This window comes from Babylonia areolata, chromosome 24, assembly GCF_041734735.1.
Source record: "Babylonia areolata isolate BAREFJ2019XMU chromosome 24, ASM4173473v1, whole genome shotgun sequence".
NCBI classification, from domain to species: Eukaryota; Metazoa; Mollusca; class Gastropoda; order Neogastropoda; family Buccinidae; genus Babylonia; species Babylonia areolata.
Genome location: NC_134899.1, coordinates 45673019 through 45745107, shown reverse-complemented (window position 1 = coordinate 45745107; position 72089 = coordinate 45673019). Strand labels below are relative to the sequence as shown.

The 72089-nt window shown below is 42.3% G+C and overlaps 4 protein-coding genes across 7 annotated transcripts; 1 reads left to right on the top strand and 3 right to left on the bottom strand.

The window, feature by feature from the left end:
* Nucleotides 1-28511: 28511 nt before the first annotated feature.
* Nucleotides 28512-36648, bottom strand: LOC143298533 (uncharacterized). Of its 2 annotated transcripts, none has more exons than XM_076611395.1 (4): nucleotides 36539-36648; nucleotides 34566-34666; nucleotides 33531-33628; nucleotides 28512-31419 (listed from the first exon to the last, which is right to left on the bottom strand). In XM_076611395.1, coding segments are annotated over exons 1-4 (726 nt in total). In that variant the 5' UTR covers nucleotides 36541-36648; the 3' UTR covers nucleotides 28512-30894. The 2 variants fall into 2 exon arrangements, with proteins under 2 accessions (XP_076467510.1, XP_076467511.1); XM_076611396.1 differs by lacking the exon at nucleotides 36539-36648 and adding an exon at nucleotides 36052-36171.
* On the top strand, nucleotides 36576-61522 carry LOC143298531 (asparaginyl-tRNA synthetase-like). Of its 3 annotated transcripts, none has more exons than XM_076611392.1 (14): nucleotides 36576-36881; nucleotides 40451-40554; nucleotides 42573-42699; nucleotides 44228-44368; nucleotides 49196-49276; nucleotides 50759-50946; nucleotides 51806-51935; nucleotides 52588-52689; nucleotides 54626-54663; nucleotides 55365-55431; nucleotides 56635-56766; nucleotides 58243-58367; nucleotides 60081-60256; nucleotides 61406-61522. In XM_076611392.1, exons 1-13 carry the CDS (start codon nucleotides 36681-36683, stop codon nucleotides 60223-60225), a joined length of 1581 nt encoding a protein of 526 aa, XP_076467507.1. In that variant the 5' UTR covers nucleotides 36576-36680; the 3' UTR covers nucleotides 60226-60256; nucleotides 61406-61522. The 3 variants fall into 3 exon arrangements, with proteins under 3 accessions (XP_076467507.1, XP_076467506.1, XP_076467508.1); XM_076611391.1 differs by having other exon boundaries at nucleotides 36578-36881; nucleotides 51803-51935; XM_076611393.1 differs by having other exon boundaries at nucleotides 36581-36842; nucleotides 51803-51935.
* A 190-nt stretch (nucleotides 61523-61712) lies between these two features.
* On the bottom strand, nucleotides 61713-63247 carry LOC143298534 (uncharacterized). Its single transcript, XM_076611397.1, has one exon. It carries the CDS (start codon nucleotides 63240-63242, stop codon nucleotides 62811-62813), a length of 432 nt encoding a protein of 143 aa, XP_076467512.1. The 5' UTR covers nucleotides 63243-63247; the 3' UTR covers nucleotides 61713-62810.
* Nucleotides 63248-63705: 458 nt separating this feature from the next.
* On the bottom strand, nucleotides 63706-65030 carry LOC143298532 (uncharacterized). Its single transcript, XM_076611394.1, has one exon. It carries the CDS (start codon nucleotides 64456-64458, stop codon nucleotides 63721-63723), a length of 738 nt encoding a protein of 245 aa, XP_076467509.1. The 5' UTR covers nucleotides 64459-65030; the 3' UTR covers nucleotides 63706-63720.
* Nucleotides 65031-72089: the final 7059 nt, after the last annotated feature.

The following is a 72089-nucleotide window of genomic DNA, read 5'->3' as shown; positions in this document are numbered from 1 at the left end:
GCATCACCCCATGGCTGCCACGCGCGTGCCAGCTGCAAGAGTAGGTCACATCCACCCCCCTCCCCCTCCACCCGCTCCCCGATCCTCGCCCCCACTGACCCAGATCCACCCCTCTCCTCCCGCAGCCACGCCCTCTTATATTAGTGTAACCAGCTCCTTGAAAAATGTCATGATCAACGTGGACCACTGACACAGAAACACGAATTCCAACTCACATTTATTTCCTTTTTAATGGATCCTCTTTTTCTTCTTTTTCCCCCTTTTTTATACTTTTTTTTCTTTTCTTCCTTTTTTTTTTTAGGTAATAAAGTACAATGATAAGTAAAATGATATTTGCTGTTCTGCTGATGTGATGCTTGATGTGGAATGGTTGATGTTCGGAACGCTATATTGTTGTGCCTTCCTTAGGTGAAATATTTATTTGGTATGTAAACCTTTGTCTGAATAAAAAATGTTTGGAAAAAAAAGAAGTTATAAGTACAATGTGTTTGTTCTCATCCTGCCTTCATAAAATGGAAATATATAACAAACATGAAAGACGAAAAGCATAATATAACTGATAGAACGATGGAACAGAAAAATAAATGGGAAAAGTGAGAATTCAAGTGCGCAAGAGAAAAGAGATATTTCTGGCGAAGAATTTCCAGAAGACGCTCAGGTGCTATTTATAACTGTTCTTGATAAATATGTCATAACTATTCTATAAAAAATGTAAAAAAAATAGTCAGAACATTTAAATGGTAACAATATGTCAGTATTTCGTTCTCAATAATAACACATCCTAGCATACTTCTAAAACAAAATAATAAAACTACGACAACTACTACTACAAATAAGCAATGATTTCAAATGTTCTTTACAACCACGCACTCATCAGAAACTGTATTTTAGCCTTTCTAAGAGTTATTTCACACACACACACACACACACACACACATAATTATATATATATATATATATATATATATATATATATATATGCACCCAAGACCTGACGAAACGCTTTGGGTTATGCTGCTGATCAGACATGGCAGATGTGGTATGGCATTCATGATTATTTGTCTGAACGCAGTGGTGCCTCCTTGAGAAACTGAAAACGAATCTACGACTTGAGGTTTGTTGCTGCGTTTTTCTTTTCATTGAAATTCTTATCTACTTACTCAGCGTTAGTCTTCGTTATTTCCCCCCTGAAATGCAGGCATAACTGGAAGCGTCACAAACAACGCGTACGAGCTCTCACATGCAGAGAGCACATTCACTTCCATAGAACAAAAATAATTGCGATGCACATTCGAGAATGACATAGCAAGTAAATACACTCGTTTTGTTGAACTGGGGTAGGGGACAGGGCCGTGGAACAGCAGCTTGCACAAGACATGCAGTTTTAGGCAAGGCATGAAGTTTATTTCGCGTGCACCCGTGGCAGCATTGAAACACAACATACATTTATTTTTCTTACACACACCATGCAAACGGAATGTGTGATGTAAAAAAACAAAACAAAAAACAAAACAAAAACAGGCCCATTCGATCAATCACCCAAAATCGCATTAACAAGTTATATTTCATTAACAATATAAACAAAAATCTGTTCACTATCCATAGACAAAACTTTAATGAAAACACCACTCGGAATTTCATCTTGAGTGGACGCACTCCGCGTGGGCTTTACCAGGTCGCTTGGTGAACTGGAAAGTTCACAGCCATCCGCAGACATTTGGGAACACTGGCTGGTGGTATAAGGGGCCTTAACTGGGTACGGCGTGGTATGCAGCAACAAGTGGTGCCGTGTCACTGCTGCTGCGACCCTTTCGTGTGACAGTCCCTCTGTGTTTCGACTCGTTGTTACTACTGCGTGTCGAGATGTAGCAATGCGAGGACGGGGGAGGAGGGGTGGTGCGGGGTGGGTTCGAAGCGGGAAAAGGCCCGGTTTCCAAAACAAAGGGAGAGGACTGGACTGAGTCCTCTCCATCGTTATCAAAACGATTCTGTTGAGCAGTGAGCTGCATGAACATGCATTGTAATATGTACAGCTGTATTTTCTTTCCCGCACACCAAGCTGCCCTGACAATGTCCCTGATAACGGACAAGTGGACATGCATCAGTTGCACGTCAACAGTCAGGCCGCGCCAACCACCCCATTTCCTGGTCTGCTGGCTGGAGTGGCATAGCTCGCGAGACTCACGGGATCCAGAACCCAAGCGATGCATGCACGCTGCAGCCCAGCGAACTGCGTGTGTGGCGCACTGTGCACCAGTGTGCTTGCGGCCGATACCTTGTTGGTCTGGTGCAGCATTGTGCAACACTGATGTGCGTCACAAAGAGGGAGAGAGAGAGTGGTGGTGCTGGTGACGGCTGGGGGCTGGCCTGATTTCCTACTTCACAACGACCGAAGCCGAAACAAGATGGTTAAGCCCATTTTTTCACCCCTCCCATGTTCACTTTATCCACTTAGTACTTCTTCAAGGGATGCCTACCTAACCCCTCATCCCCACCCCTTCCCATGGCCTCACTTAATTCAGTATGTTACTCTTAAGTCTGATGTTTTCAATTTCCTTTTATTCCGATGTTTTTGTAACAATTGCAAACAAAACTTGTTCTTGATAATCTGGTATTGCCCAAAACCGGCAATGGCACATTGATTTCAAACACATTCCATTTTACACCCAGTGTCCCGTATTTTTGCAATTGTGTTATGCTATGTGTCTGACTTGACCAGTATGCACCAGTCATTCGTGATGACTTGACCACTATGTACCCAGTACCCATTCATGATGACTTGACTTATATGTACCAGTCATTCGTGGTGACTTGACCTATATGTACCAGTCATTCGTGGTGACTTGACCTATATTTTTCAGTCATTCGTGATGACTTGACCACTGTGTTCCTGTCATCCGTGGTGACTTGACCTACATGTGCCAGTCATTCGAGAACAGCGCAAGCTCTGGTGGACAAGTGCATACACGAGGATTAGATGTGCTGGTTGTGCTTTGAATCCAAACTGTATTGCACATGAACAGCTGTGCAGCCTTAGGCTTGAAGTACTGAGTCGATACTGTTAAGGAAAGAAGCTAGAGCTGTGTTCTATAGACTGGTGGTGATGCCGCTGGGATGGACTGAAAACTAACCACCTGTGCATTGAAGAAGTCTGCGATGTAACATGCGACATATTGCAACAGCGACAAGGGACTATATGGTTCTTTGTCCCATCAGCACTATTTTCCCCAACCACATTGCTCTATTTCGTGATCCCCTCTATGATACTATGGTCTATGTTCCCCCTTTTTCTCGATATTAGAAAAATTATTTAATTCATCAACGGCTCTATAATCATGGCTCGTCAGTAATTGCGGTTCCATATTCATATTGTTCTATATTCCATTACCCTGCGTTTCGCCGGCTCTTTACTTGCTTTTGTGCGTTCCTTTTTTTTCTTTTTTATATTTTGAAACAATATTCACTCTTATAATACTGTGATACTGTGCAGCAATCTAGTGTTGAGTAAAAAAAAACCAAACATTATATTTCTACATCTGATTGCTCCCATTGGTACACCACACATGTACCTATACAGCTCTGGATATGGTCATGGAAATGCATTTGGAGCTGCAGAAACTAGCCTTCCTGAGGTGGAATAATTTTCATCTTTTTTCAGTATCGTCGAATCTCATCGTTATCGTCGGTGATTTGAAAGTCACTTTATGGACAAAATGGACAGTGGTGAATTCCAAGTTTTCGAATCTGAGCTGAAATCATACGCAGTTCTATGGGTATTAAATCGATATCAAAATATACTATTTAATCGTTCAACATTTTCGAACACACACACACACACACACACACACACACACACACTGAATCTTCACCCCAGACCCGCATCACAAGTGCCCGATGCGAACCAGAAAATAAAATACCGTCACACCCTTCCCTTCCCCATTCCCCCACCCACCGAAACCGGGTCAACAAGCCATTCCATTCCGACGCCCAGCCGAGCCACAGCATGAAGGTAAGGCCTACTATGTCTGACACACACTCACCCTCTCTGAGGCCGTTGACTGCTGCTCGAGGGGACAATGACAGTGCGCAGCGAGGCTGACGACCGACTAACCTCATCTCACCTCCTTCTCTAGGTTATTGGGTTAGGAAGGCCGGGTCATTGGCCTGACGTGACCGAATGGCCCTTCGCCGGCCGGGCCCTGGGGTTTGGGGAGGGAACAGCTGGCTCGGCCTGTCTGGTCACCCTGACATGGCCCGCTTTCTCCTCTCTGGGTTAAACGTATCAATCGACGACAAATTGTGGAGAGAGAGAGAGAGAGAGATCGATTTATTTTCGTCTAGCACGTAGTGTTTGGGGCTAGATATTTGCTTGCGCGCGCGCGTGTGTGTGTGAATGTGTGTTAGCGTCTGTGTGTGTGTATATGTACATGTGTGTGTGCGCGTGCACTGACATTTTACAACGCTTTGCAGAGCGAATGACACATCAATAATAATGATAATAATAATTATTATTATCGTTATTTTGTTATCATTGTTGTTGTTATAATCATTATTATTATTATTTCTGTGTTGCTCATGTCCTGCGTCAAAGAATCTGCGCTGTTCAGCATTTGATTTCAGTTGCCTATTTCCAGAAACAAATCAATCATGACCTACAGAAGAACGGGGAGAAGTCTGGGAGAATGTATGCACTGCACTGTGACTTGTTTCCCCGGCCACACTAATGCATTTCCCCGCTTTCTTCGACTGCTCTACAATCTGCAGATTACACAGTATTGTTGCATCAGCAGAGAGCGGTTAGAAACAACAGACCTTGGCAGCCGTGAGATACTTGAACAATGTACGACGGTGTTACACGATGCAGACAGTCACAACATCATACTGTTACAGAAATATAGGATTGTAAGTGCCTACTTTTCAGTTTACAGCAGCATAAATGTATTGCATCAGTATAGATCCCCATCGAATTGCAGGACAATTGCAGCATTTGGACGGCTACGCTTATCTAGATCTTTACAGCAGTATGTGGAGTGATGGCCTAGAGGTAACGCGTCCGCCTAGGAAGCGAGAGAAAATCTGAGCGCGCTGGTTCGAATCACGGCCAGCCGCCGATATTTTCTCCCCCTCCACTAGACCTTGAGTGGTGGTCTGGACGCTAGTCATTCGGATGAGACGATAAACCGAGGTCCCGTGTGCAGCATGCACTTAGCGCACGTAAAAGAACCCACGGCAACAAAAGGGTTGTTCCTGGCAAAATTCTGTAGAAAAATCCACTGCGATAGGAAAAACAAATAAAACTGCACGCAGGAAAAAATACAAAAAAAATAGGTGGCGCTGTAGTGTACGACGCGCTCTCCCTGGGGACAGCAGTCCGAATTTCACACAGAGAAATCTGTTGTGATAAAAAGAAATACAAATACAGTATTGGCTTTGTCATGTGTTTGTCTTAAAACAGCGCAGAAGTGTTACATCAGAGTGAGAGAGTTGCAACAATGTATAAATGTTGCTGCAGAATAAAGACTACCAGCAAGGTGAAACATATATTGCATGATTTGTTTTTACGATGTAGGGCTGTAAAAGGAATGAGGCAAGACAACTGCAACAGCAATGATACACTGTTGTAACGAAACACCGTTGAAGCTACGTAAAATAAATATAACAGGAATGTAAGGCTGTTAGACCAGTGTTAGACTATGAAAGCAATAATTATGAGGCATTTATAATGCGCGGTTGTTATAAGGAATATAAGACCATTATTGTCATCTAAAAGCAATGCGATGAAAATGTGAGATACTTATGGTAACGTACGATTGTTAACAAGAACTTAAAACTGTTGTTGCAACGTTAAAGTGGTGTCACGGCATGTAAAAGACGAAGACTGTAGCGATAATGCAGTTCTGTGAAAGCAAAGGTAGACTATTATTTGAAATATGGGACTATTAAACAGTTTCACTTAGCTGCAAACATCAGCAAAGAAGGATAACCCCACACTTGGATTCGCCAACAGGAAAATGCACTTCTCAACTGTTGATCAGTTTAGTGAACTGGATAGTTGATCATTCTGTCCATGAAGATTCGACACACCTAGAATATCTTAAACTACGAGGGTATAACAGAGGATAAAGAGACATTTGTTCAAAAGCTCCGTGGACGTACAAAACCTGACAGCGGGTTTGGTCACAGTGCGTCACCACCACAGGGGAATACATGTGTCCTCTGGAAAATGCCATCATCGTGGTGGAAATCGCCCCTCCCCCCCTTCTCGAACCTAGTCTACCCACATCGTCTTTCGCCTCCTTCCCCCCACCGCTTGTCTCACTTTGACCCCTTGTCTCTGTTTTGATCCATGGTCAGCTGGCGTGGAGGTTGTAGGTGGCAGATATAATGCATGGCCTCTGGCCAGTGAGAAGACCCCAGAAAGACACACGCCATTGATATCCTATCCATCCTCATGGAGGACGCAACAATGTGTTCGAAATGAAGTTCCTTTACTCTTTACTGGACAGAAGAAAGTGGCACATGTCGTAGTTTAATGACATGAATGATTTGATAAATACATAAATAATAGATGAATGAACACACACACACACACACACACACACACACACACAGACGGCTCTGTGCTTAAATTTCTCCTCGATTTCTCGGAAAACGGGGAAAAAGCAGTGCTTTTCATTTGGAACAAACCATTAGGAACAACAGGCTTTCTGTCCCTCTCTCCATTTTCTTTTCTTTTTTTTTTCTCTCTTCTTCTTTTTTTTAATGGTAGGGGGAATGGGGGGGGGGGGGCACAAACCAACAAGAATGAACATCCTTGTGTGTGTGTGTGTGTGTGTGCGTGCACGTGCGTGTGTGCGCGCGCGCACACGTCTATGGTCCAGTGACCCACTTCAGCTGAAGCATGAACAGGACGCGGAGAAAAGGTGGTGGTAGTGATAGTGGGGAGGAAGGTGAGCCAGATTTGCATATCCAGGCCGTTCGGTTTGTCTCATGTCTCTCTGTCAGGGGGAAACCCAGCTTGGAGCAAAAAGTGGACTCGTCCGCTGGGTTATTTATTTGTGCTTTGACCTGACAAACAGAAAACTGCTTGGATCGGGATGGAAGGGGCTGGGGGGCGGGGGGGGGCATGGGGGTGCGGGGGGGGGGGGGGGGGCGTTGGGTGAAAGTGGCATGAAACAAGAAAAAGGCAGAAGGAAAAGACAAGAACTAGAGATGGGGATGGTATGGTGGCAGGGATGACGGGGTTAGATGGCGCTTGGTTTCTTTGTTGTCTTTTTCCCCCTTTATTTCATACAGAATTGAGGTCGCCGACTACTGAGATGACGCGCATACAGACAGGGATTCGCTAAGTGCTGTTTTCAATCGATTGATCAGTTACCGATCAGCTGGCGATCGTTCACGTGGAAGCATTGATCACTGTAACTTGTCTCCGGGTTTTTAAGATCGTCCAATGATTGTAATAGAAAAAAAAGTTTGGTTTTTTACCGTGATTTGTTCGATTTACATTCCTGGAGTCAGTTACTGTGCTCTCTCTCTCTCTCTCTCTATCTGTCTGTCTCTCTCTGTCTCTCTCTATTTGTCTACATATGTATATGTATATTTTTTTCTAAACCGTATTACAAGTCCCGAATTCTAACTGTATATTGTTAGATACAGTTTGGTAGTTAATATCACGCGGAATACTTGTCATCAACTTTCTGACCATCAGCTCTCACCAATCGACCCATTTTCTTTTGCAGTCGCTTGTGGGAACAAGTGACCTTTGGAAAACACTGCTTCATGCTATTTCCAAGCTGGCTTGTGGGTAGGTGTGGTGGCAAAGAGGGAGGACGTTTGGGGTCGGAGGTGTCGTCAGTGTTAAGTTTCTGGAAATAGGAAGAAAAAAAAGGGGTGGGGGTAGGGAGGGGTTGAGGGGCGGGGGGGGGGGGGGGGGGGGTGGGGGGGGAACTGAGTGGAACACAAACCTCAGACTGCAAGGCATCGGTTTCCTTTCTCACTAACTTGAACGGCAGTGATGGTAACAGCAGTGGTGAAGATGGCGGTAAAGATCATCGACCTCTGGTTTGTCTCATCGTTCATGTAGGGGGTAGGAACAAAATAAACTCGTCCAAGGGTGCTTAGGTCCGTGTTCAACTGAGCTGAGAAAATAGATTCTTCCTCGGGTCAGCTCGCGGACAGCGCGCAAAACGACATTGGAAGAGTTCACTCTGGAGACGGTGGCCAACTCAAAAGGAAAGAGATGGAGCAAGCGGAAGTTGACATAGAGAGCAGGAAATGTGTTACCGTGCTTCCGTCCACTGATCACCAACCAATGACGCCGGTAACTTCAGAAATGAGCACAGCCCATTCATTATTTGCACAGATCCCTAAACAGGGCACTGAGAGCAAGAGAACGCGTTGACCTGAAAAGAGGAAGTGGACGGGTCATTAAACCTTGATTTAGGTCGTTAAACTGTCCTCGTTAATCTCCCATAGTTTATCCTAGATCTGGCTCTGTCAACATGGAATCGTCATGAATCTTCTTCTTTTTTTATTAAAAATTTTTTTTTTTTAATCTACTCTGTTCAGGATTGCAAATTTATTGCTTTCATGAATAACTTTCTTTTTTCTTTCTTTAACAAAAGACTTGCTTTATTCTTTTTGTTTTCCTGTATACGTTTTTGTTTGTGTTTTTTTAAAGACCGTCAAATAAAAGTCACTTTGACGCCCACTATTCATGTAACACCCTGCTACTGATGTATGCTTTGCATACAGATAGGAATAGACGAGGAAATCTAACAAAATACTGATAAAAGGTGTGTGTGTTTGTGACCAGAAGAATGTTTAATTTGAATTAACGCAAAGAAAGCAGTGATATCTATCTATCCTTTCATCCATCTATCCACCAGTCTATGATAATATCTGTATATCTCTATAAAGATATCGATCTGTTTCTAGATAAAAGTGGTGGATGAGAAGTTGACGAAACTAGTTATTTCACAGGCCAACCGAAAGGAGCAGCAATGGACTCTTCCAAAGGAACTCTGTGCTGATGACCTGAGTCAGCAAAGGGAAAAGGTCAAGGGGTCGGAGGAGGTAGTGTTTATACACAGCTAAGAGGGAGGGGGTGGTCGTTCGGTGATGGTGGATTGGGGGGAGGGGGTGGGGGAGTGAAACACGAAAAGAGAACTGCAAGCCAGCACAAACATGCAAACATCCTTTAGGCGGTTCAGACAACAACACTGTGCTAGCTAACCCCCCGGCCCCCTTCATACCACCCCCCCCCCTCTCTCTCTCTTTCTCTCATATCTATGTCCGACCTGCAAACCCAGACAGATACATAATTATAAGAGATTTGTTTCGCTGTATTTGCTTGGAAATTCCAGCACAGCACTTAGATAGTTTTCAAGCAAACTATAACGAAGTCCCCAAAAGTGTCACTGCAGCGCACACCACAAAACAAGTGTTCTCTCTCTCTCTCTCTCTCATGAAAGTGATCGGTCATGCACAGATATACCACAACACGGATCAGTGAATTTGCCACGTATGTATGTTTCTTTTTTTCCACTCCGACAAAGGTATTACATCTCGACTGGGTAAATGTAAATCAGTCAAAGCAACAATAACATTAATGATGATGATAATAATCGTAGGGGCTTTGTGATGTCTGACTCACCATCAGTAAACCACCAAAGCGAATGCCGCCAGTATGACACAGAAGCAGTGCTAGAATCTTCTGGTGTGAGGCTCCATAGCGTCCTAACACAGGTAGTTCCATGTGAACTGCCGACATGGAGACAACAAGACGAGCCTGGTTGTGGACGTGATTGGGAAATCGGGACGAGCGGCGTGCCGAAAATTCCAAAACAAAAAATAAAAAAATCAGCATGAAATAAAATGCTATTAGTAAAATTTAAATTTACTGCGTCAAGTCAACTTGATTGTCTTCAAAGTGAAATCAGTTCATAAGTGGTCGTGTTGTTCACTCTCAAAATACAAATGTGTAAATATGCATTTAAAAGACATGAATGTGCATTCACGCACACTGGGCATTTTGCATAACACTTGCACAGCATTAAACAAAATGATAATTATGATGTAGAAATACCATGTCCTAAAACAGCACAACAAATGTTAAGCACATGAGGCAGAAAACACCCAAATTATCTAAAACAGTAAAAGTAACGTTTTCACAGTAAACTAAGCATCTAAACTGAAACTCTATTTCAGCGTAAAACAACAATTCAACAGGGATAGCAGACTCCATACAAGCGAACTCTTTTATCCAATATTTATTGTTAAGGACGAAAACTGTCCAGCCCACAAATTGAGTACAGTGCCAGCTATGGAAGTGAACCACGCTACTTCCAACCCACCTCAACACCCCCTAGCCCTCTGCACTCTGCACCCCGCCCACCTCAACAACCCCTAGCTCCCTGCACCCCGCCCACCTCAACACCCCCTAGCCCTCTGCACCCCGCCCACCTCAACAACCCTAGCTCCCTGCACCCCGCCCACCCTCAACACCCCCTAGCTCTCTGCACCCCGCCCACCTCAACAACCCCTAGCTCCCTGCACCCCGCCCACCTCAACACCCCCTAGCCATCTGCACCCCACCCACCTCAACACCCCCTAGCCATCTGCACCCCACCCACCTCAACACCCCCTAGCCATCTGCACCCCACCCACCTCAACACCCCCTAGCCATCTGCACCCTGCACCCTACCCACCTCAACACCCCCTAGCCCTCTGCACCCCACCCACCTCAACACCCCCTAGCCATCTGCACCCTGCACCCCACCCACTTCAACACCCCCTAGCCATCTGCACCCTGCACCACCCCGAGGTAACGTCGCCGTGTCGCAGCCCACAGCGATCTCGACCGTGTGAAACTGAAAACGAGGTTGTAGTTTTGTTGTTGTTGTTGTTGTTTTGTTTGTTTTTTTGTTTGTTTGTTTTTCAAATTCTGGTATTTAGCTATCCTCAAACAGCAGGTCAACATCAAAGACCTGTGTGCACTTCTCCAAAAATGGGCTTATTGTTGACTTATTTCGTTATTCATCAATGTTTTAATGTTAATGTTTGTTTATACCAGGACAAGATTACGATGTTTTAAAAGCAATTGGGGTGTATTTGTGTTCCACTGAACAATAGCCTACACATCATAGAATTTCGTTTCAACCTTCAAAAAGGTGATAGGTGGAACATCCAACACAGAGCTAGAGAGAGAATCGGAATCGAAATGGTTTATTCATGTCAAGGCCATAGCCCCAAATCAAGGTATGTGTTTAACAAATTAGACATTGGCAGATGTCAGCAGGATGTAACCGGGCGCCAGCAAACAAAGACCTCTCTGTCACACGTTCTTGTGCCCATTTTTCTTCCCCGTTGTTTCGGTTCGTGGGTGAGTTCATTTTGAATTGAAAGGGGCGAAAGACTTCACTGGTCGATTACTTATGACTGAAAAGTACATAAAAACATCAACAAATAAGTGAATAAAAACTGTTTACGTTTCAGTTAAAGACGTGTAATCATAATCGTGCAATTTGTTCCCACTTCCACTTCCAATCACTATGGCGGAAGTTTTTTTTTTGTTGTTTTTTTTAAAGCAAGCAAGCGCCCGTGTGTGCATGCGTGCGTGAGTGCGTGTAGTGTGTGTGTGTGTGTGTGTGTGAGAATTTGTGGTTCAGTTGACTTTTGGTGAAACATACTGAGTCGGACCGGCAAATTCTTTGTTAATTGATAACGCCTAAGACCATTCTTAACCTTTTTGCACTAATGAAGGGGGGGGGGGGGGGGATGTCCTGAAATCATATCAGCAGGAATGTGCTGCATTTGTTTGTTCCACGTCAGAAATTTCCAGTCGATTCTTTGGTGGGAAGTACTTTAAACCATTTTTTTTTTCACGAATTTCATCTTCTCTTATGTAAAATATAGTCCTCAGAATAGTTGAAGCCTTCGAAGCATTACTGAAATTGATGAACAATTGTTACCCACAGAGAAAGCAACCTTTTATCAATCTAGGAATCCAGTTGTTTAACGCCAAATGCCTGTGTCCTCGTTGTGTGACGGAACACCGAAAAGCACACTGATGCTAACTTGAGCACATCGGTTGTTGGTAAATTGGGTAGGGTGTACACGTTTGCATGTAAGCGTGTTTGTGCGTATTTGTCTGCGTGTACAATATATTACATGACAGATGATATTAACAAGTCAAGTTGTCTTGCGGTTTGTCTCTCTGACACACAGCCTTTTTTTTTTTTTTTTTTTTTTTTTTTTTTCATTGTCCACGTAACTGCTTTGGTCTTGGCGCTTCTATATCTCCGCACAGAAAAATGTTACATGTTGTTTTATTTTGCCGTTCATTGGTTTATTTTTGCAATGTCAGTAACTTGGGCGCATGACAATCATGAAATTGTATTTAGCACCCCTGCTCATATTTCAAGCACCGAGTGCTCAAATTAGCTGTATATGATGGTAAACTGAGTTGTTGTTGTTGTTTTTCTTTGGGTTTTTTGTTTGTTTGTTTGTGTTTTTGTTGTTGTTGTTGTTTTCTTTTTTCTTTTTTGTTGTTGCTTTTTTTTTTAATTAGAAAATACTCCATGTCATATTGTTTTGCAAGTTACTGAAAAAATAAATCTTTGATACATGGAGTAGTTTGTGTTCTTTGCTTGCGGAAATCTTATTCATGCATTTCTGTGTTGTCGTTTCTGATTCTTTATCAAGTTGCAAGTTAAGGTGGTCAAATCTGCATGTTCCCCAACATCCCATCCCGTCCCTCCTTCCTTCCATAGAGTGACCACAATCAGTTGTTGTGTACCCGGTCACTAGTGGGGGGATCTGCAGGAAAAAGCAATAATTCACACGTAAAAAGGACCTTTATTTCGCAGCATCAAGGCCAGATCACTCCGACAAGCGAAGCACTCCCCGGGGATAAATCCCGACCGGCACAGCTCCAGCCCGTCATTTACAGCTACTTTGATCCGTGATCCATACACTAAAAATTCAAATATATTATTGAAATATTAACAAATATTGAAATATTACTTTACTCCCCTTCTGAGAATTTAAATATTTTATCATTAAAATATTACTTAACTCCTCCTTTTTCCTCTTTTTCTCTCTTTCTTTCTTTCTTTGGTTGTGGTTCACAGGGGTAAAAAAAAATTCAAACAAAAAAACAAGGCATTTGGCAGCCACTGTGACGCCCTCGACACAAAGGTGCCACGAGTATTGGCCTTCACAGCTGTCGGGGGCAGGGTATTCCAGTCCCGAATCGTTCCTGGGGGAATCCTGCTCGTCTGTATCGTGTCCCACAATAGATCTGGGACAGCTGTTCTGGGTGGGCTCATCGTTGTCACAGCAGTGAGATGATCTGTTGGCATGGATCCCAGACTGATGATGAATGTTCGAGTACTGGACGGGCAAAGGATTTGTATACCAGTTCCCTGATGGTCTGGGACCTGACTTTTTAATTCCTCCTCAAGAAGTCTGAGGTTTTGTTCGCCTTGGACAGATGTCCTCAATGTGTTTTTTCCAGCTAAGGTCTTTGCTGACTGTTACTCCAATGTACTTGATGGAGTCCACTGCTTGCAGTGTGCGGCCACTGGTGCGGCCACTGGTGCAGTTCGTACGCTTGCTCTCGTGTTTTCCTGTTTTTTGTCATAGGCAGGGCTGGTGTAGCATTTTCCAGGATGGAACACCATGCCCCAACTCTTCTCCCACTCGGCAGGTCTGTGGAGGTCTTGCTGTAGCTGTACATGGTCCTGGGGCGCTACTACTACCTTGTACACTGCCGTATCATCTGCAAACAGGCGTGCTTTTGATGCCAGCTTCTCGTGCAGATCATTGATGTAAATCATGCGAGGCATGGACCAAGAACTGAACCCTGTGGTACACCATGAGAGGACATCAATAAAGCTGGAGCTGGCCTCGTTGATGACCACCACCTGTCTTCTATGGCTGAGGAAGTCTGCAGCCCATCTGTTGGTTTCACCACGAGTGCCGTCATAGTGGAGTCAGCTCAGTTCTTCCGGTACTCGTCTGCATGACACCTCCTCTGTCAGAACAAAGACATTCTGTCAGCGTTCTTTCTCTTTTTTTCCAGCTGTCTGGAACCAACTCCCTGTACAGATCAGGAAATCAGGAACTCCTCCAGTGTCAGTATGGCGTCCAGTTGGCTTCAGCTTTCCTGGCCAACGAGTTATCTTCTTTTTTCTTTTTCTTTTTTTTTTTTTTTAGTGGAGTCGACTACTCTGCTTCGACAATCACAGGCACTCGCTTTACAGGATATCAGAATACGATTTTATTGCTTACAAATTACAGAAGTGACGTTTACTAAACAACAAACATGCAGTAATCTACCTGTGTGTATGTGAAGCTGTGTAAGAAAATGAAAGGAGCTTTGGGTTATGCAGCAAGTCAAACACATGTATACTGAACATATCATTTCTATTCAGAGCAACGCACAGAAAGCTCTACATTTTATGTGCCTATGCAGACACTCCTCCACCTCCCTAGAATAGTCAGCGACCGTATAAAATAATATACATTGCAGCAGACATAATAACTTTTTCCGAGAATTGGTTCTCGAACACAAAATTAACCATTTCGCTATATCCAGCTTGAACTCTTCGCGGGGCAGAATATATGATTCGCTAAAGGCGGCCGGGCGGCTTCGTTATAACCGGCATGATCGCCCGCTGGAGACACCAATACCATTTCGTTACATCCGACTTCGTAACATCAGACTATTTTCAGTCATGTAAAGAAGCATTTTTGCCGAGACCAACCTTTTTGCTTCGTTATATCCGTCAAAATCAGCAATGGCGCTTTTAGGCTTTATCAGCCTTATGCATGATCAATTGAGACTTATTATGTATTCCTTAAAAAAAAAAAAATAAAATAATAAAATATATATATATATATATATATATATATATATATATATATATATATATGAGTGCACAATTACTAATGTTATGGCCAGCTTCCTATAGAGAATTTAACTTGAAATCCATAATCTTTCCAGTGTGTATCTAATAAATTCTTAAAACTGTTAAGTGTTCCTGCAGTGATCATGTTACTGAGCAGATTATTCCAGAAGTTAACAACCCTGTTAGTAAAAAAAAGTTTGAAAAAAGGCTTCAACTAGTTAGTCTCTCTTCATAGGACATACTATCTATCCCTACTAATTGTTTGGCAAATCTTCTCTGTACATTTTCAATCAAGTCAATATGTTTTCTAAGGTAAGGGGACCATTCCACATTACCATATTCCAGTATTGGTCTTACTAATGATTTAGATAATGGCACCATGACATCATTATTTTTATACTGGATATAATGTGTGATCATGCCTGCTATTCTATTTGCTTTTTTTTTTTTTTTTTTTTTTTTTGCTTTTTTTTTTTAATTGTAGCATTTATTTGTATTTGTATTTGTATTTCTTTTTATCACAACAGATTTCTCTGTGTGAAATTCAGGCTGCTCTCCCCAGGGAGAGCGCGTCGCTACATTACAGCGCCGCCCATTTTTTGTTGTTGTTGTTTTTTTTGCATTTTTTCCTGCGTGCAGTTTTATTTGTTTTTCTTATCGAGGTGGATTTTTTTTGTATTTTTTCCTGCGTGCAGTTTTATTTGTTTTTCTTATCGAGGTGGATTTTTCTACAGAATTTTGCCAGGAACATCCCTTTTGTTGCCGTGGGTTCTTTTACGTACGCTAAGTGCATGCTGCACACGGGACCTCGGTTTATCGTCTCATGTGAATGACTAGCGTCCAGACCACCACTCACGGTCTAGTGGAGGGGGAGAAAATATCGGCGGCTGAGCCGCGGTTTGAACCAGCACGCTCAGATTCTCTTGCTTCCTAGGCGGACGCGTTACCGCTAGGCCATCACTCCACTTTACATATCTAAATATGTGCTGTTCAAAAGTTAAATTTGTATCCACCAGAATTCCCAAATCCTTTTCTAACTCAGTTTCTTCTATATCATCAGAGTTGATATGATGGGTTGTCTTTACCAACGTGAAGTACTTTACATTTTTCATTGTTAAACTTAATTTGCCACGTCCCTGTCCATTTAACTAGTTTATCTATACTTTCTTGGAACGGGATTTGTTTTTCTTCATTATTCATTTCACAGTAAGCCTTTGTGTCATCAACAAATATTCTTACAAAACACTCTAACATATCTGGTATATCATTAATAAAGTAAATGAATAATGTTGGCCCCAAAACACTTCCCTAAGGAACTCCACTGGTTACATTTGATGTGTCTGACCTCTCATCTGAAATGCTTACACACTGGTTTCTGTTATGTAAAAAGTCTTCTATCCAACTAAGTAAACTACCTCTTATACCATAGCCCTTCATTTTGTGTATCAGTCGTTTATGTGGAACCTTATCAAAGGGCTTTTGAAGGTCTAGGTATACAATGTCTACAGGCATATTGTTATCATAATCACCCAGTCTTGAATAGTATTTAATAACTGTGTAACACAAGACCTTCCAGATGTAAATCCATACTTGTAATTTGATAAAAGATTATTCTCAATTAAATGCTTATTCAGCCTATCTCTGATAATACCTTCACAAGTTTTACAAACCACAGATGTAAGACTAACTGGTGTGTAGTTGCTTGGTTCATTGTTATTACCTTTTTTGAAAACAGGTTTGACCTCTGCTAGTTTCCAGCTGTCTGGTACCTTCCTTTCTTTCAAACTTCTATGAAACAAGAATTCCAAATGGAAAGAAAGAGCATTCCTTGTCTCCTTTAAAATCCCGGGTTTATCGATGACATGCTTTTCTGAGATTATCATATCAGATAAGGTGTGGTCTGTTCTTTTTTGGAAGTGTGGGAGATTGTCAACATCTTCTTCAGTAAAAACACTTGTGAAAAAATTATCTAAGACCTCTGCCTTTTCTTGATTACTGTCTGTTAGGTTTCCATCTGGCTTAATGGGGTTTGATTTACCCTCTCTTGGTTTTGTTTTGGATGCATAGAAACTTTTGGGATCCTTTTTGATATTTCTAGCCAGCTTCATTTCATGGTGTTTTACTGATTTACGCATAGCCCGTTTCACTTGATTTCTGGCATGTGCATATGCATTATAGTTTTCCTTAGTCCTGAATTTCTTGTAGGTTTTAAAGGTTTTGCGCTTTAATCGGAATTTATGTAGTAAAGTCTGCGGAACTGACTTCCTCTGGAATAAATTCCTTGATGGAAAATATCTGCAAGGGATATATTTTTCTATACATCTGTCCGAGGATCGCTTCTCTACAGTCATCAGCTGCTATGCCCCGACGATGACCAACCCTGATGACATCAAAGAAGCTTTCTATGAGGAGCTCAGCCGCACCATTAGGACAGCACGGCACTGGCAAGTGCAACTCCAACGGACTGCTTTTGCTGTCGCTCTGCGCGCAACATGGACTGACCATCACTAACACCCTCTTCCAACAAGCAGACAAGTACAAGAACACATGGATGCACCCCCGCTCCAAGCAATGGCACATGCTGGACTATGTGATTGTCGGCAGAGGGACAGAGGTGATGTTTCCATTACACGCTGCATGAGAGGAGCAGTCTGTTGGTCGGACCATCGCCTGGTACGCAGCAAGATGAACATCAGACTTACACGCAAGCTCCAACCAGCCAGGCAGAAACCCCCTAGGAAGCTGAACATCCACCGCCTCCCTATCACGAAAGACGTGCTGCAGCAGCAAATCTAAGCAGCTCTCCAAGAAATTCCTGCATTGACTGATGTAGAAGAGGTATGGAACACCTTTACAGATGCTGTGTACACAGCAGCAGCTGACACACTCGGCTTTGTACAGAGGAGCCACAAAGACTGGTTTGACGAGAACGACTCTGGAATCTCCAAGCTCCTGAACACACTGCATATACGGCATCAGGATCACATTTCCGATAAAGACTGCCAGAGGAAGAAGAACCAGTTCTTGCAAACCAAGCAACACGTACAGAAGAGGCTGCGTGAGATGAAGAACACCTGGTGGGAGAGAAAGTCCGAAGAGCTTCAGTCCGCTGCTGATGCTCACGACATGAAGACCTTCCATGATGGTCTCCGAGCTGTGTATGGGCCGAAAGTCACAGGATCAACTCCTGTCCGAGCCTTGGACCAGACCACCCTCCTGACAGACAAGAAAGACATCCTTGTCCGCTGGGCAGAGTACTTCAACACTCTCCTCAACAGGGACTGGTCCATATCTGACGAGGTAATTGCAGCCCTCCCACAGCTACCAGTCAATGACTCGCTAGCTGCCCCTCCCACCAAGGCCGAGACCCGGAAGGTCCTGAAGCTGACAACGTCAGGAAAAACACCAGGAGCGGATGGAATCCAGGCTGACATCTACAAGTATGGAGGCGAAGTGCTGACAGACAAGCTGACCGCCCTGTTCCAGTCTATCTGGGAGAGAGGGGAGGTCCCCTAGGATTTCAATGATGCTTCAATTGTCCACATTTACAAACGGAAGGGAAACAAAACATCCTGCGATAGCCACCGTGGAATCTCTCTCTTCTGCATCGCTGGAAAGATCTTTGCCCGCATCATACTGAACAGACTGGTTGACCATGTCTCCAACACAGTCATCCCTGAAGCACAGTGCAGCTTCCGCTCAGGCAGAGGAACATGTGACATGGTGTTTGCCGTACGCCATATGCAAGAGAAGTGCCGTGAGCAGAACAAGGAGCTCCACATGGTCTTTGTAGACCTGACTAAGCTAAGGCCTTCGATACGGTGAACTGCCGTGGTCTGTGGAAGATCCTCCTAATGTTCGGCTGCCCAGAGAGCCTAATCCAGCTGATTGCGTCATTACACGATGGCATGCAGGCGAGAGTACAGGAAAATACTGACATGTCGGATCCACTCCCTGTGGTAAATGGAGTGAAGCAGGGCTGCGTCCTGGCACCCACACTGTTCATTCTCTTCTCTGCCATGCTGATTGACACTTTCCAAGACTGTGACCAGGGCATCTACATTCAGTTTCGCACAGATGGCAAACTTTTCAACTTGTGGCGACTCCACGCCAGGTCCAGGGTGTTTGAGGCACTGTTGAGAGAGTTCCTCTTCGCTGATGACTGCACGCTTGCTGCACACACCCATGAGGACATGCAGTTCATTATGGACAGGTTCTCAACCTCCTGCAGGCGCTTTGGACTCACCATCAGCCTCAGCAAGACCGAGTCCATGTACCAAGCAGCTAGCTCACAGAACGCCAGTGCCTCCCCCCCCACCTGCAATCAAGATCGATGGCATAGAATTCAAGTCAGTCGACAAGTTTTGCTACCTGGGCTGCACCCTATGCAGCAACGGAGCCCTTGATGCAGAAGTGACGCTGCGCATCGCCAAGGCCAGCTCCGCCTTTGGCAGACTCAACAACAGGCTGTGGAACAACAAAGGTATCAGGCTCAGCACCAAAATCAAAACCTACAGAGCTGTTGTGCTGACCACCTTGTTGTACTGCTGTGAAACATGGACGACGTATCGCCGCCACATTCAACAACTTGAGCAGTTTCACCAGACATGCCTACGAAAGATCCTCGGCATAAAGTGGCAAGACAGGGTCTCCAACCTCCAGGTCCTAGAGAGGAGCGGCCTGTCCAGCATCGAAAGCCTGCTGATCCAGTGCCAGCTACGCTGGACAGGACACGTTGTCCGCATGACAGACAGCAGGATCCCGAAGATGCTTTTGTATGGCCAGCTGAAGGAAGGCCACCGCAAACTTGGAAGACCCTGCAAGCGCTTCAAGGACACCTTGAAGACAAACCTCAAAGCCTGTGACATAGAAATCGCTTCCTGTGAAACTGATGCCCTTGACCGCTCTCGCTGGAGGATGCTGTGCTCCAGTGGCATAAAGACGTTGAAAACAAGGGAACGCTGGCCATTTAGGAGAAACGTGAGCGAAGGAAGCAGGGCCGCAATTTCTGTAGACGTTTTCCCTTGCAACACATGTGGGAAGTGCTGCGCATCCAGAATCGGCATCTTCTCCCATATGAGGACACACTGACACTGACAGATGAGCCTGCCTGCCTACTCATCCGTCGGTCCTACGGGAGACTCCATCACATTATACCGCACCAGATTGCTTTTTCTGGCCTATCTGTCCTTATCTTCCTCGAACATTTCCGTGACCTGTTCTGTAACTGTCCATCTTTTCGTAACCCTTTTCCAGCATTTTCAATATCAGCTGGTTTTGGCTTTGTAGGGTAGCAACTATTTGCGTCATTGCATCAAGTTTTGTCTCTTGAGTGGCAAGGCGATCATCCGGGTTTACATTTTTCCCGAGTTCATCAGTGCATTTGGGACAGAACCACTTCACAGTGGGGGCACGAATTCTTGCCAGAAGGGAATACTCAGTGGCATCGAGTTTCAAGCAGCTGGCACACCGATCGCACTTAACTCCTTTTCTCTCTCCCAGCGTTTTGGAACACATCCTACAGGGAGCTGCTAGTTCGTCATCTGACGAAAGGAATTTTAAATGCGAGCCACTGGTAGACCCTGAACTTTTTCTTGGGTCCCTACCTCCCGTTTTCCGTTTGCTACCTGATGCCGCATTTATATGTTGACCGTCATGACTGACTGACTTCGCCAGTTGAGCCTTTCCGCCCTTGTGTTCACCATAATTATCAGGCAAAACTTAGCTGAAATTCAGTTTAAATACTGACAGAATATAAATCAAAGAAGAAGAAAAATCTTACCGTATTGCACACATGCAGTGGATCAGTGATGAAATGAAAACAACATTGAACAGTATCCAGAGATTAAAACGAAAGTGAACTGAATGGGTGATCACTGGCAAGTAAAAAAATGAAGATGAAAATTCACATCACAGTGACCAAACCTGAGGAAAACGTAACAAATCTACAGAAATCTGAACATTTCCTCCTGTACAACTGTAAACGAAACCAAGAACAATTGTCTCAATCAGATGGGTATAAATTTCCAAAGGCATCAGTGGAGGAAGAAAAACGAATTTTGTTTCTCTGGGACACTCGCGCATAACTGATTGACCTCGGTAGAGGCCGCCAGAACGAGCAAACAACAGGCTTCGCTTTTTCGAGTCTTTTTGCTTCATATTTTAGTTTTCTTAATGTATATACGATGGCATTTCATTGTACAGTGTTTGGTTGCAGCAACAGAGGCTATCAATTAAACTGAGAAATGGGGTACAGCAAACCGTGACTTGAAATCCATGACATTCCGCAGGGAGTTCCTGATCGAGTGCTTGTGTAATCCACCTTTCATGTCTTCAGCTTTGTAAAACGGTAAACAAGAAAAGAAAAAAGTTAATATATAAAGTTTCACCCAGTGCGCTCTTGGGAGGAAATAGTCTTGTGTTGTTTGTGTTACACGTGCCCACCAGACTACGTTGCGGCCGCTGGTTAAAAAATGTTCCTTTTCGGTAACCATTTCACTATTACGACGAATTTCGGTAAGGAGAAGTCCACAACAATCGTACGGTGATGTATGAAAACAACATGGAGAGAGATGCTTGTGTTTTGGCGATCGCGGAACAACTTCTCAATGATTCAGACGAATCAGAGCAAGACATTGATTCTGACCTTGAAGACGAGTATCGAGAAGAAGAACTCCATCTGTCTTTGATGATTAAGCAGAGCAAGCAAACTCTCAGTCAGCTTCTAGATAACTCTCGTGTCAGCAGATACTCTGAGGAAGTCGCAAGAGCCATGGACGACACAACATTCAAAACACACTTCGGAATGAATCGAGATACGTTCCATGTAGGTGTGTGTGTGTGTGTGTGTGTGTGCGCTCGTGCGCTCGTGTGTGCATGTTGACATGGACGTGTGTTTGTCATGTGTGTGGGGTGGGGGTGTTTGTGAGTGTGGATTGTGAGAGGGGAGTGTTTGTGTGTGTGGATTGTGGGAGTAAGGTGCAAGTGTAGAGCAGTGGACAAATATATGGGTGTGCTGTATTTGTTTGTTGGATCCACATATCATAGCGTGTGTGTGTGTAATTCTGTTGAGTGATAATTCATGCGTCTGTGTGATGTACAAATTTTGCTATTATTAGTGAGGATGTGTGTGCCCTGTGAAAATATGTGCAGAGGAGGAGGAGGGGCATGGAATGATGGATACAGTTGAAGCCACATATAACAAAGTCGGTTGTAACAAATGCCTGGTATAAATAAGCAAAAAGGTTAGTCCCCGCAAAAATCCTTTTTAACAAGATGAAAAATATGTTGGATGTAACAAAGTCGGATTAATGAAATGCTGTTTATAATGAAACTAATGGTTTTGGGTTCCCCAGCGGATGATCACGCCGGTTATAACGAAGCCGCTGCCTATAGTGAATCATATGTTCGGCCTTGTGAAGAGTTCAAGCCGGATACAGTGAAGTGGTTACTTTTGTGTTCGGGAATGATTGCTTGAAAATGGTTGGTTAGTTTGCTTTGATATTTATTACTTCATTTGATTACTGGCTGTTCTTAGGATATGAAGTGTTTGCATAGGCACTTGAAATATAGACCTTTCAATGTGTTGCTGTAAATAGAAATCACATGTTTATAAAATACATGTGTTTGACTTGCTGTTTCTCTGTAAGTTTGTTTCATTTTCTTACACAGCTTTACATACACATAGACCTTTAGATTAAAAGTTCACAGTATTTTTTATTGTATGTTTGTTGTGTGGTAAACGTCACCTCAGCAATTTGCAAGCAATAAAACCATATGCTAATGTCCTGTAAAGTGAGTGCCTGTGATTGTCGAAATAGAGTGGTTGATTCGGTTCAAACACTGTAGATGGAGGAGAGATAATAATAACAGTAATAATAATAATAATAATAGTATTAAAATAGCGCTGAATCTTGTGCAGAGACAAATCAAAGCGCTTTCGCACCAGTCATTCACAAGCATGCATAACTCTAAAACTGTAGAAACTAAAGACAAGGAAGGGCAGGCAAGGGAGGCTATTTTGGGAAGAGGTGGGTTTTAAGGCCAGACTTGAAAGAGCTGAGTGTGGAGACTGATGAAGCAAAAGAGGAAGTTCATTCCAACTGCAAGGTCCAGAGACAGAGAAAGAATGGTGGCCAGCAGTCGAGTGTTTGAATCTGGGTATGCGTAAACAGAGTGGATCCGAAGTTGATCGTAGTGAGCGAGATGGAGTGTAGAGGTGAAGGCAGCCGCAGAGATAGGAAGGGGCAGTTTTGTGAATGGATCTATAACATAGAGTGCTGATCCTGTACTTTATTCAGTGTGAGACAGGGAGCCAGTGGAGATGTTGCAAAAGAGGAGTGATGTGCTTAGATCTTTTCTTTCTGAGGATGAGTCAGGCAGCAGAGTTTTGTATGCACTGAAGGGACTGAACGGATGAAGCAGGCAAACCAGACAATAGAGAGTTACAGTAGTCAAGGTGAGAGAGAATGAGAGAAACGACAAGTCTAGATGTTGCATCAGTTGGGGTAGTTGGGGGGTTCAGATAAAGTGTAGGCAGAAGGAAGAGGAGTCTTTTTTGCAGTTCCAAGAAGATTTGACATGACAGAGTAAAGAGATTTGGTGAATGTGGCATCGAGAACTTGAGAAGAAAAGAAGTTTGTTTTTGTTGATGAGATCATATGTTTGACTTTATTTGTTTTCGGAATATTTGATTATGGACTTGCAGTTTTGTTGATCGCCATCGTCTTTCCAGTTGGCGACGTTTGTGTTTTGCAAGTCGAAATGTCTTGCGTGTACCATGGGGCGGAGGGTCTGTCAGGGAGCATGCAGGTAGTGGGGGGTGCATGTTCATTCAGCAGTTGAGAGAGGACAGTGTTGTAATGAGTGGATACGTTGGTATGGGAAGAAATTTTGGAAAGGCGTTCAGCAGCTTGAGAAGAAAAAGTGTTAATGTTGATGGATTTCAGGTTGCGACAACAGACAAGTAACAAATTTTTTGGTTCTGGTAGGTTTTGAAATATTAAGCAAGAATATAACAGCAGAATGGTCGGAAGAAAGTTTGTCAGTCACAGTCACTGATGCAACCATGGCATCAGAGTCACGTGCGATGAGCCAGTCCAACATATGGCCAGATCTGTGTGTTGGTTCTGTAATGAACTGAGAGAGAGAATGAGTGGACAGAGATAGACATAGGCGTTTGACATCAGTGGAAGTCTGGTTGTCGAAATGAAAATTGAAATCTCCAAGGATAATAAGTTTGCCAGAACGAAGGTTGTAGTAATCAAGTAGTGTTAGGAACTCATCGTGAAACTGAGAAGACGTTAGGTTATTTTTACGACTAGGAGGAGGACGATAGAAACGACAGAAGATGATTGAGAGATGCTAGAGGGACTAGGGTGGGGTGAAGGGGAAGGAAGATGTCAGGCTTTGGTTTCATAGATAGGCCATTTCATCATGGTGCACATTGCAAAGGTCTTTTGCTAAAGCAAAAATTTGAAATCATTGAAGAAGTTGAAAGAGAAATTGATGGGGAAAAGAAAAAAAAAAAAATTATCATGTTCTTTTCAAGACTTTATTCAGACACTATTTTATTTTTGGTTATTGTGATATCTTGTCAAGCTGTGACTAGCACAAAATGCCCTCCAGTACAGCAGTCACTTAAGTTTATATTTCCATACCAGTGCATACCCCAATGACATAACAATATTAACCTTCACAGGCTATCGTGGGTCGTACACGACCCAGAAAGGTACAAAAACATAAATATCTCAGCCAATTCTTAACATTTTTCTACGAAATTTCAGAAATGCTTCCTACACCTAAAAGGCCAACTTTTGCCAAAAAAAAAGAAAGAAAAAATTCATTAATTAGTTAATGAGTAATTAAAGATGGTGTTTTGACTACACACGAACGCTTGTGTGGGTCGTGTATGACCCATGTTTTTTAAAGAGGAAAAAACATGGTCACCCCTCAAAAGCTCGAGTGGGTCATGCACTACCCATACCTTTTTAACAGTGATTTCAGAAGGCATAATTTGCAATTAGTGAAGGAAAAGAAGTCTTACTTTCAATAGCCTCACTACCCCACTACTCTCCCACAACCCCCCCCCCTCCCCGCCCCGTCCCTTTCGCCTGTCTTCAGCTATAACCCCCTTCCATCCCTTTCTCTAACAGCATGTACCTGTGAGACTGAATATCTTTGATTGTGCGTGTATAGGATGCTATGACATGAGTCATCTCTCTCTCTCTCTCTCGCTGTCTGTCTGTCTCTCTCTGTGTCTTAGTTCTCTCTCTCTGTGTCTCAGTCTCTCTCTGTGTCTCAGTCTCTCTCTCTCTATCTCTGTGTGCATAAGTAGGGATTGTATGTATGTGCGTGTGGTGTTATGCATTTGTGTGTGTGATCGGTTGTGCGTGCGCGCGCGCGCACACGCGCGCGTGTGTGTGTATGTGCGTGTGTGTGAATGCACGAGCATATGTTTCTTCTGAGTGTTTGTGTTTGTGTGAGCCTGTGTGTGCGTGTGCGAGCACATATACACGTGTGTAATCAGTTGTTACGATATGTTTTCCTTTTCTATATTTTGTTGTAAGCTTTGGAGGAATATATAAGTTTTTGTCTCTTTGCAAAGTATGGGTCATACACGACCCACACAAGCTTTGGAGGAATATACAGGTTTTTGTCTCTAAAAGGTATGGGTTGTGGACGACCCACATGAGCTTCCATGTATAGTCAAAAGCGACAGCGGTATGGGTCGTGGACGACCCACATGAGCTTCCGTGTGCAGTCAAAAGCGACAGCCAGCGAAGGTTAAACAGTAAATGAACAGTGCAGAAATCCCCTCCTTTCCACCTCCTGCTATCAAATTGTGGTGTTGAAGTCTTCAGAATAATACAAATGAATTTTGTTTGCCTGTTTACTTATTATTGGCTCCAAACCTAAGCCTTCAAATTGCAATGCAGGCCTATGTGATTTGTTCACATTAATGTGTAAAATTGTAACCATATTTTAAAAAGAAAGTTTTGAAATCATTTTTATTAAAGCACATGATAGCCTAGGATATGAGCTTGATTACTGCCCATGTGTGCAGGCACGCATATGTGTGTATGTGTGTGTGAGGAAGAGAGAGAGAAACAGGACATGCTGGATGTAATGAAGCAACCTTATAGAAATTTGTTATAACTGGCGTGTTGGATGAAATGAAAGCTTGATATAACGAAGTAATTTTGAATGTCCCTGGTGATTCGTTTTAAGCGGCTTCATATGTGTTGTGTGTTTGTGTGTGATATACATATATATATATATAACATAGATATATATATGGGGGGGCCGGGGAGGGGGGGGGGTGCTCATCAGTGGACAATTTGGCCTTGGTGTCTTTGAGACTGTAAATTAGTATGTGAGTATTATGTATTGTGTGTGTGTGTGTGTGTGTGCTTATATGTAGTTGTGCACAAGTTAGCTGTTTGATTTTCAGTTATTTCCTACGGCATGTTTATATCCAAAGTCGAGACACACAAACAAGCACATGCACACTTGCCCACATACACTCTCACCCACACACACACCCATACCCTTCCATCCCTGTCCCTCCCACACCTCATCATATGCACAGAGAAATTTATGTCCATGTGCATGAATGCACACATACACACTGAAAATACACATGTATGCATCTGTACAGTAGTCCAGTACTGTTCTTACCTGCTCTGGTGTGTTTGCAGGTGGTCCGTGGCCATTTACATGGAAAAGTCCCAGAAAAGTATGTGGATCTCGACACCCAGCTTATGTGTGCTCTGTGGATGTTAGGAACACAGGACTCATACAGAAGTACTGCGGAGCGCTTCAACCTGAGTAAAGGCACAGTGCACTTCATCGTAATGAGACTGTGTAAGGAACTGGCTGCCATGGCAGACAGCTTCATCTGCTGGCCTTCGGCAGATCAGCATGCATCGGTAGCAGCCAAGTTCCAGGAGAAGGCAGGGTTTCCTGGTGTCACCGGCTGTGTGCATGATATTTGTATCAAAATCAAGGAACCGCCAAATGCTGATCCTGACAGCAGTTCCAGTTTTCATGTGCAGGTACAAGGAGTGTGCAATGCGGACATGAAGTTCACATTTGTGCGTATGTGGCATCGAGGATGTGCAAGTGATGTTTATGAAGACAGTGAGCTTGTTCAGTTGACTCACAAAATTGGAAAACAGTACCACATTTTGGGTGATTTGACATATCCTTTGAACACATATTTGTTGACACCATATCAAAGCAGTGACCACCTTATGGAGTGGCAAGAGAAATATAATCACATTCACAAACTGACCCATGTGCAGATTGAACATGCTTTTGCACAGCTGAAGATCAGGTTCTGGCGTCTAAAATCTCTGGACATGTCTTTGAAGGACAAAGTGGCAGACGTCATATTAACTTGCTGTGTGCTTCACAACATCATTCTGGACCATGAAGGGCCACTGGAGATGACCTACAGTGAGATGAGAGACATGATAGGACAAGATAGTCATGGCCCAGTGCCTTACCATCAGCAACATGGGAACCCAAGTGCAACTTCAAAGCGAGAAAAAATTGCTCGCAAATTGTGCTGAATGTGATAGCAGCGAATCGAAACTTTGATGAAAGTGGTAGTCTTGACTATAATTTAAAATGAGTAAAATTAATTTGGGTAGTAATTAAACAGAGAAAAATAATATCAACAAAATGAATGTTCACGTTATCTCCAAACTAACAATGTGCAGACTTCTAGAAAATGCAGAAGTTTTTATTGGCCTTCCTGAAAACAGTAGACTGAAGAAAGTTTAGCAACATCATGGCCAAGATTAGCGGAGATGGATGGCGATGTTTGTGAGCACTGTGGCAAAGCAGAAGCAGTGTGTTTGGGAGGTGGGGTTGGGGCCTGGGTATCTGTGAGAGTACTAATTGTGCATTGCATCTGAGTGTGTTTATGTGGACAGCAAGTGGACCTGCGTCTTATGCATTTGTGGGATTTACATATGTCTTGTCTATGCATGTGTAACTTACCACTGAGTGATACTTTATGTGCTTGTGAGACATATAGTATACATGTGTACAAGCATGTACCAGTACATATACATTTGTATATATGTATATTACTTTGTGAATAAAAATACATATGTGTGTGGAAGGAAGGCCTTGGATTGTACGCCTGTTGATGGAAGGGGCCACCTGGCTGCCGAGGAGACCACAAATTAGTGCAAAAATGTACTTCATGTATCTCTGTGTGTGTACAAGTGTCAGTGTAAGTTTGCTGAATGAGGCCCATTGTTTGTTGTTTGCTGTTGAGAAAAGAGTAAAAAGGAATAAATTTATATAAGTAAAAGATGGTAAACAAAATCATACTTATTATGTTTGTATGTATATATTCAATTATTTATTGAAACTACAAATGTTAATGATAATGAGTGTGTGTGAAAGGAACACTTTAAAATTCATGCAATGAAATGTTGTGAAAGGCTTCTGTTGTGACATATGTCATTGTGTGTGGCGTGTATTTTGTAATAATTCTTAATTTCCAGTTTGAGATATGTTTCCACAATGAATTAAAGCAAAAACACAACAATGCAGAATCTGTTGATCAGTTTACTTTTCTTTGGTTGAAATGTTGGGCCTGTTTAACATATAAGTACTACTTCAAGTGATGCAAGCATCTGTCTACAGATGGGGGCAATTACATTCTGATCAAACTCAGCCGCCAGTGAAAGTTCACATCATCATCATAACAGATGATATGATGAATGGTGTTTGTATATATATCACATTTCTGTCTGATTTGTCAAGGTAAACACAGACTCAATGCGCTAGCATTTGTCCATTCACATGCAGCCATGCCTGTAAATGACAAAACACACTCAACCATACATATGCACACATCCATGAGCAGAAAACAGCTCAAATAAACTTTGGAGAAAAATATCACTTGTTTTCCTGCATCCTCTTACTGGCACAGTTACCATGCCACTCATCTCATACAGATCTCCCAGCTGCTGTCATGCCCAGGCTTGTGTTGCTTTTCTAATTCAGAACTCCACAGGGATAGATCTAAATCAATGTTAGGTTTACAAGAGGACATCTATCAAGGGTACGCTGCTTTCTACAGCTTACAGGGATATTAACGCCATTAAAGAACCCATGGCAGTGTCATAGTAAAATTCATCCTAGTGATATACGTGTGTGTGTGTGTGTGACTGAAGCCTGACCAAAAGATGAGTGCCTAAAGACGGGTCTCATTTGGCTCTACCCAGGTTGGTAGCCTGCTTTGTGTTGTGCAAATGATTCTGTAAAGCACTCAGCCTAATACAGCTTTGTCTCTGACCAAGGATAGGTGCCATATAAGTATCCATATCAATCAATCGAAAAAAACAACAAAAAACCCCAACCCAAAAATTGATTGTGTGCTGATTCAGTAGAATGATTGTTTTATCACAGAGCCAGGCTTTGCAAGCATCCTTTCAGGGGTGGACAATGCCCTAAACCCACCAGTATGGATCCCCTTAATCTGCTGCCAATGAAGACTTTCTCACAAATTCACCTCAGGTAGGGAGTGCAGGGAAATTCAAAACTTGGGTCATCACTGGGTGCAATAGCCCAGTGGTTAAAGCGTTGGACTTTCAATCTGAGGGTCCCGGGTTCGATTCTCGGTTACAGTGCCTGTTGGGTAAAGGGTGGAGATTTTTCAACATGTGTGCAGACCTGCTTGTGCCTGAACCCCCTTTGTGTGTATACACTCACAGAAGATCAAAATATGAACATTAAAGATCCTGTTATCCATGTCAGCGTTTGGTGACATAGGGAAATGAGCATACCCAGCATGCACACCTCAGAAAACAGAGTATGACTGCCTACATGGCAGGGTAAATAAACAAAAAAACTGGTCATACATGTAAAATTTTACATGTCTGAGTGTGTATGCATACATGACTAAAACCTGACTGAATGACACAGGAAATGAATGATGATCTTCCCAGGTAGGCAGCCTGTTGTGCAAATGACCCCATGTTTGTAAAGCTCTTAGAGATTTGTCTCCCACCGAGGATAGGCACTATTAAAAAATTGTAATTAAAAAAAAAAAAAATCCATATCCATCATAATTTCAATGAGGTATACTAAAGCTTAAGGTTTCAAATTTTATACATCTTATGAAAGATGAGGTTGATGATTGTGAGATCCAGTTCGGTCTTTTTAGATTTCAAACTATGCAACAGGGTTTTATGCTTCAGATTGCGTGTGTGTGTGTGTGTGTATGTGCACAGTGTGTATGTGTGCGTGTGTGTGTGCGTGTGTGTGAAATATCACAGCATCGTGGAAGCCTGAGAGATGAAGATACCTGCAGTGTTGGTCAAGAATCTGGACTCTGTTAGTGAATATTTTGATGAACTTGGTGAAAAGAGTAATTTATGAATTATTCAAATTAGTCATATTCAAAATAACTTGTCACATGCTATGTTTATATATACAAAGATTTATGGGACCTGCCATTGCCCAAGATGTGACATATCACAAAGTAATTCTTCCTTCTTGAGGAAATTGAAATAAGGAATAAAAATTATTTGGAAATTAGCAGCATGGTCAAAACATCAAGATCAGAAGATGCCATTTAAGTTGGCCGGATGCATTCAGCCTCTTAATCATAATCAAATACATGAATGATCTGTAGAACTGAAAAGACTGTACCATGTTAAGGAGAACTTCATCTGATATCAACGCTTTTCCATTTTCTGTCATTACTAAGTATTTCAACTGTTGTTTCTTTCAATTTCAAGATCAATTGCATGTTTCATTATTTTGTGTAAAATAACACAAATAAAACCGAATAACCTGCAAGTCAATACAAAATAATGCAAAACTATGAGATATTTAATTTATTATGGTCATCAGTTTCCATTCAAATAGTAAGTTAAATTTCACATATATATGATACATGCACACACACATTTGCTCATTCATTAACTATATTATAATATATAACCAGTCTTCATTTTGCTTTTAGAATGCTGATCAGCTCCTCCATGATGCTGAGTTTCTTGCGCCCTAACTCCATTCGTTCTTCGTGCATCCTTCGTCGTTCTTCACGTCTTGTTTTCCACTCATCTTTCATTTCACTGAAGCATTTCATCCAGTCACTTTTCTTCCTTCCAGTCTTCATCTTTGTTGGGGATGTGTTTATTCTCTTTATCTTTTTCTTATCGTCATTTTCAATGAAAGTTTGTGGCGGGGAGTTTGGCGGAGGGGATGTGTGTGTGATGACACTGTCGTCAATGTGTTCATTAGTGAAGGCTGGTGATTCCTGCACTTCTCGTTTCTCACAGATGTATGGCTCCTCTTCCAAAGCTTCCGCCATCGCCTGGTAGTGAACCCAGGTACTGGGCTTGTCAGGATTGGCCCTGGCAGTCTTGGATTTTAAAAAGCTGGACTTGAGGCTCCTCCACTTGATGCTGCACTGGTCACTGGAGTACATGTAGCCCATGTCTCTCAGGTCTTTGGAGATGAGGCAGTAGACCTGAGGGAGAAACAAGACTGCGGGTGAAGACATTTCAATACCTCATGGTACAGTGGCTTGATTCAACTCAAACATCCACAGACCATGCTTTGCACAAGACATTTATGAGTTCTGACTGCTGAAAAAATTTTATGACTATGGACCAAAATTTCTCTCTCTCTCTCTCACACACACACACAAACATGTATCTCTCTCTCTCTATCATTGTATCAATGTAAACGGCAAAATTCATATACTATACAGAATTTTACACATAAACGGCATGTTTGACATTGTATTACCTATCTCTCACACTGACAGACCCCAGCTTACAAATGCATACTGTAGTATGTGGAGTGATCGCCCAGAGTTAATGCGTCCGCCTAGGAAGCGAGAGAATCTGAGTGCGCTGGTTTGAATCACGGCACAGCCACCGATTTTTTCTCCCCCTCCACTAGACCTTGAGTGGTGGTCTGGATGCTAGTCATTTGGATAAGATGATAAACCGAGGTCCTGTGTGCAGCATGCACTTAGCGTACGTAAAAGAACCCACGGCAACAAAAGGGTTGTTCCTGGCAGAATTCTGTTGAAAAAAATCCACTTTGATAGGAAAAACAAATGAAACTGCACGCAAGAAAAACACACACACAAAAAAAGGGTGGCGCTGTAGTGTAGCGACGCGCTCTCCCTGGAGAGAGCAGCCCGAATTTCACACAGAGAAATCTGTTGTGATAAAAAGAAATACAAATACAAATTAAATACAAATACCAACTGTAAAACACTCAACCAAGATGCATGAACTCCAGAGAAGTTACCTTGTGCGCTAAAACCTAAGCAACCCCTTTCCTGTAACAGATATTGAGAATATTCAGCATCTGTCACATATACTTGGAAGAAACTCACATTTTTCATTTGACAATATAAGGGACATAAGTCAGAAGCATGTTGGATTGCCACTAATGATGCCAGGCAGAGACCAGAGTAAACTCAGTCCGAAACTTTTGGTTCCCATTCCTTTGTACACATGTATCTATCCTAAATGAGTATAAAAATATGAAATAAGGACATTGTTTAATAATAACAAAATTAAAAGATTAATCAAATGAAGGAGGACAGCAATGTTCATTTTTGTTTGAGATTCTGTAAGACTGTATCCACACTTTATATGCTTGCTGTGAAAAAAAAAAAAAAAATCCTGAGGCCAGTCACACCCTGAGATACACTGATAGAGAAAACTGCAGTAATATCATGAAATCTGGGGAGTCATTTTCCATTCATCCAGTGGGGGACAGGGGGTGAGAGATGATAGCAGTGCAGTCATGCTTCTATACAAGTCCACATGACACTCAAACTTGGAGCTGACCAGGGAACGAAAAATCACACCATCACTGGGTTTGACCCTTTGCCATCCAAGTCGTCATTGTGTCAAGCAAACGACTGCACCATAGCTAAAAAACAAAAAGATGAATAACATAAAAATAAATAAACAGTGCAAGACAGTTCCGCACCAGCAATAGATGATGTAGAGACTTGACCAGTAAACATCGCAAAAAAAACACGAACTTAACATATCCACTCCAATCTTCAAGCTTGAATGAAGAGCTCTTCCTAAGATCGTATGGTATCCCTCATCCTTCACAACTGATAATATATATTATTTATATTCTTCATGCCTACTGCAGATCTGGGACACACTGCTGCTTAATACCTGTTGGCCTTCTCTCTTTACAATTTTACAAGCCCAGTGTGAAAATAATATTTTCATTTATTTCTTCTTCATCAAATGGACATTTCTACATAATTCTAACTGTTTATCATACATAACAAACTTCTCAACAAAACTAAACTGGAATTCATTCCTTACAACAGAAGTTACCAGAGCTTCACATGGGTGGGTGAAAGCAGTGACCTCATGAGCCCTTGGTAAACTGAAACAAGGGTTCAAAAAACATTTTGTCATAGAATGTGAAACTAAGTGAGAGGACAAATGTGCAGGCCTGCAATGAAACTAGCAGGTGCCATTGAAAGAAACTGTGGGTGCCCACAATCATCATTCTGAAACCCTCTCTCTCTCTCTCTCTCACACACACACACACACACAGATATACACATATACACACACACACACTTACCTCCCTTGAAGGCATCTCTTTGAACTGTGGTTTGCGGGTCACCCAGCTTGCAATCAGGAGCTGTGTGGCAGCCATTGTCCAGTTGACATGTGACTTCTCTACAATACAGAACAAAAGAATGAAAACTGATGAACTCACATCATGCTTATATATTCTTAAATGACATACTAAAAGCTATGTCTGGTAAACTTATGGAACAAGAAGCACAACAACGACACATAGAAACAAAGAGGATGGGAATTACTCTCTCTTCACTTTAAAAAAAATTTTTTTTTTTACAGAAATAACTGAAAAGCTTCATATCCAAAGCTTGTAAATGAACAAAGAATGATACAAATGAAGAATAATACTAGTTCATACAGCTGTAATTAGCACAATACACCTGCAGGCTTTCTCTTTGGAATTCCACCTGGAACAGATAAGCAACAGAACCTTTTTTTTTTAACACACACACACACACACACACACAAAACAACACACACACACACACACACACACACAGAGCCCCATATGAAAATAGCACACACACACACACACACACACACACACAGGTTTCTAGTTGTTTATCATAAAAAATTATAGTGATACATTGATTTTCCAGAACACAAAATTAGAATTCATTTTCATTAAAGTTACAATCAGAAAGTAAAACAAATACACTTGCAGACAGAAAAAAGAGTTGGCACTGCACTGCAGTGACATGCTCTCCCTATGGAGAACAATCTGAATTTTTACACAGGGGGTGTAAAGTGTTGCGCCAAAAAATAACACTAATAGAATGTTAGCTAACACAAAACATGGTATATAAAAAATGAATAATAATACATAAAAGAAATGTGTGCTTATTGCAATGATTTGAAAGGTTTGATGGAATAACTTCCAATAATCATACATAAAAAATGGTAAATTTGTTACATGTATGATTTCCATATTACAAAATAAATGATGGAAAACAAAACACTATAAAGTCCAAAGTACAAAACGGATTACAAAGCACCAGGAAGTCCAAATTACAAAACAAATCATAACCTTAACCTTTGTCATATTCTGGTGCCACTGTAACTGTGACTGGATATCCTGATGATGTATCATTGGGTTTATAGGAAAACACCACACGCTCCCCGTCAGACCTGTCCCTGCACATTACCAACAAATATGTTAATGTGTACAACTGTGCCCACATACACAGACACACATATTATTTCACAAAAATACACTTTAACATATCTGACACTTAATTCAAGACAATGTGTGTGTGTGTGTGTGTGTGTGTGTGTGTGTGTGTGTGTGTGTGTGTGTGTGTGTGTGTACATATTCATCTTCATATCCCATTATCATGTGAAAAGACATTAGCTAATGCACTTTACATGTTCTGAGACATACTTTGTTGATGTGACCTTTTTTTTTTTTTTTTTACCATGTTTCAATATTTTTTTTTACTTAATTGGTATGACCTTTATGTGGATTGAGTGAGACATCAGTAAATTAGTTTTTGTAGTTTTGTTTTAATATACCTTTTAACATAATATTGCATTATTTGACTTATCTTAATAACTGACAAGTGATCAACACTAAATATAGTAAATTGGCCCAAGGGCTATATGTGCAACATGTTTTGATTTTAACTAAAACACTACAACTGTTGTATATTATAAAAACATTTTCAAACAGTTCATTTGTCCAACCCTCTCCTCTCTCAAAGAACCTAATTCCAGTCATAACACAATGTGACAATTAATGCCCTCTGACCAAAACCATGTGGGCAGATTTTTCTTCTGAACACAATGTTTCCTTTCATGATCAGAAAACATTTTTATTCATCACTATGATCTGTCTTTTTTTAGGTCTTAAAAAAAAGAAGAAGAAAAAAAGAACACCTTGATCTGTTCCCTGGTGACTGCAATATATTCACAGTGAATGTGGCTTAGTTATACAGTATTCATTTTTTTTAGCTTAAGTTTTTCATCACGTGCAAGAATACAAATGAAATTTTCAAACCTGGTTTGGTTATTTGCTGAGTAAACAATGTTGAAACATGTACTCTTAAGCAATGCAGCTATCAGCATGGAGGCAAAAGAGATCATGCTATAAATTTTTGAAAAAAACAACAAGAAGGCAACAACAACAACTGTTCTCAAATGAAACACACACACACACACACACACACACACACACTTGTATGTGAGCAAGGATGTATTGCTTGCATTCCAATTACACAGTGAATAGAAATATCCTGTTGTTTCAATTTTTCCTCCCTTTGCACTGTCTTAACATGGAAAACATTTTATTTCCTATCATTCAGCTGACAATGTTTGTATTTTCATTCATACTAATACTGCAACAATAAATTAATGACCAACAAAAGGCCACACATGTGCCACTTGTTGCAATGGCCAACTAATTAAAAAATTTATTTAAAAAAAAAAAATCATGTCACATAGCGCAACTGTTCCCATCCATTCAACTTTTCAAGACAGTTGATCAAGATCAAAATAATAATAAAGAAAGTAAAGTTAATCACCAAGTTATGTCATTTGTAGGTAATTTGTTATTTTTGTAGATTCGAACAACAATGTGTCAAACTGGTTGTGATGTTCGCGTGACGGCTGCGCACGACTGTGGCTATGACTGCGGAACAAATGCTGGTTGAACAAGGTCGAAGGCTACGCAATGCGGGCTGTTGATTTCAGTCTGTCAGGCCATACATAATATGGATAACTCCGTACTACATGATAAAAACATTTAAGAGATGTACTCTAAAAAAAAAATAAAAAGCTTTAATGGGTACTCAAGAACAGTCCGTCTGCTAATATCTTTCAATGTTGGGTCTGACGTGTATTTTTGCACTAAGTTGCAAATGTGTGTATATTTAGCAAACATTGTCATGTCATTCGGTTCACAGCTGATTGGCAGATTTTTAACCCTTTTTATGTACTCTAAAATTTTTCTCTAAACATTAAACCATTCTCTGTTATTGCAAACAAAAACTGAAAGAAACAACACCTTACATTCTCTCTGTCTCCTCAGAATGTGTAGTCTGCGGTCCTTCGAAGCAAGTGCGCTACGCTGGCTGACTGAACTGCAGATCAACACGTAACTTCGGGCACTCTGAACAAACTGCACTGCGCAAGTCACGCTGATCGTTCCAAAATGGCTGCGCCCGTGGGAAGGTTATTGTGTGTCAGTATGTGTCGGTCCGGTGCTGTACATGGAAGGCTACAGCTTCACAGACGGTACAGCAAGCAGGCTAACTTGAACATTTCGTCACTACTGAAAGACAAGAAAATGTGTGGATCAACCATATCTGTCACCGTGGGTCTCTTTCTCTCTCTGTCACACCCTCCCACAGTGGTGTGTGTGTTTGTGTGTGTCTCTGTGGAGTGTGTCACTGTGTGAATGTGTGAACTGTGTGTGATGTGTGTGTTCATGTGTCACTCTGTGTGTGTGTGTGTACATGTATGTACATGTGTGGTTGTGTGTGTTTACCCACTCTGTGTGTGTTTCTCACTAATCTCAGTGTGTATGTGTATCATAAACATTACATCTAGATCTGCAGAAACTTGCTCCCAACCCCTCCCTACCTCTAGTACCTATTGTCTCACATCAGGCCTAAGCACTAGCTCAGAGGACTGCTGTTGGTCAGCAAAGTGGAATGGTAGAAAATGTTCAGGATGGACCTGAACATGTATATATGTAGCGTGTTTTGGTAGACAACTCAAGCCAACACTGGTCATTTTAAAGAGGAAGGTTGCAGAACAGTTGAGATGCTTATCTGTCAATATATTATACAGAATTTGTGAGGGTCTGGGTTCGATCATCGCTTTCACCCTTTCTCACAAGTTTGAACAGAAAATCACACTGGGCTTCTGGTCATTTTGATGAGAGTAAACAGAAGTCCCGAATGCAGCACACTCATGGTGCACTGAAAAAGAACCCATGGCAAGAAAAGGGTCATCCTCTGACAAAATTTTATAAAAGAAATCCACTCTAATACTAGTAATAGACCTGTACACAGTACAGATACGCATGCACTCAAGGCCTCACTTAGTGTTGGGTTATGTTGGTGGTCGGGCATCTGCCTTGCATATGTGGTGCAGCATATTGGATTAGTTAAAATGCAGTGACTCCTTCTCGAGAAACTGAAACTGAAAGCGGTCATTTTGTGTCAGAATTGAGAAACCATAAAATGTATGATAAAACCAAACAGCTTCAAAGTGGCACACAGGCAACAGCTAATATTAGCATGCATTGAGCTTGAAGTGACAGTGATTTCTTGCTGCCACAGTGCTAGTGAGGAGCTGTCACACACACAAAAATGAAACATCCATTCCCATTCTCAATCCAGCAGAGGCACTGAAAGTTGACGTTGAGACCAGTGTGGACATGCTCTGCCTGCTTTTCATCTAGATCCCTTCTGAGTAACAGAGAAATATCTATAAATCAAGCTCCTGAACAAAAAGGTGACCATAAGACCTGCACAAACTACAGAGGGACAACGCTGCTGTCCATCCCTGGTAAAATCTTCATCCCAGTCCTGTTGAACAGAATGAAGGATGCTGTTGACCTCCATCTTCCAGATCAGCAAATTGGCTTTTGCAAGACCAGATCTTGCACTGACCAGACATCAGTGCTGTGCATTATCTTGGAACAGCAGCCGGAGTGGAACTCACCCCTCTATGTCAACTTCATTGACTATGACTAGTATGAGAAGGTATTCAACAGGGCAGTCAGACAGACCTTCTCAAAGCTGTTGAGACACTACAGTGTGCTGGAGATCATAAATATCATCCAGAACTTGTACGAAAGGATGACCTGCAGGGTGGTCCATGGCAGGCAAATCACAGAGGCCTTCTAAATAAAGACAGGAGTGAGGCAAGGATGCTTACTATTGCCGTTTCCATTCCTACTTGCAATCAACTGGATTATGAAGACCTCCACAACCCAGAAGCGAAATGGTATCCAGTGAACTCTTTAGACACAGCTGGACAACCTTGACTTTGCCAGTGACCTGACCCTCCTCTCCCACACCCAGCAACAGAGGAAAACACTAGCACTGTTGCAGAAATCTCAGCTTGCCTGGGTCTCAGCATCCACAAAGGGAAAAGCAAAATCCTCAGGTCAATTCAGCAAAGACAACACCCATCAAGCTGGAGGGCAAGGTGCTAGAAGATGTGGAGAGCTTCACTTACCTCAGCAGCATTATTGGCAAGCAGAGTGACATAAGAACCCAAATTTTCAAGGCTGAAGAATGTCTGGGGATCCAGAGATCTCACAGTCACTGAATTAGCATCAAGATCAGGATCTTCAACACACCACACTGAAGCCTGTCCTGCTGTAGGAGCAGAGACTGGAGAACCACTGTCACCTTTATGAAGAGAATCCAAGCTTTCATCAACACCTGCCTTGGAAGGATTCTTAAGATTCGCTGGCCAGAGAAAATAAGAAATAAAGCTCCATGGGAGTGAACAAGACAGCTGCCTGCTGATGGACAGCAGCGTTATCCCTCTGCAAGCCTGCATCCAGCACTGCAAGGCGAGCCATCACCTGGAACCCAAGTGTAAAGGGAAAAAAATTCAAGAAATATGTGGCACTACGACCTAGAGGGAAAGACCTGGGGACAGCTGGAGTGATTGATACAGGACCAGGATGGCTGGAGAACATTTTTCAGCAGCCTGTGTCCCAGGCAGGGCAACAGGTGTTGTGTATTCCATTCCCAAAGTGATGTGCATTCACACACACACAGAATACACAAATTGTTTATAATATATGTATTCATATCTCCTCTCTCTCTCTCTCTCTCTCTCTCTCTCTCTCTCTCATGAACACTCACAGTTACTGAGACTTACAGTTATACCTTCAGGTTATTAAGTATAGTTGAAATAGAAAGGGATTATTCCAGTTTACTGGGTTGGTTTAAACATATTTTCTGAAGACCCAGTTGAAAACATTGATGGACTGGTTTTAAATTGCTCTTTCAAACTCTTCCAGACCCAAATCTGTTACCACTTAATTATTATTAAATAGTAAATACAAGTGTAATCCTTCATTGCAAGGGGAAAAAGAAACACAAACAAACAAAAAACTAATGTAATTTCCAGTTCCTCAGTGGTCCAGCGAAACAGCTTATTACTAATTAGGCCACTCAGTTCAATTCAATTCAAAATACTTTATTGTCTGCTTCAATCAAAACAGAAAATTCTCTTTCAGCTCACTAAAAAATGGCCACCAGCAAATATAAAAAAGAAAACAAATGCATAATGACACACCCTTCCTTAATCACCACACACATATTATTATCATATTATCATGTAAAAAGAAAGACATTCGGTAAGAAACTACATTTTAAGATAGAGTGAAACAACTTTGTTGCATGCGTGCATACATATGTGTGTTTGCTCTGTGTGTGTGTGTGTGTGTGTGTGTGCACGTGTGTGTGAGTGTGAGTGCATGTGTGTGCATATTTCAATCATCATAAGAAAGGAAAATATTCAGTAGGATGATTATATCATTTTAAGAGACAAATGCTCTTGAATCAACAAATATCAAAAGGAAAAACGAATGAGCAACTGGCGTACCCTTTCTTGATCACAATGCACATATGTGTATATAATTAAAATTATCATGTAAAAAGGATACATTAAGGTAAGAGAAAATTATGTTTTAAGATGAAGTGAAAAAAGTAGACTTCAGTCCTTTATTGATTTAAAAGGAAAATATTGTTTAGTGTGCAATACTGACAGGCTGGATCTTGTTCACTAACACAGGCCAAAGCAGGTGTGTGGCCTTGTAGGTCCCAGTTTCCACATACCCAGCTTCAGAATAGAAGTTAGAATAGAATACTTTTTGGACTATTTTTGAAACTTTTATTACCTAATTGTGTTATATTTGTCAACTTTGAAATTTGAATTGTTTTTCTTCAGGGCTGGGTGAAAAGTGTTCGTCAGCAGAAGAACAACGTCTTCCTGCACATCAGTGATGGCAGTGGTCCTCAGCCTCTTCAGGTCATCACCTCACCAGACAGTCTGTAAGATGATATTTATATAAGACTACTAAGAGACTATTGATTTATTACTGTGTGAATCTGAAAGTGATTGAGTCAGGGATTAATGTACAAGTTAGATACAAGTGAAAAAATGAACGAGATACTGAAAGAAAGAACTTATCATGAAGCCAGTCTCTTGGAAAATAATTCATATCGAAGAAAATCTCTGTCACTGTGTTGGTCAATTGATGTATCTTACACAGTCATGGTCTCTTTCTCTCCCTCACCATCTCTCTGTGTCTCTCTAACACACAAATTAATTTAGGTATTGATCCATAAACAATAACTGTGTCATGGTGACATCTATGCTATTTATTTTGTAATTTAATGAATATTTGAAACATGAAATTACAAGGAATAAAGAGACAAAGTCTGAACCACCTTGTAAAGGCAAACTAACGACACCTTACTAGTGTCCTGCTTCCCCCACAACAACAGGTGGAATCCCTACAGAACTATGAGGAGTGGAAGTCAGAAGAGCTGAACATAGTCCTAGATGTTCCTGGAATAGGCATTGATGCAGAACTGAGGAACTTGACCCTTGAGATGCTGGACCAAGACTATCCATGTGACAGATGGACCCACATCTACACATGGCTCTGCTGAGAGTGCTGTAAAGAATGGTGGTGGGGGCTTTCTCATCAGATTCCTGGATAGCAGCCGTTTCACAAAGTCCATCCCTACAGGTCAGCTGTCCACAAACTACAGAGTGGAGGCTTGTGCACTGCTTCATGCAGCACAGACTGAATACCAGAGAAGAGCTGTCAATGCACAGTCATCCTGACGGACTACAGGTCAGTGCTGCAAAGTCTCCTTGCAGGAGAAGAAAACCAGATCCAGCGAGACATCAGGCAGACACTGGGGACATTGAGCCAGAGGACAGTGCTGACCCTCCAGTGGACCCCATCACACTGTGGAGTCAGTGGAAATGAGGAGGCTGACAGGCTGTCAAAGGTGGGCAGTGAAATGGAACAGACTGTCCATCCTGTCTCCTAAAGAGAAGCACAAGCAATCCTGGAGAGTCAGTTCAGAGAGCAATGGTAATTAAACAGAGCACAGCAAGTAGCTCTCTTCCAACAGAACTGGACATTGTAGGCTCCTTTCCCACCTCTACAGACTGAGACTGTCCCCTACTGATGAATGCCCATGTGGCACGGGTTCACAGACACCGGGGCATTTGCTTCAGTTCTGCCCAACTTTTGGTGCACTGTGGAGGAAAACCTGGTCCTGTGCACACAAGAAGCTCTGGGGACCACCTGCTGCCCTGCAGAGGATGGCATACTTTGTGCTGTAGACTGGATTGACCGTCTGACAGCATGACCTGGGAAACGCAGAAGAAGGAGAAGAAACCTGAAATTGAACAAAAGTGAAATGCACCCTGAATCAATAAATAGCTGATACAGGAACTCTTTAACATCTTAGTTTCATTTCAGATCACAGCTGAAACTCTGCTGTATGAGATCTATTAATTCTGTTCCATTGTTTGTTTGCTTTTAGTGTATCTCTCATCAGGATTTTGGGATTGGTTGCTTTAATAAATTTGATGTGGAGTGGTGGCCTAATGGTAACGCATCTGCCAAGGAAGCGAGAGAATCTGAGGTGTGAGATAGAATCCCTCACTCGCCAGAATTTTCTCCCCCTCCATGTGACCTTGAGTAGTGGTCTGGTTGCTAGTCATTTGAATGAGATGATAAATAAAGGTCCCGTGTGCAGTAAGCACTTAGCGCACATAAAGAACCCCAATACAAGTTTGTGTGTGTGTGTGTATGTGTTTGTGTGTGCATGTGTGTGACTGAATGACACAGCAAACAAGTGATGAGTATGTAAAGGGGGCTGTTTGTCAGCTGTACGCTGGTCGGCATCCTGTGGTGAAAATGAGTCCGTCTGTGTGAAGGGCTAAGGTGTGGACTCTGATTGAAGATGGGTGATGTATAAGTATCAGCGACAATGACAGTAGTTTTTTTGTATTGTTGTTAATTATCTGTATCTGTGACCTTCAGTCCTGGAGAGGTGACGTTTGCCAGCTGTGTTGAAGTGAACGGTGAGCTGAAGGAGAGTCCAGCCAAGGGGCAGACAGTGGAACTGGTGGCTGACTCCATTGTTGTTCATGGACCCTGTGACACAGAGGTGATGTGCTGTTATATGCTGTGATTTGTTACACCTCACCATTCTGATCCTATCACCTGACACACAGGTGATGTCCTGTTATATGCTGTGATTTGTTACACCTCACCATTCTGATCCTATCACCTGACACACAGGTGATGTCCTGTTATATGCTGTGATTTGTTACACCTCACCATTCTGATCCTATCACCTGACACAGAGGTGATGTGCTGTTACATGCTGTGATTTGTTACACCTCACCATTCTGATCCTATCACCTGACACACAGGTGATGTCCTGTTATATGCTGTGATTTGTTACACCTCACCATTCTGATCCTATCACCTGACACACAGGTGATGTCCTGTTATATGCTATGATTTGTTACACCTCACCATTCTGATCCTATCACCTGACACACAGGTGATGTCCTGTTATATGCTATGATTTGTTACACCTCACCATTCTGATCCTATCGCCAGGAGAAACTGGTGTGTTCTGTTACGACCCTACAAGTACATACGTATGCAAGCGTGTGTGCTTGACAGTTTACAGACTTACCCAGGATCCCTCAAACTGACTCTGTAATTAGGAATTGCGGAAAGACGCTGGATGTGAGCATCATTACATGTATCAGAGCATTAGCCAATTCTCTATGAGTAGCCTCAGTAGAACATAGTATCTTGTTAACTAATTGTACATGATTTTGTGTTAGTTTTGAAATGTGAATTTACAGACTTGATAATTCCAACTTTTATTACATACATGTTAGCCTGTACATGTGCAAACAACCAGTTGATACTGTTTGGGTTTCAGTTTCAAACACCTGATAATGAAATATAGTGCACACACAAATAAAGAGAATGTTCTTGCACTCTGTTCTTGTTTTAGATTACTTGTTTTTGTTTGTTTCTTCTCAAGTGCAATGGCATGAAGGGTTTGTTGAAGTAAATGTTTAACACTTTGGGATCATCTGTGCCCCAAAAGGATCAAAATGAAGAAATATTGACTTACAGAATCTTGTTTGGGTTTTCTTGTGTTTAGTTTATTCTGTGCTAACTGTCAGGGAGGCACAAGGCAGAATTGGTCAGGTGTTGGATGTCTGATCCAGAGTTCGCCCATGATCAGGCTTCAAGACCACATGGTTTGGTGTTGTGTTCTTGGGAAAGGCACCAACATTTTCCTCACTCCACTTGGGAAAGGCACCAACATTTTCCTCACTCCACTTGGGAAAGGCACCAACATTTTCCTCACTCCACTTGGGAAAGGCACCAACATTTTCCTCACTCCACTTGGGAAAGGCACCAACATTTTCCTCACTCCACTTGGGAAAGGCACCAACATTTTCCTCACTCCACTTGGGAAAGGCACCAACATTTTCCTCACTCCACTTGAGTGTGAACAGATGACTGACTCTGGCTGGGGAAGGTTAAAACAGAGGAAGGAGAAGATTGGGCCTTCCCATGCCGAATCAGTGCACATTAATTCACTGCCCCTATAGCTGTAAAAAGCTATGGAACCTTTAACCTGAACCTTTAACCTGTTACAGAAGTTCCCGTTTGGAGCCCGACACAAACATTCTGCGGATTACTGTCGTGGTTTCCTTCACCTCCGCCCCAAGACAGATTCCTTTGCCTCCCTGTTGAGGCTTCGCAGTGCTGCTGCCACTGCCTTTCATTCCTATTTTCAGGTGAGATACGATGCTGCTGTATGCGTGTGTTCATGTAAATTGTATGCATTGTATTGTGTTGTTTTCCTCTTTGTCACAACAGATCTCTCTGTGTGAAGCTCAGGCTGTTGTCTCCAGAAAGAGTCCATTGCTACATTGTAGTGTCTCCCTTTTTTTCTCGTTTTTCTGCCTGCCAGTGTATGTGTTTTTCTATCAAAGTGGATTTTTCTGCAGAATTTTGTCAGGGACGACCCTTCTCTTGCTGTGTTTTTTTTTTTACGTGTGCTCAGTGCATGCTACACATGGGACCTCGGTTTATCATCCACCTGAATGACTAGCTTCCAGACCACCAGTCAAGGTCTAATGGAGGGGGAGAAAATACTGGTGAGGATGGGATTCAATCCCATGCGCTTGGATTCCCATACTTCCTAGGCAATGCATTACCACTGGGCCACAGCTCCATGTGTTTATCTGATATATACAGATAAGTAAACTTGTGTGTATGTTGTGCCATGCTGCCAGGTATGTTTAATCTTGGTGTTATGTACAGCCTCACAGCAGTGTGAAGTAAAAAAAAAACATTCACACTCAGCAGGATAACCTGGAATGAGTTTCATTTTCTTTTCTTTCTTTCACTTTTCCTTTTATTTGTAATGGACTGAGTTTCTTTTTCTTTTCTTTCTTTCACTTATCCTTTTATTTGTAATGGACTGAGTTTCTTTTCATGTTATTTCTTTCACTTTTCCTTTTATTTATAATCTCTATTTTTCAAAATACTATAACAAAAGGTGTGTAATTTGAAGGAAGACGGGATTCACATTCTGAGTCAAAGTCTAGATGATTGAACACAAAAGTAAGAATGATGAGATGCCAAAATGTTGTTCAATGTTAAATTTATAAAAGAACATTTAAATTTTTTAGACACAATTCCATGTGTGCATGTTTCATTCAAGAGTGCAATGGGGAAATGTTAATTTGGTGTCATATACTGTACCATGTCTAACTGATGCAAACTAGGCCTATCGGTTTGCTCTGCTTGGCCAAATTTCGCGCGGCTAACAGTGAAAAGATGAGCCGTCTTGCCCGGTCCACTCTTAGCCAATCAAACGCCTCTAAAAGCTATAAGCGCTGAATCATTCCTTTGGCCAAGGCTCTCCACGCCATCTTGTGAGGTTTACGCTCTGTCTCGTCTTACGCTTTTTTTGGCTATTAAGCGTATTCATTTGGCCTTATTTTGCTGCATGCGGCTTGTGTTTATTGTATTCTTACATTCTGTATACTTGATTCGACTCGGCCCCCTCAATTTGTTCATTTTTCTCTACCTCGGAGTCGATCCTGTCTCTCCCTGCGGACCGAGGCTCTCCTCCGTTGGTGCCACAGCAAGGGCATTGCACTTTCAGCGAGACACATAGCAGGAAAAGCCAACATCTTGGCAGATGCTCTCAGCAGATCCAAGAGTGTCATCCACACAGAGTAGATCCTGGACAAGGACACCAGGGGGTGTGGGAACGGTGGTTTCGGCCGATGGTGGACCTTTTTGCCACAAAGTTCAACAAGAGACTTCCTACTTATGTCTCTCCGGTCGCCGACCCAGAAGCGTGGGCAGTGAATGCTCTCTCTCTAGACGAGCAGTCTGATTGCCTACGCGTTTCCTCCCTTTCCAATTCTGTCCAAGGTGATATGGAAAGCCAGATTGGAACGCCCACAGCTGATTCTCATTGCGCCGAAATGGCCAGCCCAGCCCTGGTTTCCGGACCTTCAGTCCCTGACACATGTTCCACCCCTGGAACTCGAAACCAAATCTCATCTGCTGAAGCAGCCTTGTTCAGGCATTCCTCATTCCAATCCTCAACTGCTCCACCTGCACGCGTGGCTGCTGTGCGGTCGGAACTGTCAGCTTCACCATTGAAGTCTTTGACCCCTCGGTTGGCCTCTGTGTCAGCTGCGCTGACCCAGGGGGGTGCCTCCTCTGACATCCTCTTCATAGTCACCAAAGCAAGGAGGGAGGGAACAGAGACTTTGTATGACTTTTGCTGGAAGAAATGGTTGTGGTGGTGTACAGCTCAGGACATTCCCCCTACTAACCCTATGAGCATGCAGCTGGCCAACTTTCTGGCTCACTGCTCCTCGGTTCTCAACCTGTCTGCTAGTTCTGTGCGAGGGTACAGGTCTGCCATCTGTACCACAATCAAACAGCTAGGTGGTCCCGCCTTTGAAGCGGATTTCCTGCTCAGAGAGGTGGCTAGGGGCGCCTCTCTGAAGGAAGCTAGAAACCCCAGGAGAGTGCCCCTCTGGGACTTGTTCCTGGTGCTGGATTTCATTCGAAAACAGCCCTTCGAGCCATTGGGGACTTACTCACCCTCAAGACCACTTTCCTTCTGTTGCTGGCCACAGGCCATCGTAGAAGCAAGATTCATGGTCTTAGTGGAATGCCACAAGATCTGGCCTTCCACAGAGATGGTTCTATCACTCTTTGTTTCCTTCCAGAGTTTCTGGCTAAGAACCAAGATCCCGAGGTCCCTTCCCCATCTCTGAGGGTCAGACCTTTGTCTGATATTCTTGCCCAAGATGATGAGGATAGGTATCTCTGCCCTGTTCGGTGTCTCAAATACTATTGGGATAGGTCTCGCCATAGGCGTTCTTCTCAGAGGCGTCTTCTCATCTCCCTCAATGAGAATTACAAGAAAGACATCGCTGCAGGCACCATTTCCCGCTGGGTTTCCCAAGTCATTCATAGAGCCTACTCTCATGCACACAGGGATATCAGCTGTCTTAATCCCAGAGCACACGAAGTGCGGGCCATAGCTACTTCGGCTGCTTTCCAGCACTCAGTGCCACTGCAGCATGTCTTGGAGGCAGCCTTCTGGCAGTCTGAGAATCCCTTCATCAACTTCTACCCCAGGGATTTCCGTATGACCAGGGCTGACGGTTCCAAGGGGATTTCCTTTGCCTTGGCTTACACTGCCGTCTCGGTTACAAGGGCTCCCCATACGAACCAGTAGGCTTTGCCCTCCTCCATTTGCTTTAAATTCTGCATCAGTTTGACATGGTACAGTATATGACACCAAAAGGAGGAGTTTGTATTATACTCCATGTTTAGTGATAAATAAACTTACCATGTCAAACTCGAATGCCCGCCTGTCCGTCCCCACGTTTCCACTGTGGTTCTCATGGGGCATTTTTTTCGATGGCCACGGAATGATTCAGCGCTTATAGCTTTTAGAGGCGTTTGATTGGCTAAGAGCGGACCAGGCAAGACGGCTCATCTTTTCACTGTTAACTGCGCAAAATTTAGCCAAGCAGAGCAAACCGATAGGCCTAGTTTGCATCAGTTTGACATGGTAAGTATATGTATCACCAAACATGGAGTATAATACAAACTCCTCTTTTTTTTATTTAAATCACTGTTATCAATACAGAAAGCTTTCAAGAAATTATCACTGATAAGTATAGTTGAGACATTTTACTTTTTTTCTTTTTCTTTTTTTTAAGATATTGATAATAATGCAATGTTATAACAAATGATAAACATTATAATCAGCATTGAATTGTTGATATTTTTCTGACTTTGTATATGTCAAACAGCACAATGGATAAAGAACAGAAATCATACCATTGTTTCCATTAGACACATGGGACCTCATATGTAGCAACTCATTCCATCTAAACAGCAATATGGTAAGGCATGGTACGCCAAAATAGATATACCTTGCATACAAATGGATACACACACACATGTCTCTCCACTGGTTGCCTGTTTCTGATCGAATAGACTATAAGCTATCCACTCTGACCTTTTCTGCAGTCAACGGATCTGGCCCAAAGTATCTTTCTGAACTCATCCATATCTATACCCCGTCTTGCCAGCTCCGTTCTTCCTCTGATACTCAGCTTCTCAGGATACCTCACGTCAGAAGTAAGACCTATGGACACAGATCGTTTTCTTTTCAATCGCCAAAGACGTGGAACAAGCTCCCTGATAACCTCCGTCATTCTGATTCCCTCGCATCTTTTAAATCTCGTCTCAAAACTCACCTTTTCCCTCAGCAATAAGTTCAGTTGTGGCAGGCCCACAACTACATGCATGTATATGAATGTGTATTGTGTGTGCGTGTGTTTATGTAAGTATGTGCCTGCCTATGTGTATGTATGTGTTAGGGTAGCTGTTAGATACACATGTATGTTAAAATGTATGTATGCAGTGTGTGTGCGTGCGTGCGTGCGTGCGTGCGTGCGTGTGTGTGTGTGTGTGTGTGTGTGTGTGTGTGTGTGTGTGTGTGGTCACATTTTGGTGTGTGTATGTAACATAGATATAATGTTTTATGTTATCAAAAGCGTTTTTGTAAAGCACCTAGAGCAGATTTCTGGATAGTGTGCTATATAAGTATCCATTATTATTATTATTATTATTATTATGTACACATACAATTACACCTGCATCATCACTGCGCATCTTGAAATTTCACCACAGTTTGTTATTAGTTATTGTTTTCAAGAAGTTTAAGATATGGACACCATTTTCTGTTAAAAACTGTATTTAACATATCCATTGAATACACATACCTTTCTGCTTTATAATGATTTCTTAAATCAATCAAATAATGCCACACGCATGGTCTGATCTTATTTATTCTGCATCTATTAACAAAATGTTTTGGTGAAAGAATAATGAGATGTTTCATCTGTTTTTGTAACATCATCAGATGTTGAGAATTGTTACTGTTACCTTTTATTACTGAATACAAGAATCAGGAATGTTCTGCATTTTAGTTCATGTGTTGAGAGACAGAGCTAGTCCCACTGTGGAGATGATGTGGAAGGAAGGCATTGTGATTTGCTGTGTTGCAGGAGAACGGTTACCTGTTTGTCCACACCCCCATCCTGACCTCCAACGACTGTGAGGGAGGAGGAGAGGTATTCGCAGTTGAGGTGAGTCATCTGTCGCATTATTGATGTTGTCATAATTATCACCATCCTTGAAGCATTTTATTTATAATTACCATTTCATCAGTCATCATCATTGTCATCATCATCAACCTCTTCCTTACCGTGTTCAAGCATTTATTCATAATTGCATTCATCTGTCATCATCATGAACATCACCACCACTGCCTCCACCACCATCATCATCATCATTTTCTTCACTGCCATGTTAAAGCACTTATTTATGATTATATTCATCTGTCATCATCATGATCATCACCACCACTACCACCCCCACCACCATCATCATCATCATCATCGTTATCGTGACAATCGCCTTCACTGTCATATTGAAGCATTTTATTTATTATTACCTTCATCATCAATCATTATTGTAAAATCTTCTTCTTGAAGCTCATTTTTCATTTATTTTTGTTTGGGTTTGCATTTCTTTCTGTGCTATTTAAATAATTTTTCTCTCAATAACAGCAAAAACAATCATTAAATAGATCAGTTGCAAAGCATAGTCATCAAAATAATGCTTATAACAAGAGCATCTATAATCTTAATAGTGAACAACAGTAATCATCTTTTTTTTTTTTTTTAAGTTGGCAGTGATAACAACAATGTAGCAAAAGCTGCAACAGCATTTTAGGAAAGCAGTGGTGGTGGTGATGGTGTCAAGCAGTGACAGGATTGCTGGTGGCAGTGATACCAATAGCACCAGTATTACCAAAAACAATTGTCTAGGACATCTGAGCACCAATTCACCTGTCTTCACATCACCCATGAGACATTAGAAGTAAAGCTACTGAAACAAATCACCACTATGCTGTTTGACCCTTTGCCTGCTGAGCCTAGGTGAAGTGAGACTACTTTGCTACATTTTAATTAACTACTGTTGTTCTTATATATATATATGTCTATTGATTGATTGATATGGATACTTGTGTAGCACCCATCCTTGGTTGGAGACCAAGCTCTGAACACTTTATAAACACAGGGTCATTAGCACAACAGGCTGCCTACCTGGGTAGAGCCGACTGACGGCTGCCACTGGGCGCTCATCATTCGTTTCCTGTGTCATTCAATCAGATTTCAGGCACGCACACATACACGGTCAGACAGACATGTAACATTTTATGTGTATGACTGTTTTGTTTATTTACCCCACCATGTAAGCAGCCATGCTCCATTTTCTAGGGTGTGTATGTTGGTTATGTTCTTGTTTCCATAACCCACCGAACACTGACATGGGTTACAGGATTATCTATCTATCTATATCTATATCTATCTATCTATCTATCTATCTATCTATATATATATATATATATATATATATATAATCCCAAGATGGAAAGTTCAAATAAAGAATGGTGACTAACCTGCAAGTTCAGCTTCATCACACTGACATGACAGCCATCACTGGCGTAGTTGTCAGCAGCAGTCCAGGGATTAATTTGTGTTGGCCTGATGTGATTGTACCAGCCTGCCTACAGTGAGGACACCTCATCGTCAGACAGTGAGGACACCTCATCATCTAACATGGAGGATGCAGGCAGGAGTGGGCAATCCTTTCCAAGCTCCAGTGATGAGGACAGCAAGAAGACGCACTTCTTCTCCCACCCTGCATTCCTCACTGTGTCTGGACAGCTGCACTTAGAGGCTGTTGCCAGGTAACCACCTGCTCATGGTGCTTAGTGTGTACATACTTTGGTTCAAGCTGGATGCATGGTTGTGGACATTGTGTATTGGTCCAGGAGCAGCTGTGCTGATGAGTGGAAAGTTCTTTTGTGTGTGTGTGTGTGTGAGTGAGTGTGTGTGTGTGTGTGTGTGTGTGTGTGTGTGAGTGAGTGTGTGTGTGTGTGTGTGTGTGTGTGTGTGTGAGTGTGTGTGTGTGTGTGTGTGAGTGAGTGTGTGTGTGTGTGTGTGTTAAAAGCATTGCTGAACATCTGTAGTGTCCCTGTAGTTTATATTACGTGAGTGCAGCAATGAAAGATGCTTCGCCAGTCATCAAATCAAGGGAGACAAATCATTCTGTCTTAATACTGGCTCTAGACTCTCTAGGCTCCTTTCATTCTCTTTCAGTATAAATCAGTTGATAGGCTGTAGATTCTGTTTTGTTTTTGGAATTAGCTTGTAACTAGAAATTGTTTCTTTTGCATTTTGTGTGTGTTGCCACCATTTCTACCAGAAAAAAGAAACAGACCAATAGTTTCACATGAAATCTCGTTGTCGGTGTTCATATTTCTCAACCTTTTTTCTTTTTCTTTTTTTATTCCTTTTTTTCTTTTCAAATTCAGCTGAACTTGTGTCATATTGTATATCTCTATAGACTGGTTGATTTGTATTAAATCATTTACACTGGCTGATGTGTTTTGAATCATTCCCACTCTGCAGTGATTTTTTTTCTGGATGATCATTCCATTCTTTCTTTGTGCATGGGATGTGCATGAAATCATTCCCACACTGTTGGGGTAATGTTTTCTTGAGGAAGTGGTTGTGGTGAAGTCCTTGCTCTGTGTTTTCCAGCAGTGTTTCCAGAGTGTATAACTTTGGTCCCACGTTCAGAGCTGAGAACTCGAGGGGTCGTCACCACCTGTCTGAATTCTATATGGTAGAGGCTGAAATCGCTTTTCTTCCTTCACTGGATCATCTCTTACAGGTAGGATGCTTCAGGTGTCTGTATTTTCAGTAGCTTGCAATGGCTTTTTTCATAGTCTTCCTTTCTTTTGTGTGTACAGGTAGGCAGCCTGTCGTGTGAATGACTCTGTAAAGTGCTTCAAGTTTGGTCTTTGTCCAAAGATAGGTGCTGTATAAGTGTCAGTGATAATAACAGACATGTTGTGCTTTGGCGTTGTGGTGATAAGAATGATAATTTGGACTGATGGTATGGTGGTGGTGATGACAATGACAATAATGATGGCTTTCCAGTTGTTTTATCTGCTTGTTAAAAAGTGTCAGATGTTTACTATTATCGTGTGTTACAGTGTTGCCATCATGCTTAATGCATGATGCATCAAAAATAGCACAGTAAAGTTGCATAGTCATGATGGTGCAAAATGTGATGTAGCCACATCCATTCCAGACAGAATATGTCTTGCGTGTGTTTTTCTCTGTGGGGTAGGTGAGCACATTAGCAACAACCCATTCAGCGCCAGTTGAAGATGTGTCATTACATAAGAAAAAGGAAAATATTACTCTGTAGTTTTGTACAGATATATCGCAAATTACTAACCAAGGTAACTTGATGTAGATAACAAATAATCCATAAAGAATATGTCACAAGTAACGATTAAAGATTTGACAATGTGCAGATCATGGAAGACATGGTGCGATCAACATGTCAAGGCTTGTTGGAGGGCAGCAGCTCAGAACTGGACTTTTACTTCCAGCGACAGGGAACACCACAACATAAGGTTGGCCATGTTTGCAGCTTCATTCCAATTTAGGAACCATTGCAAAATGAAGTGTTTGTTTCTTTATTCATTAACTTATTTGTGTGTTGAACTGTTTAGTGTGTGTTTGTTTGGTAACGTTGAGACGTCTTCAGGACCTGGACCAGATGGGTCAATCTCTCAGAGAGCGGAGACGAGACCTGTCATATGCTGCTGCCTGCCCACAGTGTGGATACATTTGTGCATCTGCCTTTGGGCTGCACTCTCCTCTCAGGGGTCACTGAAGTCTTATTCGTTTGTGATGGACTTCCATGAACATGATTTGCTTTGTTTTTTTATTGTTATCTCTTACTGTTCGCTGTTACTGTTAGCTGACTTAAAATACTTGTAGGGTGTTTGTGTGTGGGTGGTGTATGTGTGTGTGTGTGTGCATGTGTGTATCTGGCATGGATATATTTATCTGTGTGTGCCCATAGATGTCTACATAAGTGGATTGTTTTGGTTCTTGTGCAAGCATAATTGTACTAAGTGTCTGTGAGATGGTCTTCATGACTGTAATTTAATGCACAAAGTGATCAGAATGAATTTATATTAGCTTATAAAAGGAATAAATTGTGTGTGTGTGTGTGTGTGTGTGTGTGTGGTGATCCCCAAGTATGGCAAAAATATGTCATACTTGGCTTCTGCATCTTCCTGTCAAGAGCTGCTGCCAAACAGCAAGCAGTCGATATGATAAGAGGAGTTCGGGATAAGATCTATTCAACTCCTCTCCCAGTCAGCAAGAAGCTGGAGGCCATCAGTGTGATGGCAGCATCAAAGCTGAATTTCTACTTCAGCAACCTTCAGTTCACAGTAAACGCCTCAGCTTGGTGAGGGGGCAACTGAAGTTTAACTCTTCGTCAACGCAGGCACAGATCTTCACCCCAAGACCCTTTTGAAGCCTTTATTGACCAGTGCTACCAAAGCAAGTTTGACAAGTACATGGCACTGTGTTAAACAGTAAATGATGCTGGATTTTACTGAAAAATGATTGTCTTGATCATGGGATCACTGGGGACAGTACAGAGAAAGGTGCCAGGGCTGATGCTGATGGGGTTAGTTACGCAGGGTGCAGAGCAAGTCTCACACTTCACCTCAGTGTGTATCGGTCATGACTGGGTCACGAAGGGCTTGGCAGAGTCAGAGCTGTTTGACCAACAGATGATAGCAACAACAGATGATCTGAACAACTGTCCTGCTTCAGCTAATGCCATGTGTGATTGTGTGCAAGTGGGAGGGCTCGGGTGGGTGGGTGGGTGCAAATGGCCATCTGTTTGTGAAGGAAGAGCCTGTTTGATTTTGTTTAGGCATACATGTGTGTGTGTGTGTGTGTGTGTGTGTGCTTGCATGTTTATGTATTTAGAATATATTAGTATGCATGCACATTTGATTGCATCCATTACAGTCTAATGTATTGTAATGCCTACTTGAAATTGTGTGTCTGTGTGTGTGTATGCATATGTGCGTGTGTTCAGGTGCTTATGTGCTTTGTATGTGTACGTGTTAAATGCTGTAAGGTGGATGTGCGGTTTGTGTCCACTCCGTTCAGTTCTCGTGCCTGGTATTCAGTGCAATGATGTGAGGCCCCACCATGAATACATGGACTGCATTTTGATTTAGTGTCTGTTTTGACCAGATTATTGCAGTTAAAGTTATTGAGATTGTGTGTGTGTGTGTGCGCGCGCGTGCGTGCGCGCGTGTGTGTGTACTACCTTACACTGCAGTATCTATGAAATAGTGTACATGATGAGTGTACATAATGAGTCATCAAAATTACATTTGCTTAGAGTAAAAAGAATAAACAAATAAATCTGAAGGTTTTTTGGCCTGTGTTTTTCCTTCTACTTTGCTTCTTTCAGAATGTGAGCAGCTTTTTGTCAGGCAGCTGCATCATTGTTGTTATGTTTATTTTGTTCAGGAATCTCTTGAGAAGATGATACAGACATCGTTTGCCAGGTGTGTATTGTGCAGCTTACAACAGCATTCCTTTTGTGTCGGTTTTGATCATGTTCAGGGAAGCATATTAGAATGATTACACACTAATAGTGATCAGAGGTGTGAAGCGAAATTTCTGTCTCTCTCCCTCTTTTTCTTTCCTTACTTCTACTTTCTGTGTGTGGGAGTGATGTACATATTTATTTGTTGTTTAGGAAATCCTGGAGTTTAATGGGTTGAATGAAATTTGGAAACAAATGTTATGGTTGAATTTTTGATCAGATGTCAATAGTGGTATCGTCTTTTCTTTCTTTTTTCCTTTGCTTTCCTTTTGTTATCATCTATAGTTTTTGAAAGAACATGCAGGATTTTAGAATATTTTCAAAAGACATTATAAATGTGCATATTTAATGAGTATACAAAGATGAATTCTTTTGCACAAATCAGTCTAATATCATCATCTTAGATGAACAGACTATAAATAAATAAACGAACTTTTGCACAAAGTCATATCAAAACATCAGTATTTAGGTGTGGTTTTTTCCTCTGTGTGTGTACATGTTGGTGTGTGTGTATTCAATAATGTTTGCAGCGCAGACTAAGCAAGTCTTTCCTCTGTGTAAATGTGTGTGTGTGAGGAAATGTTTGCACAACAGACTGTACAGATTCACATGAAGTGTTTGGAATTTACAATACAGTGTTAGGTTGTACACCTATTCCAGGCTGACCTACACAGAGGCAGTGGAGGAGTTGGGGAAGAACAAACACAGGTTTCAGCACAAGGTTCAGGTGGGTTAGATTCATTTCTCAATTTTTCTCAGTCTTTTCACTTAGAATGATATATAACTAGGACTGGAGACAGGTAAGAGTGGGGGTTGTCATGTAAAACTGAGGGTATAATGATTGCTGAAAATAAAGTTTTAAGTTTGATGGTGTAATTGTTGTTTTTTTAATGTCCAGTTTAAAAAAACAAACATAGAAGTGTGAACATACACGGTAACATCAGAAGGGGGTGGGGGGGAGATAACCCCCACAAAAAAGAGAAAAAAAGACAGACATAAAAGATTAGACAGGGACTGACAGATAGACATATGGAAAACACACACACACACACACATACACACACACACACACACACACACACACACAAAACAAAAAAACAAGAGCAGTCACATTAGAAAAAAAAACTTTATAAATATAGTCTTTGAACTGAAATAGGAATATTCAAATTTCACTGGAGTAAAGAGTCAGCTGACTTTTAACCTGTCACCATGTTGTCCGTCTGAAAGAAAGGAAGAAAAAGAAAACCCAGTAGTAGTGTGTACATGAACACAGACACTGCATCAGGTATACTCTTAAACAGTGAAACAGGTTTAGCTGGTCATCTCAGCAGTTTGTTACTGGATTCAGTTTCATGCATACAGGGTTCGTAGAGTGACAGAAGTCTTGAGAAAATGAGAGAATCGTTTCCTGGGCTGGAAAAGTCTTAGGGGAAATATGTTTTGCCTTTCAGGATCTGGAAAGGTCAGTGAATTTTGATAAAAACCTGTGACCAAGAAAACACAAACAACCGGGAAAAAAACACCTACAAAAAGTGATTAAAATTGTTCACATAGATATTGAGATATCCGCCATTCTTGTATGTCGGCAGTGAAGCATACTGATTTTCAATTGTTTTTTTTTTTCTTTGTGTTTCGGATGGAAGGTTTTCAGTCTGGTGTGGAAGAAAGTTCTAGAAAAAGCATGGAACTTTGTTTCATCACATCTGTGGGAGCCCTGTTAAAATAGACCTTGAAGACTGCCTCTTGTAGTTTGAATTTAGTATGAAGAGTTGCCTTAACCCACGAGCGTTGAAGACTGACCTTGACCTGTAAGAGTTAAAGACTGACCTTGACCCACAATTGTTGAAAACTGACCTTGACCCATGAGAGTTGGAAATGGACCTTGACCCATGAATGTTGAAGACTGACCTTGTGCAGTGTGTTGCTGCAGTGGGGGGATGATCTGAAGAAGGAGCATGAAAAGTTCCTGACGCAGCAGATGGGTGACGTGCCTGTCTTCATCACTGACTTTCCCGCCGCACTCAAACCCTTCTACGCCAAGGCCAACCCCGATGGACAGACAGTGAGTTGTTGACAGCCTAGCACTTGATACAGTCCCCTGCTTTTTGCTTCTGTCTTTGTGGCCAGGAGAACAGTAGTTGACAATGGTCTGTATTTTTGTGGGGATTGGAAGCAGTATCACAAATGCACAGAAACGACTAACATGAATGCATCTGATGTGGGCAGAACATTCAAACGAACAGACACAACAGCCATTGGTCTTAAGGTGGCACCGCTAGTGATTTTTTAGCCATTTTTTTCTATCTCAGGATCTACAGCATGTAGACTTATGAAATTTTGCACACTTTAAGAACATGCAAATAGCATAAAGTCTGTAACGTTTCAGGACCATAGCTTAAATGGTTGTCTCATGATAATTATTTTCGTGTGTTTTGCAGGCGGAATTATATATATACTATTTTCGCCAGAATATTGCTAGTAAAAGAATGCATTTTATAACAGCTACAATGGTTTCCTGTGAAAGTACTATGTCCAGACTCCACAATGGAGTGTAATTTCTTTTGTCTAATGGCATGTGTGGTGCATGCAATGTGGTCAATTCTAGAGAAAAAATATGACTTGCGATCACCCACACACATATATTCAGAGCACACAAATTAAGAAAGATAATTTTTTTCTGATGCTTTCACTGTATCCAGCAACATCTTTTACATATTCAATGCACTTTTCAAGTCTGTAGCTTTACAGTAGGTGCAATAAAAATTTAAAAAAAAAGACTGGCTAAATATGTTAGCGAGACGAAAAAAGTTGTTTTGAGAAAACAGCTGTTAAAAGTTTATTTTCTATACAGGTAAGTCTATAGAAATGAATGAAGGTCATACAGCTCAGGAAATGTTTCTGCAATGCCTTGAAATATTTAGAATATAAAATAAACAAAAAACTGCTTTGGGGGGTGGGGGTGGGGGGGTGTGAGTGGGACACGTCTGCACTGAAGCTGACTGTTCTGTCACCCTTCCACTGACAGTCACAAGTTGTTTGCCCAACAAGTGGAGAGAGCATTTCCACTCATCTACCAGGTTTGGTTGTCTTGGATAATTGGATGGTGTTTTGAGCCCTTGTGATGGAGTGGAGTAGTGGCCTAGTGGTGGCGTGTCAGCTGAGGAAGCCAGAGAATCATAGCGCACTGCTTTCGAATCCCACACCGACCAGTATTTTCTCACCCTCCACTAGACCCTGAGTGGTGGTCTGGGCACTAGTCATTCGGATGAGCTGATAAATGGAGGTCCTGTTTGTAGCACACATGAAGCACATGTAAAAGAACCCACAGCAACAAAAATCTTGTCCTTGGTGAAGTTCATTGGAAAAATCCACTTTGGTAGGAAAACAAATACATTGCAGGCGCTTCACTGTAGTGATGTGCTCTCCCTGGGGAGTGCAGCCTGATTTTCACTCAGAGAAGTCTGTTGTGATAAAGGGAAATGCCAAATACAAATTGAGGGCAGTGGTGACAAACAGCAGCACTATCTGACGATGACAGGTGGGGGCGGTTGACCTGCTGGTGCCAGGGGTGGGAGAGCTGATTGGCGGGAGTCTGAGGGAGGACAACTCTGAGCGACTGGCGGCTCGCCTGCAGCCACTGGGGATGGGGGAGCAGTACAGATGGTGAGATTTGTTTACACTGTGGTCGTTCTCACACCCAGTATTTGTTGTGTATTGCACCTGCTCCCTGATTTTAAAAGACAACTCGGCAGGATCATGCGTAAGATGTGATCGTTTCATTAAACACATATGTACTTGTATTTTTCCTTCTTTGTTTTCTGGCACAGAATGCTCTAAATTGCTGAAAAACAAGTCTTTGCAATTGAACATACAGGGTGTTTTGAAAAGATGAACTGTGCGAATAATCAGCTTGTACTTGTCATGTAATGGGATATCCATGTAACTGAATGATTTAAAGTTGTGCTGCCCTGGAGCGGGTAATAAGACCCTGATGTTTATCTCAGAGCATACATTGGTGGTTAGTGGTAAGTCCACTTCAAGTGCCTTCAGTGTTGTGATTCCAGTTAGATTTCCAGTGAACACATCTCAGCATGCTCAGAAAAGCACAGCAGTGTGATACTTCTTTGAGACATGCACACAGGAGAAATTGCTAGACTTTTGGCAAATAATAAAGAAATACAACAGGCACAACAAATTGTAATTCAGGTGAAGCACAGTTATTACCACAAATAGGAAATGTTTTGATTTATTTTTCTGCATCTTTATTTTACAAATATAACTTTGATGGAGACAGAATTTTACTTTAACGGAGACAAAATATTGAAGACAAAATTTTACGTTAATGGAGACGAAATTGGTGACAAAAATTTACAATAATGGAGACAAAATAAATGTTACATTAATGGAGACAAAAGTTTTAATTTAATTGAGACCAAAATTTATTTTCATGGAGAAACACACGAACAGTCAAGGGGCACAGCTTTGCAGTGGTGATGGACACATCAGTGGTGGTGATGGCTACTGGTGATGTTCACAATTATTGAATATGTTCACCAGTGTGAGTGATGTCGACAGGTGATATTTACAGGTATTGACAGGCATGCCTACCCCAAAATTTGCTTTTCAGGAACAACACACATTAGAGTCAGGCGCAGGGTATTATTTCCAGGAACATCTCAGCAAACATACAACAGCCGTCTGAAAGCCAGAAGTAATGGTTGTAAACATGGAAAAAATGTAGGCTTACCTTTATTTACACTATAGAACACAGTGACAGAAATTGAGCGGACTTTCACAAAATCGTTTCGGTACTGTTTCTGGCTTTTCACGAAATGGCTTCTCTTTATTCGGCAGCATTTCCGTTTGTCTTAACGGAGTGTCTTCGGCAGTGGTCGAAAGCCATCTCAGAGTACATTTGTGCCCACTAGATACTATACTTTGGGAAAAAATATTACTGTCAAATTTTTTATTTTCTAGAACATGCACCAAATATCCATTTTTCCATGACACCCTGTCCATTTTATCAATTTTTGGGACATGTACTGGCCATCAGTAACGGTAGGCATGCCTGTCTTGATGTTCATAGGTATGGGTGATGTTGTCAGGTGTTTATGGTGTTGACAGGTATTGGTGATGTCAACAGGTGATATTTACAGGTACTGATGTTCATAGATACTATTGATGTTGACAGGTATTTATGGTGTTGCCAAGTATTGGTGATGTTGAGAGGTGATATTTACAGGTACTGATGTTCATAGATATTGATGTTGACAGGTATTGGTGATGACAGGTGATATTTACAGGTACTGATGTTCATAGATATTATTGATGTTGGCAGGTATTGGTGTTGTTGACAGGTATTGGTGATGTTGACAGGTACACGGAGCTGCGTCAGTTTGGGTCCAGCCCCCACGGTGGGTTCGGCCTGGGCTTTGAGCGCTACCTGCAGTTTGTCCTGGGCACACCCAACATCAAAGACACCATCCCCTTCCCTCGCTGGTCCAGACACTGCCAGCTGTGATTCTGTCTTGGCTGTGTGGAAAGAGAGGGGGGTGGGTGGGTGTGTGTGTGGGTGGGGGGGAGGGGGGTGGGTTGTACAGGTGTGCAAAGACATAACATTCTGATGGTATTGGTGATATTCCGAAGTGTGTTGAGAGGAGTGAGGGTGTGTGCACAAGTGTGCAAAGACAGAACATTCTGATAGTGTGTGCGAAGAACCTTCTGATGGTGTGTGTATGTGGGTTGGTGGGTGGGTGGGTGTTTGTCACTGTGTGTATTTGTGCGCGTGCATGTGTGCGTGCGTGTGTTTCTACATGTGCATGGTTGTGTGCGTATGTTTGTACATGTGTGTGTGTGTTTTCCTGTGTGAGTGCATCCAGATATTCATATTTTCATGATGACCAGTGAATGTTTGTGGTTGTGTATGCTGGCTTGCAGAGATGTGTGAAGTGCGTTCATGTTTTTTAGTTGAATGTTTACTCAGTAATAACCCAGTGAGTATATAATAAAGAACAAAACAAAACAAACAGCTTGTACGCCAGTTTTTTTGGTTCAAAGAACTGTATGAGCAGTACACAGTGGGATGATTGTATGAAAACTGGAGAGGTGGTCAGTTTGCTGTTGTGCTTGCCAGATTTGTGCATGAGAACAGAGGCAGGGCAGGTGGCGAGACCTTGCTTTCAGTCACCAGACTTTCAGGAAAATGGTGAAGGTGTCAGTGTCCTGTGGCAACTTCTATTTTGTTCAGAATATTTTTGAAGCAGACTGCCAAATGAAAATGTTGAATACACATTCACTCTACATTTGACAGAGACTTTGGTACAAAATTTGTTAGCTTTCCAGTGGTTAATGTATTGACAAAAAGGAACTGAGAATGTTGCAGGCTCCTTGCTCTTATATTAAATTACAGAAGTGTTTTGCACACTTAACCTTTAAAGGTAGATTTCTTGCGAAAGTTTGCACTTGCGTTCAGGGAATCTTTGCAAGAAGTGTGGTAAGGTTGGGGGTAGAAAGGAAGGAAAGAATGCGTATGGAGATTTTTTGTTTGTTTTTTCCTTCATATATTTATGTACAAACAGACTTCACTAAAAGTTAAGGACCATGTCAGCAAAGCAGTTATATTTTCATAAAATGTTTAAAAAAAAAAAGACTTGGTTTAAATTATGCAAGGTGTGTAGGTCTATCACTGGTCTCTGTTTCAGGTACATGTGCACCATGAACAGCTCAAAAACTGTGTGAAAAATCAATATTTCAGCCACAAATGTACAGTTGTTCTGTGGTTTGCAAACGACACCTGTGGGTTTTCTATGGAAGCGCTGTGAAAGAGTGACCTCTGTATGTGAGAGGTACTCATGACAGTGGCTGCATACACCATGCATGTTGAAAATTTGACATCATTACATGATGCACCCAAGAAGAAAACTGCCAGTTCCTAAGCGGACCTGAACTTTTTGTGAATCCTGTAAATATGTGGCTGTGGCTTTGATCACTGTTATACAAGTTGTGCCAGCATGTGAACGTACAAACAAAAGGAAACTGAAAAATCATTCAGTTTTAATTCATTGATGTTTTTGGCCATAACAACAAAATGTACAGATGATCAAATTAGACAAAATCAGGTGATGTACATGAATGATTTCTCTCAAGATATTGGTCAGTTATTTAGATGCTAGTATTAGAAAAAGAGTATTTCATCATCTGTTAATGTAACTGCATCATTTTAATCAGTTTATTAACCCACTTTTAAGAGAGCAGGAAACGATTTATGAGGACACAATTTGTTTAAAACAAAACTTATCAGGATTATTTCTAAGTATTCATGAGACAATTTACATAAAGAGCATTGACTTGTAATATCAACACAATAATCAAGCCCCCAATCACAGATTTAGAGTCTGTATTATACAGGGAACCTGACGACCTTGACCTTCCTGTGTGGCCACATGGAAAGATGAGTGTTGATGATCTGTCATGTCAAGGGCTATCGAGAGCCACTGCTGGCTGAATCACAAGTGATGGGCATCTCATTGATGATTTCAATTATGGTGTAACCCATTTGTTAAACTGATGTTTTATAAGCTTTACATCTGATTATCATGTTTTATCAGACAGTTTTTGACAAAAAACACATTAAAAAAAAAGATCATCATTCATCATCATGAAAACAACAGTTCATTCAGTATTTTTGTATTAGTGGGGGATGTGGTGGACCTGTTTTAAAATTTCTTTTTAAAAGACAGAAAATTTCAAGAGATTTCTGTCTAGAATCAGTGATCTTCATTATTCTTAAAAGTCCTTGAACCTTATTTGTTCTCATTAAGAAAAAAAAAGTTCTTGGTCTGATATCTACAATTCAGTTTTAGCACAGTTACTAATGAGGCCAGTTTCCTTTAAAAAAACAAACAAAAAACACACACACAAAAAAAGCAGTCCTTTCAGCTTGTCATCTTTGGCCTTTTTGTTTTTTGAGTTTTGTGCATTTTCAATGTCAAAGCAAATTATTCTTTAAAGATTTGAGAAACTACCTAACAGCAAAGTGTATGGGTCCAGAAAGCTGCGAACGCAAGCTTTTCTTTGAAGATTTTAGAATCTTCTTAACAGCGAGGTCTACAAGTCAGCTTTCAGCAGAAAGCCGCTGAACAGAGAGCGGATGTCAATGGCAGTGGCACCGATACTCCTCACCCACACTCTCTGACCCTGGTGAAGATGCAACACAGCGTGACCTGTGACCTGCGTGTCGCCATCACTGTACCTTCCCAGCATTCTGGCCACGGCGCGGCCATCCACCACCAGGTCGGCATCGCAGGTGGCTCCCTGCATTCTGCTGGCACTGGTGGAGGCCAGGAGGACATAGGTGCCACTGACCGGGACGACAAACTCTCCAGAGTACTTGTTGAAAGCGTTGCCGTCGTTGAGGAAAACCTCTTCGTCGAACAGGATGTGGTCCTTGTCGCTGTACTGCTGCTGAGACGCCTGTGCGTGGAAGGCAACTGTTTTGCTGGTTTCATCTGGTGAAATATGAAATACAATGAACTGCATTTAAAAGGGTTAGAAAAAGATGTTTGTGTGAACTTAGGGCACTTCAGCTAAGTTCATTTCACTTATGCAGTTACAGACGCAAAATGTTGTAGTTGTTTTTATCCTACAGTATGTGTGTGGAATACAGCAGCAGTGGAGGAAGAATTGCTTTCACTAAAATAAAATGTCTGGGAAGAATGGGGGAAAAAAAAAAAAATATATATATATATATATACTCTGTGTTGGTGAATAAATCTTTGGTCATGATTAAATGACATGATAAAGTCTGCATGATGAAGGCCACACTTCTCTTGTCATAAAACTAAAATTACAAGATTTATTTTTTTGTCACATGGAGCATATGCCATTTGGCACATCTACTCATTTCTATTTGTCTGGCAAGGTTATTAATCATGAGTTTTACTTATGTTCACACATAAATTATACATTTTTATACCTACCAAGCTTGCAAAATTCAATTAAACTTCATGGGCATGTTTCATTTTCCTTTAACTTGACAACATTCCTTACCCTTATACTGCTTCAGTGACATCTCCACCACATTGATGTGTTCACTGAGGTCCTGCCAGCTTTTATCAGCCTGGCTTTGGAAGCTGGTTAGCTCCTGTGTGATTTGGGCAAAATTCTGTTTGGTGACAAAAGATGCAGGCTCAGCACTGGTCATCTCATTCCACATGCTGCTCGTTGATTCATGGGAACTGCTTGTCTTGTCTTCAGGAGGGGAGTAGGAGGTCTGGGGTCCCTTCTGGAATGTGGTGTCTGTCGTGAATGTGTCTTTTGTTCCACAACATCTTCTCACATCGCCAAGTTCTCTTTGTACTTTGGTCAGGTCTCCCATGACAACAGCGAGTTTGTCTTTGGTCTCCAGTAATTCCCGATTTGTCTCTGTCATCGCTGCCATGGTTTTCCCACTGTCTGCAGAACTTGTGTTGTCGGCATTGCAACAGCCCTGCACAGCAGCCAGCTCTCGCTGCATGTCACTGACGTGCTGTTGAACCTTGCTCAGTTCTTGCTTCATCCCAGCCAGTTCCCATGTGGCATTGGACACCATGTCCATGGCAACGTTGAGCTCTTGTCGCGCGTGGGAGAGCATGGTGTCTGTGAGGGCCTGCTGTCCCTGGGTCAGGGCCAGCAGTCGGGACAGCTGCTGGTTCTGCCCCAACAGCGTCTCCTGCCGGGCTCTCAGCAGTGCCAGGCCGGCCATGTCTCCATCCATCACCAGTGAGGCCTCAGTCTCCAGGCTGCTGTTGCTGGGCAGGCAGACGGCGGCACTGGGGTTGATGGGCACGTGACACGTGTAGGTCCCTGCCGGCACAGGGTTGGGCACCACCAGGTAGAATGTTCCGTTGTTGCTGTAGGAACTGCTCACCTCTGACCCGGACGGCGTCTACACCAGAAAGAAGACGCACGGTTATGATGATAAGAAGAATGAGTGTTGATGTTGCTGTAGGAACTGCTCACCTCTGACCCGGACGGGGGCTACACCAGAAAGAAGACGCACGGTTATGATAAGAAGAAGAATGAGTGTTGATGTTGCTGTAGGAACTGTTCACCTCTGACCCAGATGGGGTCTACACAAGACAAAAGACGCATGGTTACTAGGTTTGATAGATGGGGGAAGAAGAAGAAGTATGAGTGGTAATACGTTGTTGTTGTAGGAACTGTTCACCTCTGACCCGGACAGCATTTCTACATGACAGAAGATGCATGGTTGGATAGATGGTTTGGAGAAGAAGAAGATTGAGTGTTAATACACTACATAGGCCAGCACTGATCTGATTCTGAACTGGGGAGTGGTTTTGCATTGTGGCCTTTTGGGGGAGGGGGGGGGGGTTGGTGGGAGGGGCGTATGGGGTTGTTTTTCAGTCTCTACATGAAGCAGAAGTTGCATGCTAGATGATTATAAGAACCACTGTAAAAACGCTGTAAGCCAGTAAAAGCCAACATTGATCCCAATGTGAATTTTTTTTATTGTGGTTGCTGATGTATTGTAATAAGTTGTAATCTCTATACTGTTTCTGGCTGATTTTAAAAGCTCAGAGGTAGCCTTCACAGCAATAGTCATCACAATATTATTAGATTTTATTTGAGCCTTGGCTGTCTATTTTATATTAAATCATACTCTGATCACAGTTCGTTGCATTTCTGATGCATGTTCCTCTGAATACCATACATAGGCCTGATGTATTTAACATATCTTGTTCCCTGATGAAAGGATGGAATTGTCTAAAATATGAGAGATAATTTCAACTTTTTTTTCATGTAGTTGAAAAATGAAAGCTTCAGTATCCTTCACATGTTATGCAAGCAAGGGAACTGCTCACTGATTTCAGCATCATGTGTAATGTGCTGATTTTCATCTGAGTATCTGATTTAGGTCTACTGTTGTTGGGAGTAAACTGTGTGTGGGGTGTGTGTGTGTGTGTGTGTGTGGGGGGGGGGGGGGGGTCATGCATGTGTGTGTGTGTGTGTGTGTGTGTGTGTGTGCATGTAACAATGTACTGTCAAGGATTCTAATGCAGTTTTTTTTAAAGGGCATTACTCAGTAAGTCACACATATTTGACCTGACAGTGTGATTTAATCCTGTCTCCAGTTCTGTGTCATTTCTGACCATGACCTGTAGACCACACAGTGTCTGGTTGTTTACCTTCCACGTGACGTTGGGTAGAGACTGGTTCTGTGACAGAACCTGTCCACACGACAGCACCACATGCCAGTCTCCCGAGGTGTAGTCATACACTGCCTCCTTCTCCATGCCCACTGATAGAGCCTTGGTCACTATGGTTGGAGATTCTGTTGGAAACGGTAATTTGTTTTTAAAACACCAGTTGTGGAAAGGAAGAAGAGGAGAAAGTAAACTTATCAAGAATGAATTGGTGTTGTGTGCATCAGCAGTAACAGCTGTAACACTATAATGTGTGCTCATGATTCCACATCAAGAACTGCATCAAGATTATTCCTTTATTTCACCCACAGGAATCTGTTGTGATAAAAAGTAATACGATACAATACCTAAAAAAATACAATGCAATACAGTGGAGTACAACAGACCTGTCATGATACAGTTCAGCACATTACCACAGTCATAATGTCACTGGTAAAATAAACAGCAAAAGTATCTTGTTTTATAAATGGTATTAAAATATATAATGGTAATTTTAACTGCAGTGCACTGAAACCACTAACAGCTGACTGAAATAGTATGGTAATCAGACTAATAGCCCCCCATTCATTCACATCGCTGCCAATATGTGAGTGTGTGTGTGTTATAGAGATAGATATAACACATGGTATAGTTAGACATCGCTTCCTGGGAAACTGATGCCCTTGACCGCTCTCGCTGGAGGATGCTGTGCTCTAGTGGCATAAAGACGCTTGAAAACAAGAGAACGCTGGCCATTAAGGAGAAGCGTGAGCGAAGGAAGCAGGGCTCAACTTCTGGAGACGTTTTCCCTTGCAACACCTGTTGGAAGTGCTGCGCATCCAGAATCGGCCTCTTCTCCCATATGAGGACACACACCGACAGATAAGCCTGCCTGCCTACTCATCCGTCGGTCCGACGGGAGACTCCATCATCATATAACACAAGATATATAGCCTGGAGATGCTGGCACCGCTCAGTGAAAATGTTTTCAATGACAACAAAAAAATGACGGAACCCCCCACCCCCTTACCCCAATCCCCCCCTCCAGAAAATGACTGCCCCCTTTTTTTCCATTTCACACTCAAATTTTCGCCCAATGGCTTCGTCAGCAGTGTAAGACGTGTTGTTTTTGACGTAGTGCCCTTAAATACGTCATACTGGAAAATTTGCAACACTTCGAGAACCAAGGCCCCCTCCTCCCCCGCCCCCAAACACCCCTCCCCCAAACTTTTCCCTCCACACACACACACACACACACACAGACGATTGCAGAGATGCCGACTGTTTTCGCCGTATTTCTGGATCTATCGATCAAGAGGCCAGGGCAGTCATCACGAACCTTGGTCTCATGTGATGATGCTCAGCTAATCGCCTGCGTGTTTACATTGAAACAGCATTGAGTGGACCAATCAACTTATTCATAGCAGCTGCAGGTTGGCCCATGTGTTTGTATGCCTTGGCATATAAAATGTACGTTTGCCGATGTGGCACGGAGTCCGAGTGTTCCTACAAAATTCAAAACATTCCTACCAAATTTCCTGATTGTTCCTACAAACATTTGACAGGGATTGTTAGCATCTCTGCCAAATTCAATTTTTTTTTAAATGTTCCTTCCAAATTTACTGATTGTTCCTACAAGCACTTGACAGGGGGTTGGGGCATCTCTGCGCCTGTATTAATCAATTAAAGCGTCTTACCCACGACATCCACGTGCACCTGTTGGCGCGCGGAAGAGTAGCCGTTGCCCCCGTGGTGCGTGGTGACCACCTCCACGATGTACTTGCCCGCCTCCACCGGCGCCATGCGGTTCAGCACAAGGGTCCCGTTTCCCAGGTAGACGAGGCGGTCGTTGAAGGGGGGCATGGCGATGAAGTGACCGTAGATGTAGTTGGCCACCAGGTCGGGGTTGGCGGAGGGGGAGTGGTCGGGGGTGTGGAGCCACTTGATGTCCTCCAGCTCCTCCCCGGGGTCCAGCCGGAAGGTCCAGGGGAAGGTGAAGTTATCTCCGGAACACGTCTCCATCTGGTGCACGTTGCTCGTTGTCGTCCACTGCAGCGCCTCTGTAGTGCCTGGGTTGTTCGTGGTCATGGAAAACATCCAAGAGTCATCATAAATCAGTGGCCGGGGGAAGAGGAGGGGGTTATTCATGGTCATGGACACGCCCATCGGGCATCATAAAACAGCAGCCCGGCGGTCACGATCGAACTGTGTAAAAGAACCAACCAACCAACCCAGTACATTCATCGATACTGGAATCTGTCCATTGCAGTGTCTGCCTACCTGGTCAGTGCGGGGGTGAGGGGGGGGGGGGGGGGAGAGGGGGTTATTCATGGTCATGGACACGTCCATAATTCATCATAAAACAGTAGCCAATCACGAACGGTGTAAAAAGAGCCAACCAGCCAAACCACTGCATTCAGTGATACTGGAGTCTGTTCATTGCAGCACCTGCCTGGTCAGTGTGGGTGTAAACATCAGTAAGTCATCATAAAACAGAAGCTGATCGCGAAATGTATGAACAGAACCAACCAACTGTGATGTCATGCAGTCAGTCACTGATACTGGTGTCTGTCCATACCTGTTTAGTTTGTGATTGTCATGGTCGCGGACATAGCCATTGAACATGAATAAACATTATCTGTCAACGCAAGATAAGCAGGCATCTGACCAGGAAAAAAGCAGCAACTAAACTTCCTTGACTTATACAACATCATCTGTTTTTCTATCTATGATGGAAATGGATTGATAAAAATCGCATTGCGTATCATAAATTTGATTTTTTTTGTTATATGGACACATCTAAGATGACATAAAACTGCAGATGGTATAAGGATGTACAGTCACGATGAGAATAACAAGACAAGATGAAAATTTCAAAAAGGCATATAATCAAAAGAAGTTTCCTCAGTGGGTACAGCAGCCTGTTCTACGTTCACAGGACACTCAACAAGGCCACCATCCAACTTCCGCATCGTGAAAGTTTGTCGTCCGGTTTCTGTTCTTTCATAGTCTTTGGTAGTCTCTTGAAAATATGTCTCCAGTACAATACAATACAGTACAATACAATGCAACGCAATGTAATATATCGGGTGTCCCCCCCAAAAAAAGTGAACCGCTATTTGACTAGTATTTTCTCAGTGATAGAAAAACCGAAAAGGAAAAACAAACATTCATTTTATTGACACTGATAGAGCCAAGGTTAATAGTGAAAGCTACATTCAGTGATTGGATGACAATCTTCTCCCGGATTGTAGGCGTCTTATCCCAGAAACAATTACGTGTTTCAGCAAGATGAGGCTCCTTCACACACAAGTAGGGTGACCCAGGCCCATCTGGAGGAGGCTACACCAGAAGTCATCAAGAAGGATGAATGGCCTCCACAAAGTCCTGACTGTAACCCAATGGGTTATGCCATATGGGACTCTCTGAGGGAGAAAGCTCACCGGGGAGTGAGAGACAAATTGACCGAGCAGGCGTTAAAGAACAGGATAATTATGTCATGGGATGAGATATCGGTGGAAGAAATACGTAAAATCATTTCTGCTTGGAAGAAACGGCTTCGTTCAGTCGTGGAGGAAGATGGAGGCCACATTGAGCATAAACTGAAATAAGAGTTTTCCTCTGATACTGGATTTTTTGACATGCTGTTTTGAGTTTGACAATACTCGCATAATTTGCGTCTGAACTTTTAGATATTTTGAAGATGATACCCTAAGGTTACTGTGTGAACATTTTCAATGAATTCGGTTTCTCTATCACTGAGAAAATACTTGTCAAAAAGCGGTTCACTTTTTGGGGACACCCGATATAACAATACGTAACTCTTTTTATACATATTTGTTCATGAAATTCTCCCCAACACATTATAGATCCTGAGTGCTGGAGGTGCCGTGGCAAAACCGGTTAGGCATTGGCTTCCTTCTGATCCAGTATTCACAGGTCTTAGGCCCCGTTTCGGCATGGTGTTGTGTCCTTGGGAAAGGACTTTCTCCGATTTTCCTCACTCCACCCAGGTGTGAATGGGTATCTGACTACGGCTGGGGAAGGTTAAAGAGGCGGAAGGAGAGGACTGGGACCCACCTTCCTATGCCGAGCACGTAGATATGAATTCACGGATCGCCGTAAAAGGCTATGAGACCTTTAACATCTAATAACGATTGTAAAGAACCCATGATGGCGCGTTTAAGGTATTCTGATGCTTGTCCATGTAGAGAAAGTGGCAGAATGGTTAAGACGCTTTTCTGCCAATACACTGCTCCTGAGGGTGTAGGTTCGTTCCCCAGTCTCCCCCTGTTCACAAGTTTGACTGGAAAATCAAACTGAGCGTCTAGTCATTCGGATGAGACGATAAACCGAGGTCCCGTGTGCAGCACGCACTTGACACACTGGATAAGAATCCATGGCAAAATAAGTGTTGTCCTCTGGCGAAATTTAGTAGAAGAAATCCGTTCTGATTGGCACAGAAATAGGCCTGACTAAGTGCGTTGGGTTATGCTGCTGATCAGGCATCTGCCTTGCAGATGTGGTGTGGCGAATGTGGGTTTCTCCGAACGCAGTGACAACTCCTTGAGAAACTGAATTCCTCATGTTTCCCAGTGATGCGTGTGACAGATTGAAAATCTACCCACACGATGTCTGCTTTATGCTTACGTGCACAAGCGAAATTAAGTTCTTTGACTGACGTGCGTGTGTATGATAAAGGGTGCCTTTTTCTCTATGCCTTGTGTGTGTGTGTGTGTGTGTGTGTGTGTGTGTGTGTGTGTGTGTGTGTGTGTTGTTGTTGTTGTTGTTGTTGTTGTTTACATGTGTGTATATGTAGTTTGTGTATGTGTGTGTTGTGCTTGTTTGTATGTGTGCCTGCGCGCGAAAAGCAAATATCTATGAAGGGATCGCCAAGTGATGTCGATCCTTATGGAAGAACGTTCTGTACAGTATTATGGAGAAAAAAAAAGAGGCTATCCACTAACATCAGCTATGTCGCGGCCATGCCTACCTGTGAGGCCAGCCCAGAAGACTGCCAGAAACAAGGTGCTGGTGGTACTGACGGCCCACATCCTGAAGCGGCGGTGATGGCTTCCGCGGAGCTCTGGTCTGTGTCCTGTGTGTCCCTGACTCGGACACCGTGCGAAGCAGTGGACAAACTGAAGCGAAAACCAGACAACGCGGTTATCTCTCCCACGGTAATATAAAGGTTATCACCAACAGTGGCATGACACAGTGGTCACATGGTTTTGTGAATCTGTCGTCGATTTGGAGGACATGTCAATCCTTTCCTCTGTAGACGATCTTTGCATATTAGAGTATTTTCCCTTTAATTTCAGTCCCATGCGTGGTCCAACTGACCTTTCAATGTTGCAGTTTTTTATCAGCCTGCCGAAAGATTGGTGAAATGAGACAGGTGGAGCATGAATCTGAAGTGTAACTAAAACACTACTTTTTGTGCACTTTTAAGTGGTGTCATTGATTTTGTTGAAGCAAAGTAATATCATCCCAGGATGAAGAAGTGGATGTAAAGGATGGTTACTAATGTTCTGACTGTAGGTCAGTCTCAGCGAGGGGAGGGTCCTTCACTGACCAGCACATTGCTCAGCACCAGTCAAGGGGTTAAGCCATTTGACGGCACCTCTCCTGTGTAAATACATTTGCTCTTTTCTGTCTTTCTTGGAGTTTTCTTTCCCCCATTTTTCTTACTTGTTTATTATTCGCTATTGAATACCCCTGGCTTCGGTACGATTTCCTTTCGTACTCCAACGCTGAGACAATATGCATGTATAGTTTTGTCTATGTGTTCTACGTGACTTAAGACTTAAAGACTATGCAGAAAAAAGACTTCATTAAAATCCTAATTTGTTCGGACTGACATTTGTTTTGATGTTACTGTATGCATATTTTGTATTTGTATTTGTATTTTGTATTTCTTTTTATCACAACAGATTTCTCTGTGTGAAATTCGGGCTGCTCTCCCCAGGGAGAGCGCGTCGCTATACTACAGCGCCACCCTTTTTTTCTTTTTTTTTTGTGTGTGTGTGTGTGTGTGTGTGTGTGTGTATTTTTCCTGCGTGCAGTTTTATTTGTTTTTTCTATTGACGTGGATTTTTCTACAGAATTTTGCCAGGAACAACCCTTTTGTTGCCCTGGGTTCTTTTACGTGCGCTAAGTGCGTGCTGCACACGGAACCTCGGTTTATCGTCTCATCCGAATG

Coding starts and splice junctions, on each gene's coding strand:
- LOC143298531 (XM_076611391.1), top strand. CDS start 36,681: ATGGCTGCGCCCGTGGGAAGGTTATTGTGTGTCAGTATGTGTCGGTCC. Junction 36,882..40,450: donor TGTCACACCCTCCCACAGTG/GTGTGTGTGTTT, acceptor GTTTTTCTTCAG/GGCTGGGTGAAAAGTGTTCG. Junction 44,369..49,195: donor CCTTTCATTCCTATTTTCAG/GTGAGATACGAT, acceptor GCTGTGTTGCAG/GAGAACGGTTACCTGTTTGT.
- LOC143298532 (XM_076611394.1), bottom strand. CDS start 64,458: ATGGATGGAGACATGGCCGGCCTGGCACTGCTGAGAGCCCGGCAGGAG.
- LOC143298534 (XM_076611397.1), bottom strand. CDS start 63,242: ATGCAGTTCATTGTATTTCATATTTCACCAGATGAAACCAGCAAAACA.
- LOC143298533 (XM_076611395.1), bottom strand. Junction 33,629..34,565: donor GGCACCAGAATATGACAAAG/GTTAAGGTTATG, acceptor TCTGTATTGTAG/AGAAGTCACATGTCAACTGG. Junction 31,420..33,530: donor AAGAGATGCCTTCAAGGGAG/GTAAGTGTGTGT, acceptor TTTCTCCCTCAG/GTCTACTGCCTCATCTCCAA.